The following is a 72,089-nucleotide window of genomic DNA, read 5'->3' as shown; positions in this document are numbered from 1 at the left end:
CAAGATAATAAACGAAAATTTTCTCAATGGGCATGCAAAGTATGTAGGAGACTTGCATAAACATTAAAACACATGACATTCACACAAAACGGTGTCTAACCATAATTATGGACAAATCTAACACATAACAGAAACAATAATTCAATGTTTAAAACCATGTTGCAACAAACTATTTTCACAAACATCACAAAACCTTTTAACTAGCACCTCAATTGTTTCTAAAATGATGATTATGCATGAATTCATGAAAATTTTTAAAATAGCTCACTTTTTCCACCTTTGGACTTACAAGAGTAAGATTCAACACATTTTCCATAAAAAATTTAAGCACAATCTATTCAACACAAATTCTCCACAAAAACAAACATCCTCTATGATCACATCATTAATCAACACAATCAATCAACATACACCAGTCAACACTCCATTCAAAACATACATCCTTCGCAATACAGATCAACACATCCTCCACAAAACAAGCTCAATCAATACTCCCCAACTTCAAATGTCATTTTCCTCAATGACTCACAAAAAACAAAATCATCCTCCTCAACTTAGCATTAAGTGATCTCAAATGGCAACAAAAACCAATCCAACAGTAACAACATAAAGGGTGGAAAGATACAACCTAAGGAGCAATGACGAGGTTATCACCAACGAGAGCTGCCAAGCATGTTAAGGACTATTCAATGACCAGACCACGTGAGCACTCAACCACAACACATATATGGAAAATCCTATAAAGACAAAAAAAACAAAGACATTAAAGCAATAAAGAAGTATTTAAAAGGCAGATTGCCTCCCTCAAGCGCTAAGTTTAAAGTCTTTAGCCAGACTTAGTGCACTTAGATGACCATGGTGGTTGAAATGTTAGCAGTGCACTACATAACCCGCAAATAAGAAAAAGGTTCTAATACTAGTGGTGATTCAATTGACCGAAACTTTGGTATCTTAGACAATGATGATAAATACTCAAACATAATGGTCCAGGATCTACCTACTGAAGTGGACGGGCCATTTAAATATGCACCAACCTCCTGGATTTCAGATGAAGCACTCAGACTTACTACATCCTCAACAAATGGCTTCAAACAAGTGTAAACAATGTCCTCAAGCAACAACTATGGAGTATGAGCCTCCACTAGACCGTTGATGGACTCGACCATGAAACACTCATTAACATCCTCATACACTGGTCTTAAGCCAGCTTTAAAAACATTAAGCCTAAGTTTCCTATTCCCAAATGACGCCTCCATCTCAGCTGACCTGCAATTAATGCAAGCATTAGCAGTTGCTAGAAAGGTCTGCCTAAGATAATTGGGGGCACGCTACCACTGCTGGTATATTCCATGTCTACGACAAGGAAATCCACCAAAAAATATAAGTCTTTAACCTTTACCAACACATCTTCAATCAGGCCCTTAAGCATCTTAACTAAACGATTACCTAACTACATGATGACTTCGATAGACTTAAGATCATCTAGATTAAATTGCTTATATACCAAAGTAGGCAATAGATTTACACTTGCCCCTAAGTTAAGGAGTGCTCTCTCAATAGTGATGTTACCTATCACACAAGAAATAATAGGAGCACTAGGATCTTTTAACTTTAGGGGAAGGCGGTTTGAAATAATTGCACTTACATTTATCAGTAAATGGACAGTCTTAAGTGTGTGAGACTTAATTCGCCTCTTTATGGGCACAAGTCTTTTAGGAACTTAGCATAGATAGGAATTTGTTTAATGGCTTCTAACAATTGGATGTTAATTTGCACTTGTTTGAATAGCTCAACCATTTCCTCCATCTTAGCATTTTTCTAAGAATTGGGTACATTGCGAGACTCTAAACACCGAGGAAATGGTGCTCTAGGAATATAAGATGTAGGAGATGGTTATTTCTTCCAATTTTCTCCTTACTTGGTTTATGCACAATTGACTCTAAGGTTGGTTCTCTCTCACCCTCTCGGTTTTGTTCCTATCTAAATTCTTGTTCTTTCCAACCTTGACATCCTTAGAGTTCAATTTTTGTTGTTCAACGTACGCGGGGTGTAGTTCCTTGACGATTCCTATTGAAATTGAACTAACAAATATGCAATACATGACGTCTTTGACTAGCTCTCGATCGCTCTTTAGAGTCATCACAACATCAACATGCAATTAGTTCAATTTCAATAGGAATCGTCAAAGAACATCAACAATCCAAACACGTCATGTATCAAAATCATGTTAAAGTATTGAAATCACACTGAAATAAAAAAAAAACATAATTCCAACACAACACGCAATGCAAATAATTAGTCCAATATCAATTTCAATCAAGCTAGCCAAGAAATGCAATAAAAAGGAGTTGTGGACGTCAACTGTGAATGAGCAATCGGGAGCTCAGCCGCTCATGGTGGTGGCTGGAAAGACAAAAAATGGGTTGCTCATAGTGGAAATCGAGTGAGCAATAGCTAAAGAGGGTGGTTTGTGGCTGAGGAAGACCAAGGGATGATGAGGAAGATGAACAGCCATGATGGTGGTAGCATCCACCAGCAAGTGATGAAATACGGATCCAAGGGAGATAGATCAGGTGTTGGGGAGTCCAATCATTGTCGAATCATGGTTGGAAGTCGAACGGTCATAGGTGGCACTTGTGATGAAACAACGACGGATCTTCATAAATGATAGCAAGGAAGATTGGGCAAGGGAAAACTGGCAACTATGGAGGCCAATCGACATTAAGGAAGAGCAAAAGTCACCAAAAAAAGGATGAAACGCCGTTGGAAATCGAAACATCACCGATGGTGAGGAATACAAAGCATCACAATGGTGAGAAGTGATGGATGATGACGACTGATGATGGGGGAAGGTGAAATGGAAGGCCATCAATGGTGGAGCTAGGATTTGGGGTGAGCGGCGACTGCTTTTGCATGACCTCTTACCGTCATTTTATAGTGAGGATGACATATATGAATTCGGTCCCTACATGAATATAAAATGACAAAAGCGACCCCAAATGTAAATGACAATTTGACCCCTGAATAGCATGAAAGAGACAACATCAACCCTAATCAATAAATCACACCCTAATATCAACTTACACCATCTCAAAATTCATTCCAAACATGCAACATTTGTAAGAAAAATTTAGAATTTGATTTTCATGAATAATTTCATAAATTCTTAAATTGTCTCAATATAATTTCAATTAAATTACAAATGGGGTATTTTTATCACCTAAATAGAGTCATTTTGATGAATCTAACATATACATTTGTAGACGTAAAGATCTACCTGTACGGAAGGGGGGACTGATCCCGTGAGGTTGAGGCCACTAGCGATCTGCTGCACCTGCACACGTAGAGAAACAAATGCGTGAAGCGAACGGGAAACACCAGGGTGGTGTTGGCCGTAGGCACTCCGACGCTCAAGTCAGCAAGGCTAAAAGAGGATAGTATAGTAAGGGCTAGGGAGTAGAGAGGTTACCGAAAGTCTAGTCGAGGACTGTGACTACGACAGTAATGTGAAGCTCTCAAGTAAGAGCTTCGGGTGTGAAGGTGTAATGTAATGTATCCTTTGTGAGAGGGCTAGCCTCTGCTTATATAGTGACTATCTGGTCTCCCAATCCTGATGGGAGTAGAAGTTCTAATGTGACTTTGATGCAAACCCTAGAAGAATTACGGCTATGGTAGGTTGTCTTACCAGTGTCCGGATAGGAAGGTGATTCTGATCAGGAAAATAACTTCGAGTAGGAAAGTGTTCTGAACAGGAAAATGACTTTGAATAGGAGTTTGATTAGGAACAAGGATGTGATCAATGGGGGCTGTGGGCTCTGAACCCGTCTATAGGCCCATGAAGTGAGCTGGAACTGGGAGGCCCGTGCCCAGATGGTTTGGAGAAGCCATATCTCGTATCAAATGGGACCAATTTGGCTTGGGCCTCTTTGGGATTGGGCCTGGTCTTTTTCTCCTGGTGGTCCTGTTTTCCTATTTGGGCCAAGGACGATTTTTGGCCCTAACAACGTTTTCAATAGACATTAGAAATACAAACATATCATGCATCATAATCATATTAAAGCATTGCAATCAAACTGAAACGAAAACAAATACAATCTAAATACAAAACACTTTACCAACTGTCCACTGTTTGAATTCAATCCAACCAGTCAAGAGATGTTGTGAAGAAAAACTGTGGTCGTCGATCTTGGTCTGGCCTTCACTGTAACAGGCAACTGGAAGCTCAACTGCTTATGGTGGTGTTGATGGTGGCTAGAAAAGATGAGAAAGTCGTCATGGTGAAGAATGAGTCATTGGCAACTGTAAAGGGTGATTTGTGGCTGAGGAAGACCAAAGGATGTTGAGGAAGATGAACAATTGTTGGGAAGACAAATACTCGCGACAGATTCTGATAAGATAATGGTAAATAGGCTTGCGAGAAGGTAGATCGGAGTTGGGGGAAGTCGAATCGGTAGTTAGTGAGGTGGATTATCATCAAAAAATGAAGGAAACACATTGGAAGATGAAACATCGCCGATGGTGTGAAGATGAACGTCGCAACGACAAAACGACAATGGAAGATGTCGGCTGGTAGCTCTCGATGATGAGATGAAGAAATCAACAGTTGGGGAGTCCAACCGTCACTGGAGTTTGCCAGATAATGGAGATGAAGGTCTAGGGTTTGGGTGAGCGGTAACTTTTGGCGAGATGATGACAACTCTTCATGAAACGGCGACGAGGGAGCTCAGGTTAAGGTGAAACTATCAACTGGCATGAGAAGATAAAGAGCCGATTGGCTAGTCGGTGGCAACTTAGGGTTTTGTAGTCTACAATTGCCATTTACGCGACCTTTGGCTTTCCTCTTATAGCAAATCTGGAAAACATCAGTTCGCTTCCTACACACATAAAAAGTGACAAAATCAACCCCAAACGTAAATATCAATTTGACCTTGAACAACACAAAAGAGACAAAATCAACCCTGATTAGTAAATCACACCCTAATATCAACTTACTTAATCCCAAATTTCAGTCCAAGCATGCAAAATTGTAAGAAAAATTTAGAATGTGATTTTCATGAATAATTTCACAAGTTCCTTTATTGTCTCAAAATAATCTAATTTTAAGTACAAATGGAGTATTTTAATCACTTTAGTAGAGTCATTTTCATGACTTTAGCACTTATCTCCTTATCACCCTTCAAATAAGCTTTCATTTTAGTGTTTCACTTTTTTTTTTTTTTTCTTTTTTTCCTTCTAAAGTTCCAAATAAAATTTTCTATCTTCAATATTTTTCTCTCAATATATATCGTATAAACTACACCAACAAAATATTATTACTCACCATACATGTATTTGTTTAAATATATAAGAGTCTTCGACTTTTTTACAATATGCTTTTTACAAAACTATTAGAAAATAATAATGTTTTGTTTACAACTGAGTTATATAAACAGACAAAAATTGCATAAAAATTATATAAAATAACTATTATATCCTTTGTTTTTTATCTATTTGTATAATTAAGTTGTATGACTCCGTTGCAAGCATAAAATTGCTCATTAGAAAATAATCGAACTTGAAAACTCTTCCTTAAAGCCATTTAACATTAAAATGTTTAAAGTTTTCGTATATTCAAAAGTTCTAAAAAAGAGAAGAAGAAGAAGAAAAAAAAGAGAAGCTATCAAGTATTTCCTAAAAAAAAAAGCTATCAAGTATTTTCAAAGCGAAGTCATCTTTTTTTTTTTTTTTTTCCTCTCTCTCTCTCTTCTTTTTATTTTTTATATACTAGAGATTTCTTTTAGATTTTGTTAAATAAACTTTTTGTTTTGTTTTTTTTTTCTTATTCTAAATTTAGTCAATTTGGCTCGAAACACCCAATAAATTTCTTAGAATTGCTTAAAGTCTTGGTCGGCATTAATAATTTGAGCTACGCAACGTGGACAAGAAAACTCGAGAAGTGTTTACAAGTCTGAGTCTCGGTCAACCAATACTTAAATGACAAAAACGAGAGAAGGATCATGCATGCTACATATATTACTCTGTTCTATAAAGTAATTAATATAATAATCATAGGAAGTAGATTTAAAAAAAATTTGAGAGAAGGATCATGCATGCTGCATATATTAATTAATTTTTCAAGTCTTGTCAAAATATTTCAATTAAGTTTACATTGACAAGTGATCTTCATCATATATATTTATATGCGAGTGTCACCTAAGAAGAGTAAAATTTGCATCATTTGACGTGAAGAATTTGATTAAACATTCGAGAATTGTAGTATCAATCACAAATAATAGTCTTTCCTATGCAGTATTGAACAAAGAACAACTTTAAATACTAAGCACAATTTTATTATTGATTTAAATGATCTTAAGATTTAATAGTGCATGTACGCAAGATACATACGCATTAAAGACTGAACTCTGAAATGAAAATGCTCAGAAACTAATGATTAATGATCTTGAAACACTTGAAATTAGCATTATTGTCACCGAGGCGAAACACTTGAAAGAGTTACCTCATTAGTGGAGGAAACTTTAATATCTGATGAAGATTGAGCTAAATTCACAAATCTACCAACAGAAAATGCAGGTTCAGTTGGTTTAGGAAGTGTAATTGTGTCACTACCCAACATAACTACTACAGATGACATGGTAGGCCTGTCTACTGGATCTTCTTGAACACACAACAATCCAATATGTATATATTTTAATAGTTCAACTGGAACACAAGATTGCGCCAAAACTGGATCCATCAGCTCTAATGCATGTTCTCCGCACCATAGTTTCCATGCCTGAAATATTATTCATGTTATAAACTGTTAACTAAGATTATTGGTGTATAATTCGTTTAAGCTAGATCATTGTTCAAATTAAAGATTGAGATAGGGATATACATAATTAAGGAGGCTTTGACCATGTTCCGAAAGATAAAATCCACTATTCTTTTTCCCGCTTACAATCTCAAGTAGAAGAACTCCAAAACTAAAAACATCAGACTTAACTGAAAATAATCCTTCCATAGCATACTCTGGAGCCATATACCCACTGTTACAAATTGGAACAACAAAATAATTATGATTTAATCCAACAAAAAAATCAATGACATTTACATATTAAAACTTTTTTACAAAAACAAAAATTTCTCATACTGTCTAGATTTACTTTAAAAAAATTATTAGATAATTATATTTAAAATTTGGATCATCTTCTTATCTGAACTCATCCAAGAAAGTAAGACAATTATTCTAAGTCTGAAGCATTTTCTAGCAAAGAAAGGAAGCAAATAAAGATAGGAAATTATTAATGCACTTACTATGTGCCAACAACTCTGTTGGTATTAGCTTCATTTTGATTTCCACCAAATATTCTAGCCATTCCAAAGTCTGATATTCTAGGATTCATCTCAGAATCTAATAAAACATTACTAGCTTTGAGATCTCGATGAATAACTCTAAGTCGAGAATCCTCGTGCAAATACAATAAACCTCGTGCAATGCCATTAATGATACTTCCACGCCTTTTCCAATCCAGTTCTGAGCTCCTAGCCGAATCTGAAAATAAAATATAAATGTCGCACATGGCTTCCCATCAAACAGTTATAGCTAGCATTAGAAATTTTGAGATACGAACCAAAGAGGAGGAAATCAAGGCTTTTGTTGGGCATATATTCATAGATGAGCATCGACTCATTCCCCTCTAAGCAGCAACCCAAAAGTCTCACAAGATTTTTGTGCTGTAATTTGGAAATTAAAGTAACTTCATTTTTTAACTCCATTATCCCTTGCCCAGAAGTTCTTGAAAGCCTCTTTACTGAAAATTCCTTACCATCCGCTAATTTTCCCTGGAAGTAATTGGTAACCTTTCTGTTATAACAATTAAGAAAAAGAAAAAAAAATTGGCTGTTATGATGAAAATGGATCCTGAAATATAACTCTGTTTTTCACTCTGAAAATGGATCCTCAAATTTATCTTTCATACATTTATTGAAAGGAGAATGAGAGAGAAACAAAAGGAAAATCATTGTTTTTGGTCAATACTAAATAGTTATACATATTTGTTAGAATCGAGTGACCAATCATTTGTGCAATCAAGATCACAATTCACAAAAATTGAAAATAACTATACCTTGTAGACAGGGCCGAAGCCACCTTCTCCGAGCTTATTTTCCTCAGAAAAATTTTGTGTGGCCTCAAGTATGATGCCTAATGGAAACAGGGGGAAGTCTTGAGATTCCAACTGCTCCCCTTGTAATAACGTATCATATGAATAATCACCTCCGACTCTGCCCCCTCCCAAGCGAAGTAATTGAACTTCGTTATCACTGGTTAAGTTTTCCTCTGCAGGGCACATTTAATTTAACTTGAAAATACAGGGGAGGAGTAATATATCTTTTGCGAAATTCTTCTGACACATGTGACAATTATCATATTATATGATCGAAACATATCTACTTTTATCATTTGTGATTAATTTCCCCATATATAATATATTACTATATATAACAATGTATTCAAAGTTTATGTAAAATAAAATTAAAAGGTTAATTCTTTCTTAGTTCGAAGTTATAAATCAATTACCTTTGTCTCTTTTGTTTCTTCTCCACTGAAAGAAAGAGCCAAGCAGCAGTACTACTATAATTGCTGATCCTGTCGCGCCAATTGCAATCCATAGTGTTTTTCTTCCTTCCAAATTAAAATATTTTTTATTTAATATTCAAATTTATTCAATCCATATTATGACATCATGCACGAGTATTTAAAGGTTTTAAATACGAGAACAACCCAAAAAATAAAATAAATCATGATCATGATAAAACTTACAATTGAAAGAGGTTTCCTTTTAATTGTCCTAATTAGAAATATGATAAATTGAGACCCCTTATATATAAAAATTATATCACCCACCATAAAATATGTATATATGTATCTTGACTGTTTTTTCAATTATGAAATAAAATAACGATTTAAAAGAAAACGTTGTGAATTTTATGTTTTTAGTTACATGTATAATTCAAAATTTATTTTCTTTTTGGATTAATTCAGTCTGCTAACAGTAAATGTGAGGTCTAAGAAATTTAAAAGAAAAATAGCATTAAAATCATTTAAGTAATTAGTTAAACTGATTGGACCTCAACCCTAAACTGTATTCTGACTTTACCTTTGGGAGGAGGTGAAGGTGGAAGTGGAGGTGGAGGTGGAGGTGGAGGTGGAGACGGAATTGCAGCTGGCGGCGGCTCTCCTTCATTATAGAACGGGTACAGTTCGTATCGTATGTTACAACTTGCAAACAACACTCTTGCTCCTATTTTTAAAGGAGTCGAAGGCAAAAATGAAATCGCTTCTTCAAGACATCTATTGCAATCAATTTTTGACAGGTCCCGTGTGCACTGCACAAGACCATACAGTGTTTGAAACCCGTCAAGAATAACCTTTCTGGTTGCAAACATTTTAGATTTGGTAGCGTTTATAGCCTCATGCGTTGCTTCGGTCAGCAAATTCGATACCTTCTGACCAAAGTCATCTGTGCCTGTAAAATTATTTATATTATACATGATCACAGAGTCTTCTACGCTCACGGTAGAAAAGAAGGTCTGGTTTGAATAACGGAAAAGGCACTCGTCATACCATATTAAGCTTTGTTCTACAGCAGGACAAAGATTAGTTATGTTTGCGGTTGCAACATTAATACAGCGTTGGCAGGTGTCCATATTGACATCGCCGCGGCAAAGAAAGAGGGCATACAACTTGTCAGGGTCATTGCCCGCGGTAGCGTTGTAAAAACCGTTGGAATATTTATCGTTGAGATAAGCATCTCTTGTAAGAGAAGCCAAGAAAAGATTGAGGGTTGTTTGAAAGGTGCTGTCTGTGTTGGAAGTTGTATTTGGGCAGATATGGTAAAGATATGTTGGATCATCAGCAGCCGTGACGAAACTCAGCAAGCTTGGAAGAGAGAGAAACACAAGTATGATATTCATGAGAGAATGGATTTTTGATTCTAAGCCTTTTGTTGCTCAATGGAATATATTTGAAAGATCTAAAGAATTCCACATTTTTAATACTAACTCACCAATTTCTAAATCATTGGAATACATTGCATCAATGGTCAGATTCCTGCTATAAATTTGTCTTTAAATTGAAATGACTTCGCACCTGTATATGATGTAGAAACAGATGACTGAGATGAGGACTATTCAACCTTTGTCTTAGAAGACGAGAGACTTACTGCACTAGTCAACGGAGCAGATTAAGTCCAGTCAAATTACGTGTTCCTGTGCCTTTAGAAAAATAAAAGAACATCTCGCCATCCAATTTAATCTGTTGAAATTTAAAACAAAGCAATAATATCACAAAACCTAACAATCAGTTGAAATAAAATTTCTAAAAGGGTATCTGCACCAGCGTTAGCCGCAACTCAACTAAATCTTTACCGGCTAGCTAACAATAGCGCACGAGCAAGCAGTAGAGAAACCAGTGTGTGATCAACTGCAGTCACTCCTCATGGACCACCGATTCCAGCTTAAGGCTTTAAAACTGTAAGAGGAGGTTTTTAATAATTGGAAAACAAGGTTTTTGTAGTGCTCGAGCGTCAAAAAATTTATTGTGAAATTTCGTTCATTGGTTTATTTTATTTTATTTTATCTGAAAACTGAATAAAACTGAATTTCTTTAAAATTTGAATGCTAGCATTGTGTTTTATATTTTATGGTTTGATTACAAGTCTTAAGCTATTTTTTTTTAAATAAAAAGATTTGAAAAGTGAAAATTAACATTTTGACATATATGCCCATTTGATGCTAAATATATCATTACGTAAATAAATTTTATATAATATTAATTAAACCATGTTTTAAGTTTATAAGCTTATAAATTAATATAAATATCTAGTTGAATTAAATTGTTTGATAAAAAACTTTAACATAACTAATTAAAAAAAAAAATGGCATATGATAAAAACTGTTAAAAAAGTTATATATATATATATTAACTAAGGACAATATTATCAAAACAATTAACACAAAATATTGACCAGAAAACTGATGGTAGGGATATGTCTTATTGTGTAATATGTGGAAAGCCTAGACAAAACGTCAATTTCATATGCCTCAGAGTCAGCGGTACTAAATGGGTTTAGCCTTGTAAAGTTTATTTCATAGTTAATTTTTTTACGCATAATCATTTTAAAATTAATTTATTAAATATTTTTTGGCTGGTAATTTAATAAATATGCAATTATATAGCACCCTGAACTGGTCCTTAAAAGTAAAGTACTAAATTACTATTTTGACAATTGTAAGATATGTTTTAAGAACATCGCAAATATGGTAAAGATATGTTGGAGCTGCTCCTAGGAAACTCGGCAAGCTCAGAAGAGAGAGGAACACAAGTATCATATTCATTAGAAATAGATTTTTTTATTCTAAGTCTTTTGTTGCTCAACGGAATATATTGTTATTATTAACATAATATTACAATCATATTTAACATAAAGATAGATAAGAATTAAAAAATAAAAAATAATCCAATAGATTTGAGAGAGATTTTGGCTTCGTTTGGTTCACATTTTTGCATTTTTGAGAAATTTTTTTGGAAAAAAGTTAAAAAAAGTTGAATTGGACGGGTATTACAATGTAGGATTTACAAATTAATAAAATACTCTTTATGTTTGTTTATTTACAAAACACCCTTATAATAAAACATTAAAAATTAACAAAAATACCCTCAACCCCCCTTAAATACGGACAATCGGCCACCACTGCCGGAGGGTGGCCGGAGTGTCTTTGCAATTTCTAAAAAAAATATTTAGGGGTGTTTAATTAAATAAATAAATTTAGGAGGTTTAAAAGAAATTGAAAAATATAGAATAATATTTTGGGAATAATGATATTTTACTATTTAACTTTTTTGAGAATACTAATAATAGTATTCTTAAAACCGAAACAGACGAAGCCTTTGGTACGAGATATTATTAATACTAATTCACCAATTTTTAAGTCATCGGACTATGTTGCATCAATGGTCAGAGATTTTTTTTGTATTAGAAGATGAGACTCTATCATTGTGCTAGTCAACGGAGCAAATTCCAATCAAATTTGGTGTTCTTGTACCTTGTGGAAAAAGGGCAAGAACATCTCATCAATTAATTTAATTTGTTGAAAGTTAAAACAAAGCAAATAAAATTTATTACTAGGTTGATTAATTTTAATCGAATTTAATTATTCCAAAGCAGTAAGCAGATGCAGTTTCTACATAAAAGGGAAAAATAAATTTACTTAAGAAGAAATTATTTCAGTCCTAGTTCCTATCCGGATACTCAGATCCCGATTTCGATTCTTAGTCCAGCATTGCAAGAATTGACACCAGACCCTAGAATTCTCGATTCCAATTTTCCAGAATTGGAATCGGACTAGTTCCGATTATACCTTTTACCCATGCTCACCTGTAGAAAAGCCTAGACAAAACGTCAATTTCATATGCCTTGGCGGTACTAAATGGGTTTCACCTTATAAATTTTATTTCATGGGTAATTTTTTACGCATAATCAGTTTTAAATTAATTTATTAAATATTTTTTAGTTGGTAACTTAACAAGTATGCAACTAGATAGCAATGTTCTGAAAATCGGATGGGCCTTGACCCGGTTCATAGTTTGACTAGTTCAACCGGTTGGACCAGTGACGTAGTAATTAAAATTTTTAAAAAATTAAATTAGTCCCTTAAATTTTAGTATATTGCAAAATGCCCCTAAAAATTTAAAATTAGTCCCTAAAAATTTAATATATTTCAAAAAGTGCCAATAACTTATTAGTCCCTAAGGTTTTGAAATACTGTGAAAAAACCCCTAAAAATTTTTATTAGCCTCTACAAGTTTCAAATATAACAAAAACCCCCTAGAACCTGAATCGGACTGGAGAGGTTGCTGGTTCCTAGTTAGATCGCCGGTCCGATCCGATTTTCAGAACACTGCTATATAGCACCCTGAACTGGTCCTTAAAAGTAAAGTACTAAATTACTATTTTGACAATTGTAAGTGCTTAGTGAAATTCTACAAGAAATAATTACTTAAAAAACATTGCAGCATTAATTAAACCCCCAATGATGTACATATAAAAACCAATTAGGGGTGTTTGGTGGGGGGTTATGTGTGATTACTGGGGTTAAGTCATCTTATATTACTTGATTACCATGTTTCGTTGTCAAGTAATATAAGATACCGGTAATCTTCAAATACCAATAATGGTTACTATTGGTAATATTGAAGGTATTCTAAGATTACCAGGGTTATCTTTTTTTGTTACAATTTTGTCCCTTATTCATAAAATTTTAGGACAATAATGCCCTTATTTTTAAATTTATTTAAATGAATATGTCTTTTACTATTTCACCCCAATTAATTAACTTTTGAGACAAAATTACCTTTGAATTCGAAACAAATTGCAGCCGACCCAAGCCACCAGCCCCACCCACCTGCTGTCGCCAACCACCACCGTGGCCAGTCGCCCCTGCCGCCGTAACGACACACGGAAGGCCGAAAATGGTAGGCGTGCACTGATATGGCCATTTTCGGCCAGATATCTAGTCGGAAATGGCCATATCTTTTGATTGTTAACGCCACGTCTGTGGCCATCAACGACCATCGATCTAGCCGTTGACAGCCAGATCTGTCACATCTGGCCATTTTTGCCTAGATCTCCAGCTGAAAATGGCCATGCGGCGCACGGAGGCCATTTCCTGCCTTCCGTGCGTTGTTAGGTTGCCAACTACCGGTGGCTTGCAGTGGTTGTAGCGACTGGCAGTGGCCGGGTTGGTGGGGGTGCTTTGTTGATTTTTCAAACTTTTATTATGGGGTTGTTTTTGCAAGTTTTTAAATGCAGGGGGGTTAGATAACCCAAATAATAATCAACATTAAAAAATAATATAATAATAATATTTAATTAGAGGATAATTCAATAATTTAAATAACATACCCACCAATTTATTCCTCCAAACCAAATATATTAATATAACATACCCACCAATTAACTAAACTTATTTTCTTAAAGATTGCCAATAATCTTTAATCTAACTTTATAGTAACCTAACATTTCCTGAATCAAACGGTTCTTAAAGTCATATCTTTCATTGGCAGCGTACATAAAATAAACAATGAAGGCTAACAGAGTCGGCCAAGGGATGAAATGAAAACATGTACAGCATTCTTGGTTATTCAATTGGAACACGGAATAGATGGCTGCTAACAAGGCTTTGTCAGCCGATAATTATTGACAATCTATCAGAAAATTCAATGAACTAGCATTGTCAAGAGGTAAGCCACTGTTAGTCTACTTTTTATGACTTATAACTTTAAACCATAAACTATAATTTATCTTATTGAGTAATTAATTCAAAAATGGTCATATGAATTAGATAAATAATCATAACAAGTAAGATACACTTTTCAACTCGTGTAAAATGGTACATTTCATGTAATATTATTTCATATGAAAATTTTAAATAACTTTGAATTGTGAACTTAAAATGAACCACAATATTATTTGTTTGATTATCTTGTAAATTCTTTTTATTGAGAAAACAAACGGTACAACTCATCCATGAGGAAATTCAATGAAATAAAATGATAATAAAAGTCAATAATACTATTTTTTTTTTCCATTTTATCCCAAATTTTATATCCCAAATGATGTGTTTTATGTGATTAACATGTAAATAAAGTGATATGTATTAAATGATATGACAATACCAATAAAATGACACATAATTTCTGATACAAATTTTGGGATAAATATTTCAATAAAATTATATGCACATCACACTTATGTATGCATTAATCTTCTATGATACTAAACTCCAAAATGAAAACGCAAAGAAACTTCTAATGACTTGGATAGATGGGTTCACCCTATAAATTTGTAGTTATATCAACTAATCAAATTATTATGATCAGATATTTTACACCCTTTGTAACATGGCTTGAAATAAATAATTTAGAGATCGAAAAGTTATTATCTATTGTCCACTCAAATTAATCTTATGACCCTTATAGATATTAATTGTTTTGATACCAAGAAATCAAAGAAATTCTTGCTTTCCAATTGGCCTATATGACCTAAAATTGAAACCTGATCTATATGCCATTATATTCTTTAATTGCTGATTCTCACTTTATTAAGCAACAAGTTCTTGATCTTAATGCACAATTTCCTTAAAAAAGCTTTAGGCTCTCTTCACTGTTTTATTGGTTTTGAGGCAGTAAGAGATGCTGCAGGCATCCATTTTAGTCAATCCAAATAGGCAAAAGACTTGATACTTAAGATAAGAATGTTGGAGGCTAAACCTTGTTCTAGTCCTATGGGTGCTGCAACTAAGCCACTTTTTCAGATGGAGAATTGTTTGATAAACCCTCATTATATTGAAAAATGTAAGTATTTTTGTCAACTTATGAATTTTTTATATGAGCACACTCTATTCTAATGTCAGCACATCACCTAGTTTAAGCACAATTATTTTTGTAGCTTTTTGTTGTCATGACACTCTGTGTTGCTGTGCGCACTCTCAGTTAGTCTATTCTTAGTGTAAATTGTGTGGGCACATTAGAGTCTAGTGTGCAGTCGTCTAGTCAAACTTTTCATACAAATGTCGTGCTATCATATGTTGTTAGTATATTTTTCTAGACCTGAGATATTTGTAAGTGGTCCATATACAAATGTCAATATCTCAGATGGTGTCCTAGAAATTCATTTAGCTTTATAGAAGTGGTCACAAGAAAGTAGTTGGAAACTTTCTCAAAATAGCTAAACATGTAAGAAGATGTCAGCTGGTTGTCTAGTGCATTGTTGAGCAAGTTTTCTTTATATTCTTCATCAACCTTGCATTACGTTTTGAACCTGAATATTCCTCCTATTGTTCTCTGTAAAGCAATAATCACATTCAACATTCTCAAACCAACATTCAACATGCAATTAGTTCAATGTCAATAGGAATCGTCAAAGGACATCAACAATCCAAACACGTCATGTATCAAAATCATGTTAAAGTATCGAAATCACACTGAAATGAAAACAAACATAATTCCAACACAACATACAATGCAAATAATTAGTCTAATATCAATCTCAATCCAGCCATTCAAGGAATGCAATAAAAAGGAGTTGTGGACGTCAACTGTGGTCTGGCCATCATCGAAACGGGCAACTGGGAGCTCAGCCGCTCATGGTGGTATTGATGATGGCTGGAAAGACAGAAAGTAGGTTGGTCATAGTGGAAATTGAGTGACTGGTAGCTAGAGAGGGTGGTCTATGGTTGAGAAAGACCAAGGGATGCTAAGGAAGATGAACAGCCACGATGGTGGCAGTGTCTAATGGCAGGTGACGGAATAGAGATCCAAGCATGAAATGAGATAGATCAAGTGTTGGGGAGTCCAATCGTCGTTGGAAAGTGAGCGAAATCACAGTTGGAAGTCGAACAATCACTGGTGGCACTTGTGATGAAACGATGATGGATCTTAGTGAATGACGGCAAGAAAGATCGGGCAAGGGAAAACTGGCAGCTAGGGAGGCTAATCCACACTAGAAAGAGCAAAATTCATTGAAAAAAGGATGAAACACCATTGGAAATCGAAACATCACTAACAGTTAGGAATACGAAGCATCATGATGGTGAGAAGTGATGGATGATGATGACCGTCGATCTGGGAAGGTGAAATGGAAGGCCATCAATGGTGGAGCTAGGGTTTGGGGTGAGCAGTGGTTGCTTTTACGTGACCTTTTACCTTCCTTTTATAGTGAGGATGGCAAATATTAGTTTTGTCCCTACATGAATAAAAAATGACAAGAAGCGACCCCAAATGTAAATGACATTATGACCCCTGAACAGTATGAAATAGACAACATCAGCCCTAATCAATACATTACACCCTAATATCAACTTACACCATCTCAAAATTCATTCCAAACATACAACATTTGTAAGAAAAATTTAGAATTTGATTTTCATGAATAATTTCATAAATTCTTAAATTGTCTCAATATAATTTCAATTAAATTACAAATGGGGTATTTTTATCACTTAAATAGAGTCATTTTGATGAATCTAACATATAAGTTTTCAATAGACATTAGAAATGCAAACACATCATAGTCATATTAAAGCATTGCAATCAAACTGAAACGAAAACAAATACAATCTAAATACAAAACAGTTAACCAACTGTCCATTGTTTGGATTCAATCCAACCAGTCAAGAGATGTTGTGAAGAAAAAATGTGGTCGTCGATCTTGGTCTGGCCTTCATTGTAACAGACAACTGGAAGCTCAACTGCATATGGTGGTGTTGACAACGGTGGCTAGAAAAGATGAGAAAGTTGTTGGTCATGGTGAAGAATGAGTCATTGGCAATTGGTGATTTGTAGGGGTGTTCAAAAGTGGTTAACTGAACCGGTTAACCACTTTTCTAAATCGAACCGGATTTTCGGTTCGGAAAAATCCCGAACTGAAAAACCAGCTATCGCTTTTTTTTTTTTTTGATAAAACTTATTTTTTTTTTTAAATTTTGTCCTAAATTAAATTGTAAATATAAACAATACATATCCAAATAAAAATTAAACATTCATATATATCCATTGACCACTACTAACAAGACATTAAAAATTGATACAAATAAAAGTTCGAAATGAAATAAAAATAAAAGTTCATAATAAAACAACAACATAACTAAATAAGTCCTAATGGAAAACAACAAAAGAAATTGGGCAAATACAACTCCACAAGTGGAAAGCGAAAACCAACATTAAGTTAATACGAGTAGATCTCCCAATTTCTGCCCAAATAAAAATTAAATGTTAGAAGTTTATAAAAATTAAATCATATTTTTTTTCATTGCCTACAATAACGAAACTATTAAAGAAATCAAACCTCAGTTAAATGCTACAAAACTTTCAATCATCAAGATGAATACGAGTAGTATTTCCCATTGCCGAAGACACAAATTCTACAAAAAATAGGTCATATAATGGTTAAATTCAAAATACAGTCAAGAAATCCAATAAAGACAACATAATAACTAATAATTGAAACTAAAGCAAAAATTTTACTTGATTCAAGCTCTGCTATCTCTTCCAAGCTCTCCTTAATCATGAATGGTTCACACGTAGCCTGAATCCAATCTTGTGTACAAATAAGAGCCTTCACCGTCTTAGGAGTGAGGAAGCTACGAAATGGATCTAATACATGACTCCAGTGCTAAACGCTGACTCAGATGCAATAGTAGTAACTGACATAGACAACACCTCTCGTGTTATCGAAGAGAGAACTGGATATCTATTTAAATTGATTTTCCATCAACTCAAGATATCAAACAACTTGTCCTTGTGATGCTGCTCACATTCATCCTCTAAATATTTATCCATCTTAGATTTGGTCACCATAACTTCCTGTCCAGCCATTGCCTCATCGTACATACAATACATTAATTCTTCAGGATCAACATTTACATCTTCAACATTAACCTTACTTGCTTGTTGAGATTGTTGACTAGATTGCCCACTTGAAGAAGTATAAATGAGCTTGTATTGGTGAAATAAATAGTACAAAATTGTATGCACTTTTGTCTTCAAAAGTTCAGCATTAACATCATCATAGGATTTACTAATAATCCAATTCACATATCCTAACTTGAATCTAGGATCCAACTGTTAGTGCATGCCCTAGGAACCAATCGTGTCGTTAGTTCCAAGGCATTATGTTATATATATATATATATGTTAATGTATATATTTTGTATATACATTTTATCTGATCAATAGAAGAAAGTGTTCTTATTTCACATATGGTTTATTGCTTCATTTATATATATGTATTACATGTGAAATATCCGGATGATACAAATCTTTAGAAGATCAAAATCATCAAAGTATTCCTTACATAGGTAATATTAATTGGTCAATAATATTACATAATAGGCATGATGAATGCCTCTGTAGAATATCATGTGATGGTATTAGTGTGGGTGATTATAAAAGTTATATCACTAAGGCATTAGCATGGATACGGGGTTAGTGAATTGTTTATTGAATATGACCATTTATGATGAATCACATGGACATTTAAAATATAGTTAATGATTTATCATAAGATCGTACTAGTGTATTATTAATCCTTAGACCTGAGATATCACGGTTGAATTCTGCATAAACACATATGGTTCATATGGTGTATAAACACGAGGCTAATCATGCCATGTGTTAATAAGCCAATTTGGCCATGTGTTGTTTATGTGTGAGGACAAGTGATAGTCAAGATGGGATCCGTTGACTTGGTATAGATTGATATCAAGTTCCTAGACAAATGTCAAAATAGATTGGAAAAGGGAAATCTCCGGCCGGGGTATATAAAATGTTACATGAAAGGTTGTTTCATGGTGACACGTTCCATATGTATTGAATTAAAATTAAGATAAGGATTTTGACATACCATGAATCCATTCTTAATTGGGATTAGACAACGGAAGGATTTGATTATACAACGTGTATGACAACTAGTACCACTTTTACTTGGACATGCAAGCACATTCCCACAATAATCACACGTTGCCGTGCTATTATCCATATTCTCACAAGGATTTACAATAAAGTGATCCCACATGTCAGAAGTATTCTTTCAAGTATTAGAATTTACATGTTTGGGGACTCGTGGTGGTCCTGATCATGGATCAGGATTCGTAGAAGGATGTAGGGCTACCAATGAGTTTGGAGTTGGATTCCTACTAGTTGGTGTCTCAGGACTCTCATCAGTATTATAATGGTCAATAGCCATGAGATTGGATTTGGACATCTGCAACATCAACAAGAAGAAATATGTGAAAATGATTAAAATTAAAGACTAAGATAATAAATATATAAACAAATAAACAATCCAATCAAAGTATCTTACAACCTCTTATCTCTATCTTAAAAAAAAATGTAACTTATTTATTCAATTATGTATATCAAAGACACATGCCCTACAATTGAAAAAATGAATTTGAGTTTTCCCCCAAAACTGTAAGAGAACTGGTGGGATTGAGATCTTTTATAGTTGGGTCCAAATTCAAAAAGTATATAAAATAGGGATATCGATTGGACCAATCTTAGGAGTTAAACTAATAGGTGGCTTGAATAGAAAGTCCAACACGTTTACTTTTATATTATCTTAATGGACAAGTACACCATTTTGTTTTCCTTGCACTTTCATTTTCAAAACTGCAAAATTATTTCCTTGTTTGGACCTTTATTTTGATTCTTTTCTTCCCACTATCTTCATTTCATTACTAAATTTATTCATATATCAAATCTGACGCCAATTACCAACACGAGAACGTGATTTAAAGCATTACAAACACAACTTTACAACCGCACAAAACAGAGTGAGATAGCTTTGAATTCTACTCAATAAGGGATATATTGACAGAGTATTATAATAAATTTTTTTCCCATACTATGTTTCCAGATTTTTGTTTGCATAAGGCAAGGGCATTTAGGGTAGTGGAATGAGAGAAGCGTGTGGAGTTGATGATTCTTGAATGATCTAGAAAACTTTTTGACAATCAATAATACAATTATAGAGCAACATGTAAGAAAAAGCCTACACTAGATCGATACATGATCGATGGAAGAAGAAAACAAATGGAAGAAAATGATGAAGCTGCTGCCTGCTGGTGCTGGAAGAAGACAACGAAGCTGCTGCCTGCTGGAAGAGAAGGACGAAGTTGCTGGAGCTGGAAGAAGACAAAGAAGCTTCCACCTGCCGGAAGAAAATGGCGAAGCTGCCCAAGCTGGAAGAAGACGACGAAGCTGCCACCTATTCGAAGAAAATGACAAAGCTGTTGCCCGCTGGAGTTGGAAGAAGATGACGAAGTTGCTGGAGCTGGAAGAAAGATGATGATATCGGGAATTTGGGAACTGAGAGTGAGAAGGGATATTGGGAATTTGGGTTGGGATTTTAGATTTAGTGAATTTTTTGAACACCCTTAGTGATTTGTGGTTAAGGAAAACCAAAGGATGTTGAGGAAGACAAACAATCGTTGGGCAGACAAATACTCGCGACATATTTTGATGAGATAATGGTGAATAGGCTTGCAGGAAGGTAGATTGGAGCTGGGGGAAGTCGAATCGGCAGCTAGTGAGGTGGATTATCATAAAAAAAAAATGAAGGAAACACGTTGGAAGATTAAACATCGCCGATGGTGGGAAGATGAACGTCGTGGTGACCAAATGACAATGGAAGATGTTGGTCGGTAGCTCTTGTTGATGGGATGAAGAAATCGATATTTGGGGTGTCCAACCGTCACTAGAGTTTGCTGGATAATGGGGATGAAGGTTTAGGGCTCGAGTGAGCAGTGACTTTTGGTGAGATGACGATGACTCTTCATGAAACGACGACGAGGGAACTTAGGTGAAGGTGAAATTGTCGACCGACATGGGAAGATGAATAGTCGATTGGCTAGTCGGTGGCAGCTTAGGGTTTTGTGGTCTACAATTGCCATTTACACGACCTTTGGCTTTCCTTTTATAGCAAATCTGGCAAACGTTAGTTTGCTCCCAACACAAAAAAAAAAGTGACAAAATCAACACCAAACGTAAATATCAATTTGACCCTGAACAACACAAAAGAGACAAAATTAACCCTAATTAGTAAATCACACCCTAATATCAACTTAATCCCAAATTTCAATCCAAGCATGCAAAATTGTAAGAAAAATTTAGAATGTGATTTCCATGAATAATTTTACAAGTTCCTTTACTGTCTCAAAACAATCTAATTTTAAGTACAAATGGAGTATTTTAATCACTTTAGTAGAGTCATTTTCATGACTCTTAACACATATCTCCTTATCACCCTTCAAATTAACTTTCATTTTATTGTCTCACTTCTTTTTTTTCTTTCTAAAGTTCCAAATAAATTTTTCTATCTTCAATATTTTTCTCTCAATATATATTCTATAAACTACACCAACAAAATATTATTACTTACCATACTGTATTTGTTTTAATATATAAGAGTCTTTGACTTTTTTACAATATGCTTTTTACAAAACTATTAGAAAATAATAATGTTTTGTTTATATAACTTTATAACTGAGTTATATAAACAGACAAAAAATGCATAAAAATTATGTATTATGACTATTATGTCCTTTGTTTTTTATCTGTTTGTATGATTCAGTTGTATAACTGAGTTGTAAGTATAACATTGCTCATTAGAAAATAATTGAACTTGAAAGCTCTTTCTTAAGGTCATTTGACATTAAAATGTTTTCAATAAAATGTTTCAAGTTTTCGTATATTCAAAAATTCTGAAAAAAAAAAAAAAGAAGTTATAAACTATTTCCTTTTAAAAAAAAGCTATCAAGTATTTTCAAAAAAATATCAGCGAAGTCATCTCTCTCTCTCTCTCTCTCTCTCTCTCTCTCTCTCTTTTAATACCAGAGATTTCTTTTAGATTTTATCAAATAAACTTTTTGTTTTGTTTTTTGTTCTTTTTCTAAATTTAGTCAATTTGGCTCGAAACTCCCAATAAATTTCTTAGAATTGCTTACAAGTCTTGGTCAGACCTACAAGTTGAGCTACGCAACGCGAACAAGAAGACTCGAGAACTGTTTACAAGTCTTGAGTCTCGGTCAACCAATACTTAAATGACAAAAACGACAGAAGGATCATGCATGCTACATATATTACTCTGTCCTATAAAGTAATTAATATCTAATCATAGGAAGTAGATTTAAAAAAGATTTGAGAGAAAGATCATGCATGCTACATATATTAATTAATTTTTCAAGTCTTGTCAAAATATTTCAATTAAGTTTACATTAACAAATGATCTTCATCATATATATTTATATGAGACTGTCACCTAAGAAGAGTAAAATTTACATCATTTGACGGGAAGAATTTGAATAAACATTTGAGAATTGTAGTATCAATCACAAATAATAGTCTTTCCTATGCGATATTGAACAAAGAACAACTTTAAATATCAAGCACAATTTTGTTATTGATTTAAATGATCACAAAATTTAACAGTGTATGTACTCAAGATACATACGCATTAACGACTAAGCTCTGAAATGAAAATGCTCAGAAACTAATGATTAATGGTCCTGAAACACTTGAAATTAGCCTTATCGTCACCAAGGTGAAACACTTGAAAGAGTTACCTCATTAGTGGAGGAAACTTTAATATCTGATGAAGATTGAGCTAAATTCACAACTCTACCAACGGAAAATGCAGGTTCAGATGGTTTAGGAAGTGTAATTGTATCACTGCCCAACATAACTCCTAGAGATGACATGATAGGCCTGTTTGTTGGATCTTCTTGAACGCACAACAATCCAATATGTATATATTTCAATAGTTCAACCGGAACACACGATTCCACCAAAACTGGATCCATCAGCTCTAATGCATGTTCTTCGCACCACAGTTTCCATGCCTGATATATTATTCATGATATAAACTGTTAACAAAGATTATTGGTGTATAATTCGTTTAAACTAAATCATTGTTCATATTAAATATTGAGATAGGGATATACATAAGGAGGTTTTGACCATGTTTCGAAAGATAAAATCCACTTTTCTTTTTCCCGCTTACAATCTCGAGTAGAATTAGCTTCATTTTGATTTCCACCAAATATTCTGGCCATTCCAAAGTCTGATATTCTAAGGTTCATCTCAAAATCTAACAAAACATTACTAGCTTTAAGATCTCGATGAATAGCTCTAAGTGAAGAATTCTTGTGCAAATATAATAGACTTCGTGCAATTCCATTAATGATACTCCTACGACTTTTCCAATCCAGTTCTGAGCTCTTAGTTGAATCTGAAAATAAAATATACATAATTTCGAACATGACTTCCCATTAAACAGTTATAGCTAGCATTAGAAATTTTGAGATACGAAACAAAGAGGAGGGAATCAAGGCTTTTGTTAGGCATATATTCATAGATAAGCATCGACTCATTCCCCTCTAAGCAGCAACCCAAAAGTGTCACAAGATTTTTTTGTTGTAATTTGGAAATTAAAGTAACTTCATTTTTTAACTCCTTTATCCCTTGCCCATAAGTTCTTGAAAATTTGAGGTGGGCCTCACTCCTCACCCAATAAGACCTTATTGAATGGGAGGATTCCACACCGATATTCCCTCTCACGGTTAAGCTCATATATTGGGTCATGCCTGTTATTGGAGGCAGTTGTCGGCTCTAACTCCTCACCCGCTGGTCAAATACTCAGCTTGACTGAACCTGGACTCTGATACTATGATAGAATTTGAGGTGAGCCTCACTCCTCATCCAATAAGGCCTTGTTGAATGGGAGAATTACCCTCTCTTATAAACCAATAGGCTTGAGCATACCTAATCGATGTGAGACTCCAACAGTTTAATAGCTTTTTGTTATAACAATTAAGAAAAAATAAAAAAAAATTGGCTGCTGTGATGAAAATGGATCCTCAAATATAACTCTGTCTACAAAATAACATTATAATAAACATTAAATAATAAGGAAACCCTAACAAATAACATAATATAAAATGACTAAAATAACCTAGTTTAGTTTAAAAATCCTAAAAATTGAGGGAGTGTTTTTGGTCAATAGTAATTAGTTATACTTATTCGTTAAAATAGAGTGATCAACATTTGTGGACATCAAGATGACAATTCAGCCATTCAAGTACGTTATGTAATACATTGGTTAAATATATTAAAGTCTCTTCACCAAATTGATATTAATTTTACCTTGTAAACAGGGCCGAACCCACCTTCTCCGAGCTTATTTTCATCAGAAAAATTCTCTGTGGCCTCAAGTATGATGCCAAACGAAAACAGAGGGAACTCTTGAGATTCCAACTGTTCTCCTTGTAATATCATATCATATGAATAATCACCTCCAACTCTGCCCTCTCCCAAGCGAAGTAATTGAACTTCATGATCACTGGTTGATTTCTCCTCTGCACGGCACACTTAATTTACCTTAACTAGAAAAAAACAGGGGAGGAGTAATCCTTTAATGTTACCTAAACTTTTGAAAATCTTATGACATGTACATGATCAAAAGAAATCTAGCTTTCCTAAAGAGTAAGCATAGACAACTTTAGTTTCTTCTATTTACTGTTAAAATGCTGTTTTATTCTTCCTTTTCCTGAATTCTGTATGAATTTGTGACAATCTTTTGGATCTGAATTGTTATTGCAAACCAGTATTACATTATTGTACGCTATTGGCACTTTGGCAGCGTTTTCTATGGCCGAGAAAGACAAAGCAAATGGACAAGAAAGGACAGAGGAAAAAATATAGAAAGAAGTTTTATGATGAACTTTGCTCTGCAACAAAAAATTTCTTCCTTTGAATAGTTAAATCTTTAAAGGAAGAAAAATAATGACGATGAGGGGATAACATGTTACATTACTGTTTATGCCTTAGGGTTGATAATTATTAAAAACTTTGACGATACTATTTAACACCAAATGCAACAATCATTATGTGATTAATTATTTCAGAGACATTCCGTACATATAATATAATATAATGCTATATATAACAAGATGTTCAAAAGCTTAGGTGAAATAAAATGAAGATATAAATCAATTACCTTTGTGTCTTTTGTTTCTTCTCCACAGAAGGAAAGAGCCAAGCAGCAGTACTACTATAATTGCTGATCCTGTCGCGCCAATTGCAATCCATAGTGTTTTTCTTCCTTCCAAATTGAAATATCTTAAAATTTATTTAAAAATCTATGATTATGATATCATGCCCGAGTATTTAAAGGTTGTAAATTTGAGAACAATGCAAAAACTAAACTAAAATAAAATAAAAGATAATAAATCATGATCATGAAATAAATTGTAAGTAAAAGATGTTTTCATTATATCTCGCCAGAGGCTTACCTCTCCTTTTTATTGCCTTAATATCACCAAGGGCGGACCCAGGCCATTTGAGAGTAGGCCTGGGCCTACCCTCAAATGAGTAAATAAAAATTTAAAAATTTTTACTTTTAATTTTATGGGATAACCAAATAATGTGTGAAGAATCCAAGAACAGAGGGCATTTTTATTTTTCACTACCATATTTTATGCAACAAAAACCACCGCAACTTTAATGATGCAAAAATGCCTCTGCAATACACCATCTCTTCCTCTTAACTCAGAAGCTTTTGCAGAAACAATTTAAGTACTCATTCCTAGTAATGATGTCCTTTGAAATTTAGTAAAAACATTTAACTTTGACAAGAATTTTCATAAGTTTTACAGATTATCATAAAGTTGTCCTAAAATTCATCAAGAGTAAACTTTATAATATTAATCAAAACCCACTTCTACAAATGACCTTTACCAATTTTTTGAAATTAAAAAAAAAAAAAAGGCAAAAACTTATATAGATAATTGAAAGAATGAATCATTCATTCAAAACCAATAATTGTCAATTTTGTGCAACTATACAAGACATAACCTTTGAACATAAACTCACGCTCGCTCTTCTCTTCAACTTCAACCTCTAAATTCTAAGGTATTCACTTTTTTCAATTGTTTCTTGCATGTTTGGTTACCGAGAAAATGAGGTTGATTTTTCCACTTTTTTCTTTTAATATGTTATTTTATTTTATTTTTTTGCTCTGAATTCTTAGTTATTTTTCGTTTAACTGTGTTTCCTTGATGAGAAAATGAGGCAAAGTTTTGTTCATTATTATTTTTTTCACTGTCTTTATCTTTCGTAATTTTCTCTAAATTCTATAGTTTTTATTTTATTTTATTAAGCTATTTTTAGTATGTTAGGTTGATGAGAAAATGATGCTAAGTTTTGTTCATTTTTTTGACAGTTTTTTTGTCTTGTATTTTGCTCTGAATACTATGGTTTGTTTATTTTAATTTATTAAGGTGTTTTTAGTTCGTTAGATTGATGAGAAAATGAGGCAAACTTTTATGGTTTTTTTACCTCCTTTTCGTTTAGTAATATTGCTCTAAATTCTAATTTTTTTATTTAAGTATATTTTTTGTAATATGTTTGGCTGATGAGTAAATGAGGCAAAGTTTTGCTAAATTTTTAATCTCGATGGTTGAGTTTTGATTTTAATAGTTGGATTTGGAGTTATAAGCTTAAAGTTTGACTACTTCTTTGGTGATTTTAATTTATTTCTTTATAAACATTTATGTATTTTACTTGTGTTAGAGTTGTGATTGGACTTTAAATTTGTATAAAATATTTTTGGTAGATTGTGATTGCTGTGAACTCTTTTGATTATATTAGATTTAAGTGGATTGCTAGATTCTTATGATTTTTTGCTTTCTTCGCATTTAAGAGATTTTTCCACATCAAAATTTTCTTGTGTTTCCTTGTGAGTTGGATGTGATTTTACATATTTGCTTTCAAGGTTTTGCTTCTCGTAGATTTATTTAAGTAGGAAAATAATGTGTTATTGCATCATTTTCTTTCAGCTTCTTGATATTGTATTATCTTCTTTGCTTAAGGTTTGATGATTTTTTTTAAGTTTTCAATAGTTGGTTAACAAACAACGGCGGAACCGCGGAGGCCCCTCCTCAGCAAAAATCTTGGGTCCGCCACTGATTATATCACCCAGGATTTTGCACAGACTTGAAACGATATTAATCAATCAATTAATTAGTTTAACTGGCTGGATCTCAGCCGTAAACTGTATTCTAGCTTTACCGTTGGAAGCAGGTGGAAGTGTAGACAGAAGCGTAGGTGCCAGTGGTGATGCCGATATCGGTGGTTCGGCTCCATTATAGAACGGGTACAGTTCGTATCGCAAATTACAACACTCTTGCTCCTACAGTTAAACAAAACGATGGAAACGAACCCAACCTTGCCATAGCTTCTTGAAGACATCTATAGCAATCAATAATTGACAAGTCCTGTGTGCACTGCACTAGACCATACAGTGTCTGAGACCCTGTCAAATTAACCTTTCTGGTTGCAAACATTTTAGAAGTGTTTACAGCCTCATTCTTAGTTTCGTTCATCAAACTATTCACCAGCTGACCAATCTCGCCTGTGCCTGTAAAATTTTGTGTATTCCACATTAAAAATCTGGTTCTCGTGCTCACGTTAGAAAAGAATGACTCGTTTGAGTAGCGGAAAAGGCACTCATCGTACCATATAATGCTTTCTCCAACAGGACAAAGCTCAGTCAAATTTTTGGTTGCCAAACTGACGGAGCGTTGGCAGGTGTCCTTATCGACATCGCCACGGCAAAGAAAGAAAGCATACAACTGGTTAGGGTCTTCGCCTGTGGTGGCGTTGTGGAAACCGTTGGAATATTTATCGCTGAGATAAGCGTCTATGGTAAGAGAAGCCAAGAAATAATTGAGGTTTGTTTGAAGGATGATGTTCCCTATGGAAGTGGTGTTTGGGCAAGCATGGTAAAGATATGTTGGAGCTGCTCTTAGGAAACTCAGCAAGCTCAGAAGAGAGAGGAACACAAGTATCATATTCATTAGAAAGAGATTTTTTATTCTAAGTCTTTTGTTGCTCAACAGAATATATATGGAGAGAAAGGGTGATACTAACATAATATTACAATCATATTTAACATAAAGATAGATAAGAAATAAAAATATAGAAATTGGTAAATTAGTACTACAATAAAACTACACTTATAACTTTTTTATATAATATTTTTATACAATCATAAAGTAATAGCTCGCGATTAGTTAGTTTGTATTTAAACAAATAGAATTTACTACAAATTGACCAATCGCAAACTATCATATGAGAATTGTATAAAAAAAATTGTAAATGAAGTGTCACGCTTAATATTAATAATATCTCGTACCAAAATCTCCCTCAAATCTATTGGATTATTTATTGGCTTCGTTTGGTTCAAAATTTGGGGGTTTTGGGAAAAGTTTTTTGAAAAAAGTTAAAAAAAAGTTGAATTGGACGGGTATTACGATGTAGGATTTATAAATTAATAAAATACCCCATATATTTGTTTTTTTACAAAATACCCCCTATAATAAAACATTAAAAGTCCACAAAAAGACCCCTAACCCACCCTCAAACACCCCCAGTCGGCCACCACCACCGGAGGTGGCCGGAGTCACCTTATGGGCGCATGACCGGCTGGATCTTGCCGGTCATGAGCCGATATGGCATTTGCTGGCCAGATCCACTGGATCTTGCCGGTCATGCGCCGATATGGCCTTTTCTGGCCAGATCCACGGTGGATCTGGCTGGCAAAGGCCAGATCTGGCCGTCAACCGCCAGATCTGGCCGTATTTGCTCTCAACGACGGCCAACAAACGGTCGTCGTTGATGGTCAACGACGACCGTTTGTTGGCCGTCGTGACCGAGTGTTACGGCCAAAGATCTGGCCGTATCTACGGTCAGATCTGGCCGTCAACGGCCAGATCTGGCCGTATTTGCTCTCAACGACGGCCAACAAACGGTCGTCGTTGATGGTCAACGACGACCGTTTGTTGGCCGTCGTGACCGACTGTTACGGCCAAAGATCTGGCCATCAACGGCCAGATCTTTAGCCTTAGATCTGGCATTTTCCGGCCAGATCCACCGGAAAAGGCTAGATCGGTACACTACCGACCAGATTCAACCGGTAGTTCGCCATCCTACCAGATTCCGGCCATTTTCCGACGGTGGTGGCCGGAATCTGGTAAATGTGGATTATTGGGGTGTTTTTATAATTTTAAAAAAAATATTTAGGGGTATTTAATTAAATTAACAAATTTAGAGGGTTTAAAAAAATTGAATAATTTTGAAAATAGTATTCCCAAAAATGAGAGTTTTTGGGTATTTTACTGTTTAATTTTTTTGGGAATACTAAGAGTAGTATTTCCAATCTTGAACCAAACGAAGCCATTAGGCTCCGTTTGGTTCATTTTTTAACACTTTTGAAAAAAGTTAAAAAAAAGTTGAATTGACCGGGTATTATGATGTAAGATTTGAAAATTAATACAATACCTCCTATGTTTATTTATTTACTAAACACCCCTATAATAAAACATTAAAAGTTAACAAAAACACTCCTAACCCACCCATTAAATATGGACAGCAGGCCACTACCACCGAAGGATGGTCGGAGTGTTTTCGTAATTTAAAAAAAAGATATTTAAGGGTGTTTAATTAAATTAATAAATTTAAGAAGTTTAAAAAAAATTAAAAAATATATAATAATATTTTAAGAATAATAATATTTTACTATTTAATTTTTTTGAGAATACTAATAATAGTTTTTCCAAAAAGCGAAATAAATAAAGCCTAAAATCATCGGACAATGTTGCATCAATGGTCAGTTTCGTGCTATGAATTTGTTTTAAAATTTTAAATTGAAATGACTTCAGACCTTTGTATTTGTACAGTATATATATGATGTAGAAAGAGATAGGGAGTATTGTCTTGGAAGACGAGACTCTATTATTGCGCTAGTCAACGAAGCAAAGTCCAGTCAAATTTGGTATTCTTGTCCCTTGTGGAAAAAGGAAAAGAACGTCTCATCATTCATCAATTTAATTTAATTTGTGGAAAATTAAAACAAAGCAAAGAAATTTCTCAATAGGTTAATTAATTTTTCAAGGAATAAGCAGGTCCACACACTTGGCATGATGATGTGGACCATTTTGTTTGACCAGATTCTGTGGCCGTTTGATTGGTTCGCCAACTTAAATCACCATGTGGTAGTTAATCGAATAAATTTCACAAAGGCATGTTTGAAGATGGCAGTGCCCAGATTATTAAAATTCAAAACAATTAAATTAACCTATAATGGGCAAAGAAGGTAATAGAACCATGGTTGTCAAACTCGTGTATATTAAAAATCTAATTTTTTAAATTATGTATTACATATCATATTATATTATAGGATACGCCTTTTTCAAAAAAATTAATAAAATAATATAATTTTTCTAAAAATTAATATCATCCCATGATTAATTAACAAATTTTGTGGTATTACTGACTTTAAATTATGGTATTACATAATTAAAATTAATCACAAAATTAAGAATTTATATCATTTCCTCTCAACCATTCATATCATTTCCAAGATCAATGTTAATATCTATAACTCCACTTGTGTTATTATTATCATATAAAATGGGTAACACATCTTTTTTTTCACATTTTTCATGTAAAATAGGTAAACTTGGGAAGGTTTTAGTGAACCGGGTTCGGTGACTCGAATTCGACCTGAAATTTTTTTTGAACCTTTGGCCCAAATTAATAAAATCGTATCAATTTGTATCGATATTTTTAAGGATATAAACGAATACGTATTGTATTATAAGATACATATCAATGTATCCATTAAAGTCATATCTTTCATTGGCAGCGTACATACAATTAACAATAAATGCTAACAGACTCGGCCAAGGGATGTAATGAAAACACGTATAGCATTCTTGGTTATTCAATTTGAACACGAAATAGATGGTTGCTAACAAGTCTTTGTCAGCCGATAATTATTGAGAAAATTCAATGAAAATGAAAACACTAACATTGTCAAGAGGTAAGCCACTGCCAGTCTTTTTCATATATGGCTTATAACATTAAACCCTAAACTATAATTTATCTTATTGAGTAATTAATTCAAAAATGGTCATATGAATTAGATAAATAATCATAACAAGTAAGATATACTTTTCAACTCTTGTAAAATGGTACATTTCACGTAATATTATTTCATATGAAATTTTTTAAATTGCAACTTTGAATTGTGAACTTAAAATGAACCACGACATTATTTGTTTGATTATCTTGTAAATGCTTTTTATTGAGAAAACAAACGGTACAGCTCATCCATAAGAAAATTCAATGAAATAAAATTCAATAATACTATTTTTTCCACATTTTATCCCAAATTTTATATCCTAAGTGATGTGTTTTATGTCATTAACATGTAAATAAGTGATATGTATTGAATGAAATGACAATACCAATAAAATGACACATTATTTCTGATACAAATTTTGGAATAAATATTTGAATAAAATTATATGCACATAACACATATTTATGCATTAATCTTCTATGATACTAAACTCCAAAATGAAAACGCAAAGAAACTTCTAATGGTGCACATTTTATATTATTCACAAGCTTTATTGACTTGGATAGATGGGTTCACCCTATAAATTTGTAGTTATATCAACTAATCAAATTATTTTGATCAGATATTTTACACCCTTTGTAACATGGCTTAAAATAAATAACTTAGAGATCGAAAAGTTATTATCTATTGTCCACTCAAATTAATCTTATAACCCATATAGATAATAATTGTTTTGATACCAAGAAATCAAAGAAATTCTTGCTTTCCAATTGGCCTATATGACCTAAAATTGAAACCTGATTTATATGCCATTATATTCTACTCCTATAGGTGCTGCAACTAAACCAATTTTTCAGATGGAGAATTGTTCGATAAACCTTCATTGTTGAGCAGAAATGCAGAATTCCAGCTTCAGTTTTCAGACTTGTTCAGAATTCAAGTTTCAGTTTAGAGATCCAGCTCCAGTGTTTTTCTGTTTATAGATTGAGGTGCATTTTTTATGGGATAAAGCTATTTGTGCAAAGAAAATTTGTACAAAATGAGTGACATATAATAGAGTGTTACCTGATATAAGGGTTCATATAACATTAATATAACAGTAAGTTACACAGATTTCAATACTATATGTTACACTTTATAACATGTTATGTCATTATGTACAAACTCTCTTTATATAAGAGTTTGCACAAATATCATTACCCTTTTTATGTTATTAAAAGAAAAGCAAATTCGCTGCGGTTTGTCTTCCTGCTACTACGGTCATATTAAAGTTCCCGCCAGCTCTCTCTATGTTAAGTATTCTGGTTTTTCTTGTAAAGCTTTTCTAGATTTTTCAAGTGTGAGAACTTTATCCGTTGTTTTTCTCTGAATCTAGAAGTTTCTTTTAAAATCTTTCATGACATCATAGTTACTCCAATTTTTCCGCTTTAAGCCGAATTAGAACTACTTGGTCCAACATTCAGTTGTCATAGTTGAGGGATATATATGGGTCTAAGTGATTAACCCAAATAGACTTGGACCCAAATAAGTTTATCATTCAACAATTTACTAAAGAATGGATTTATTGACATGATGGCATCCCACTTATGATTAAAAAAGTCCCACTTTTTTTTTTTCTTTTTTTTTTTTTTTTAATAACGTGACAAACTTATACATATCTTACATTATTAAAATTAACTTTAATTTATTATTCTTTAAAAGTACTTTTGACACTCCATTACTATCTCATATAGACTAATTTTTTTATAATGTTATTCAAATCATTCTTAAAGCAAAACAATAGTTTACTAGAGGAAAAAGATTAGCAATATGATATATCTTGTTACAAGCAATACAAAATTGTAAGTTTTTAATTGCTTCGCATATAAATTTTTTGTTATTTGTTTCTTTTGAGTATTGGTAACTATTTAATCTATATATATATATATATATATATTTGTTTTGTTTAACTGTATTATGTTATTGAAATTATTTGCAAGGATTTTTTTTAGCTTTAATTTTTTTCTGAACTTTCAATCAAGTTGACGGCCAGATCTGACCGTAGATCTGGCCTTTTCCGGCCAGATCCACCGTGGATCTGGCCGGAAAAGGCCATAGCGACGCATGACCGACAAGATCCAACCGGTCATGCGCCCATACAGCGACTCCGGCCACCTCTGGTGGTGGTCGCCGGCTGGGGGTGTTTGAGGGTGGGTTAGGGGTATTTTTGTTAACTTTTAATGTTTTATTATAGGGGGTATTTTGTAAAAAAACAAACAACATCGTAATACCCGCCCAATTCAACTTTTTTTTAACTTTTTTCAAAAAAATTTTTCCAAAACCCCCAAATTTTGAACCAAACGGAGCCAATAATTATATGTATATTACCAAAAAATATATGTTATGTTACATTAAAGGTTTGATGAAATAAAATATTTATCAAAGTTGTTTGGGACAATGATTTATACTTCAGAGTTATTACCACATATTTTACCATAAGAGTATGTAATAACTCGCTAGCATAGACACCTTCTTGTTGAAACCAAAATATTTTTAGCTTCTCAAGCATGTTTAGAGCTTTATGGCACGAAACTTTTTTAATTTCCGTACTATTATCCTTAGGATTATTTCCTTTATCTTTTTGTCTAATTGCAGCAATGATTTCTTCTTCGGTTAAAGCATACTCGATTTGTTGCTCATTTGGATGATCGAAGAAGACATTAATATCTATTCGATTAGTGTAGTGAAGTTGTTGAATCTAATCACTCAATTTGCAATAACTCTTTTATTCTCCTAGTTCACTTCATTTGTAACTTGCAATTCATCGACATCGAAGTCCTAATTTTGTAATGCTTAAAATCATTGACAATTGTCTATGACTTCACATCAATTGACCATGCATCAACTACATTTATAGTTCCATCAATGACACTTATCTTTGTTGGTTCCAAGATAAGATCTTCTATCCGTTTCAAAAGTAGACAATTGGAATACTGAATTGAAATCTTAAAACTACTAAAATATAAATTGAAATCCTAATACTTTACTATTAAAACATGAATTTTAAAATAAGAAATCAAAACAATAATTTTTGTAACAACATCTCCATTAAATTATAACCTCCTCATACTAATAAAATTAGTCGGCCCTATCATTATGACTATGAAAAAGTTTTACTGTATAATGGTCATTTGATATATTAAAGACAAATTTATAATAATTTTTTCAATTATTGATCAAATAGAAAACAATAACATTACATGTACATACAAAAAGTGATTGATTTTTTGTATTTACTTTTCCATTCATCTCTTGTTACTTCATTTTGTACAAAATTTTTACATCCGACATTATTGATAAACGCCAATATTGGTAGGACCTACACTTGAAGTTTGCCGTAAAGACAATTTATTATTCAAAAAGTTTAAAAATGACAAATACCCACTTTTCATCCAGATATGTTATTGAATTCCGTCACATCAACTATTTATGGGGATATAAATTACCAATTTTTCCCTGTATGGCAGGAAAAAATTTAAACATATTGGGTAGGAACTTGTCGTTAGATTATACATTGGGTGTGGGAACTAACAGATCTAAACATTTCGAATTCACTAACAGATCTAAACATTTCTGCAGATTATACATTTGAGTCTTTTGTATTGAATTCAAGAGTCTTTCAAATTCACTAACAAATTATACAACCCCAAACTAAAACTGAAACATTTCTGGACAAAGATAAACCTAAAACATGCAAGAGTCTTTTGTATTGAAATTCTCCTGAGATACAAAGAACAACAACAAGAACAATGAATTCAATACAGCAAAATGTGTTAACATTCCAAAGATACAAAGAAAGCGGAAGCACTTTGCAAAATGCTTCTGTCACCAACTCTTCATTGTTCTCAAAACAAACCTAAAACAGGCAAAAACACCCAAAACAATCCTACATCTCAAGCCATTCTCAAAACAAATATAAAACATGCACCAACTAAAAGTTCTTAAGAAGGAAGAAGGTGAGATTGTGGAAGTTTGTTGCCCACCTGAAAGTTCCAATAAAATTTGATTACAACCTAGTTGGTACTATAAATTAATTATGTAAGAAGAGGTTAATATAAGTAAATAAATCTTACATTGTCTCCCTGTTCTATAGCCCCACAAATGATAATGGTACAGAACCAACGAGTCCTGAACTTGCAACACATTCCTTACCAAGGAAGTAGCATGCAAGTGTTTTTAAAGTAAATAACAAAGTGACACATTTTAACAAAATGAGAAAACAGTAAGCAAATAACTTCAACAAAAGGGCAACATCTCCCTTAGAAAAGACCATCATTCATTGATAATTTCATTGAGGACTAAGTCTTGAACATTAGCAATAAACCTAAATTTAAAAAAAAAAAAAAGCCGTGTAACAGTTGTCTATACCTTATAACAAAGCAAAAAGAACCCTATTATATGTGCTATTCACCCATATTGTTTGTGCCCAAATCCAACCCAAAATACAATTTGCATATCAACACTTACATTTTACTGCTGCAAACAAAAAAAAATTCTACTGCTACACAAAAAAAAATTCTACTACTGCACACAAAAAAATCCCGGGCATTACTAACTTGTTTGACCTAATAATAGGAGTAAGAATAATGTTAGGGCAGCAAAAAATGAATTGTCATGAACAATAAACTGTTTGAAACAGTGATGAATACCTCTTGAACTTGAAGCTAATGATACCCTAGACATTTGAGTTGAAGTAGGCATTGAAGATGCTACAATCCGAGCTGCTAAAGATGCTGCAGTCATTGTGGGTACAAAGGTTCTCTGCAAAATGAAAAATGGCAAATAATATTAGTTAGATATTCTGCAAAAATAATATTGATAAAATGAAGAAATTAATGATACCTTCTGTTTTTTCCTTTTATTCATAGTTGTTGGATTATTCTTGAAAGATCTCTTGTCATGCTCGATGACCTTACAAATACTACAACTAAGTGTAGAAACTTTTTTGGTTTTCGGTTCTTTAGTTGGATCTCTTCTTCCATCTTTGGTGGTCTGCCACTCTTGACATGCTTGTATGGTGGTCAAATATATTCATCACTGACCTCTAGCCAACTAGTTTTGTTTGGGATAGGGTGGATAATATATGCATAAGTTTACATGTACATTGGAATTCTTAGCTTTTGATCCACATGCTCTTCAAAGTTGGAAACGTTCATGTGTAACAAACAACTAACAACATGTACACACGGAATTCTAGAGATCGGCCACATATCACAATCACACACTTGGTTCCCCAAGACTAGTACATGTTTTCTACCTGGCATCACATTTTGATCAGTTACTTCAAACTCATCAGATCCAAGGCAAACAACAATAAAATTTCTAGTTGACTCAATCAACTTGTTAATCTTTATGCGAACCGCTGAGGGAAAAGTACCCACTCAGTACCAGCTTCAACCCTACATAACAACCTCTTCATTAGCCTACATCGGTAAAGCTCTAGTAAACTAAGTATGGGTAGTTCCCTATCCTCACCCAACCATGAATTGAAACATTCACTCATGTTGTTGGTTATGTGATCTAAGTTAGCACAGGGTCAAAGGCATGCCTTGACCATTGGTTAGGTTCATTCTCAAGTATCCACTTGTATGCATCTTCATCAACATCCTTTACCTTACCCATGGCCTCAACAAATTCTGCCCTCTTTGAAGCTCTACTCACTGCCTAGAACAATTTCCTAACATGTACCCCCAGAAAATTCTTTCTGAAATTGGCATACACATGCCAAGCATAGAACCTACTGCTTGCATTTGGCCAATGAGCTTCTAATGCATTTAAAATACCTTTCTGTCTGTCAGTCATGAATGTGAGAAAAATTAAATCCCTTAAAAAAATCATGTTATACGCATTTTATTTTGTCAACTTGGTCATTCAAACTAGTGCACAATCTATTTAGGTTCGGTTTAAAGGTGGTCACAACAAAATCGCAGTGATCACAATATGTCTGGCAGATTTTATTTTAATATTCATGCATATCGCACATGCCTTAATTAAACATGATTATATTTCTGGTTGTGGAAAGATTTTTTGGGGACATTATATATTATGTGAGCTGGAAAAGATTTTATTTAATTATGATTTCAAGAATCCTTTTCCTAAAAGAAGATTATGATTTCAAGAATTCTTTTCTTATAAGGAGATTATAGATTAAAGAATTCTTTCCAATAAAGGAGTCTGGTAGATTTTATTTTAATATTCATGCATATTGCACTTGCCTTAATTAAACATGATTATATTTCCAGTTGTGGAAAAAAAATTTGTGGACATTAAATATTATGTGAGCTAGAAAATATTTTATTTAATTATGATTTCAAGAATCATTTTCTTAAAAGAAGGTTATGATTTCAAGAATTCTTTTCTTATAAGGAGATTATAGATTAAAGAATCATTTCCAATAAAGAAGTCTAGGATCTCAAGAATCCTTTCCAAAGCAGGTTTGGTTTCTTGCTTTTCTTTTCAACGTCACTCAAGTATAAATAATCCTTTTATTATTGTGACCTTTTTAAAAGAAAGCCATATTATTTACCTCAATTATTCTCTGAATATTTTCTTTGAGGTTGTTTAGTTTTTGTAGGTTTCCAATATGCTTTGGTAGGCTTTGAATTACCGTGTTTTATCTGTCACTTGCATGAGTTAATTTTGGAACGTTGTTCCGTGTTGAGTTCTAGACGTGTTCAAGCTGCTGCTACCAAAGTAATTCGTCATTGTTGAAACTTGAGAGGAGCTCAAGTGTGACTTGGTGGTCCTATGGGGGAGAAGCTAGACTATGAAGGTTTGAGGTTCAACCAAAGAGTGAAGATCGAAGTGTTGTCCAAACAGGGAGTTTTTACAACTGATACTTATTCTTGTCTTTGCAATTGAACACATAATTATTTCATAGTGGATTAGCTTCTTCTGGACTTGGTCCCATGGATGTAGGCATGTTGCCGAACCATGTAAAATTGAGATGTGTGCTTTATTTTATGTCGTGGATGGTTTATATGTTTAATCATTAGTTTAGCAACTCATTAAGCACAACGTGAACAAGTAATCTTAATTCTGCATAAGGTTTAATCAACATGATAAGGGTTTAAAACTTTTAATTGGTATCAGAGCGTATTCTGAAGAGTTATTTCAGTAGGTCCTTGCTTGTTTTTTTGTGCTTAAATCTTGATTTGGTGGCTATTGCTTTTTTGCTTTTATTTTGCCTTTTTTTTTACAATTTTCTCGCTATAGATCTCATGTGTCCACATCTATGTTCTGTGTGACCATATCAGTTTTGTGTGATGGCCTTTGTTGTTTTTTTTACTGAAGAAGGGTATACCAATAGACCACCTTTGTTAGAGGGAACCAATTTAGCTTCTTGGAGACCTAGGATGCGTGCCTTTTTGAAATCCATTGATTAGAGGGCTTGGAGGGCTTGTACTATTGGTTGGAAAGATCCTAAAGTTGAAGAAGCAAGTGGAAGCAAAGGAAAAGCCATAGATCAATGGACTAAGGTTGAGTTAGAAGAGTCCAATTTTAACTCAAAAGCTCTTCATGCTATTTTTAATGCTGTTAGTATTAATCAAATGAAAAATATAGCAAACTATGAAACGGCTAAGGATGCATGGGATAGACTCCAAGTAAAAAATGAAGGAACATACATTATGAAAAAGACTAGGCTTAGAAGATTAATAACTGACTATGAAAATCTTGTTATGCATGATAATGAAACTATCTCTGATTTTCATTGTAGATTGTGTGATGTTACAAATGAATGTTTTACTTTGGGAAAAATATATACTGATGTTGAACTTGTCAGGAAAGTGTTGTGCTATTTACCCAAGAGATTCATGTCCAAGGCCACCCCTATTAAGAATGTCGTGACCTTGATGAGATGCAGCTGTATGAATTAATTGGATCCTTGCAAACCTTTGAGGTAAACGTGAAATGATGGGATAAGAAATCAGGTAAAGGACTTGCATTGAAACATGAGGTAATCTTTGAATCCCTTGTTTATGTTGATTCAAGTGACATTGATGATGATGAGTGTGCTTTGCTTGCTAAAAATTTTGCAAAGTTCTTGAAGAAGAATATGAGAAAACAGAGTGAGGGCAAAAAGGGAAAACGACCCTTTGTGAAAAAGTTTGTTGATCAAACTAGTCAGGAACGCTTCTCGAAATGTTTTTTGAGAGATTATGAAAAGAAAAGCAAGGGTATAAAATTCTTTGAGTTGAGGGGTATGGTCATATTCAGTCTGAGTATGCCAACACTCTAAAGAAAAAGGGTAAAGCTATGGTTGCCACCCTAAGTGAGAGTGACAACAATGAGAGTGGAGGTGATGACTCTGATGAAGATGAAAATTACTTGGCCTTTGTAGTGAACCAAGAGGACAGTGATAGTGTGTCATCAAATGACTCATGTGATGTCTACAAAGAGCAACAAGAGGCTTATGACAAGATGTATGAGTCATGGTAAAAGTATCAAGAAGATTAAATCTCTTGAATCTGAAAAATGCATCTTGATATAAGATAAGAAAATTTCGAATGATAAGTTTAAAGTCTTAACTTTCTAATTTGTCTAACAAAGAAATATTGTTAAATCAAGCTTTAAATGAACTAACTGAGGCTAAGGCCATTGTTGAGAGGTTAAATGCAGGTTCATACAAGCTGGATGAAGTTCTTGCACAAAGGAAGACTTTCGGTGATAAAGCAGGTCTGGGTTTTTCTTCTAGTACGAGCACCTCCAAACCCAATGTGACCACTTTTGTTAAAGCATCTGAATCAGTCTCAAAAGCTATTGCTGAACTGTGTGAGTAGATTTCGAAGGTAAAAATTTCATACCAATGTGTTATTTTGGTCACAAGAAAGGACACATCACACCAAATTGCTTTAAACTAATTTCGCATTTAAAAAGATGCATTGGAAATCATGAGTTTTGTTCTTAAAGTCACCACATTACTCTCTCAAGTCACCACACTAGAATATTTTTTTCCAAAAACAGAAAAGTGTGGAGACCTAAGTTAGGTGCTAATTGTCTAGTTATTCATACTTCATTACTTGCTTATCAAAATGACCAATGGTACTTTGACAGTGGTTGTTCAAGACACATGACAGGTAACAAATCTTTATTGACTAATCTTGAATTAGAGGAAGTTGGTCATGTAACATATGGAGATGGCAAAAGAGGTAAGATTCTTGGAAAAAGTTCTATTGACATTCCTGGCTTCCCAATGCTGAATGATGTGTTTTATGTTGAAGGACTTGAAGCAAATCTTATAAGCATTAGTCAAATTTGTGATAAAGATTGTATTGTGAAATTTTCAAAGAATATGTGTCAAGTCTTAAATGGTGAAGGAACTTCCTTGCTTGAAGTAAAGAGGTCTAATGATAATTGTTTTTTGTTGTCTAACAAAGTTTCTTGTTCAAGCACAAAGACAGGTTATGTTAATTTGTGGCACAAGAAGCTTGGATTCATGAAGGAAGATGAAATTGATAATATATCTACTCCTGCTGAGGTGACCAAAAGTGAAGATGATGTACACATCTTCTTCAACATTTCTGTTCAGGAAAGTTGTTTTGACATCCATTTATCAAATTTCATAGTCAAGTGAATCTCGCAACACCGAAATAAAACTTCGTCGCGGCAAGAAACATTTTGGAATTTCTGGAGTTTTTTGGAAGTTCAATCTTGTCGCGGCAAAATAGAACTTTGCCATAGTGACCATGGGTATTTGAACTTTGCCATAGCGAAGAAAATTCCTTGCCGCAGCAAGAAAGCTACTAGAGCATTTTGTGTTTTTTGCATAGGGACCAAACTGCAGTTTGTTAGAACCTTTAAAGCCAACGATTATTTTGCGCATTTAAGAGGGTAATTTAATAATTTCACCCACCCAATTCAAAATGTTTATTTTGAATGTATGCAATGTTCTTGTTTGATAATTGCATGGTGCCTAGTACATGAGCCTTAGACATTTGGTTTCTCTATTTATATTTTTGGGCTTGTTAGTAATTTTTTAAATAAATAGGACCTGCGTGTCCTGCCTCTCTCTAATATCTCTGTGTATTTCTTTTCTCATCTCACTCCCCTTGCATGTAACGTGAGGTTTCTATTTTATTGATGTAAATTAGAATAGGATTTTTATTATAAAAATCTTTGTAATGATCGTGATGAAGAAACGAAAGGAGCAATGAAGAGAATTACTTGAAGACCCAAATTTTACTTTTAAATCCTAGGTTGTCCTACCGATTCCTCTAGGCTCGAGAAAATCAGTTTTAGTGGGCCATGTACCGGCACATTTAATTTTGTTTAGAAAGCATGCTAAGGTTGAATGTTTAATAATATGTTGATCAAATGACACTCTAACAAAGCTAATAAATTGGTGAGACGTAAAATAAAACCCTCAAACAAAGGATATTAAGTCACTTGAAATGCCTTCCATCACCATGACTTTAATCAAACCATTGTTCGTTGGAACCTTGTTCGCCAAAGCGAAGGGTACCTTTCTTCCAATGGGAGGCAATGTTTTAAAAACCGACCCGGGACAAAACCCGACAAGATGGCCGGGTCCCGGGTCGACCGGTTTAACCGGTTGAACCAGTTCGTTCAACCGGTGACGTCATCATGCTGACATCAGCATGATGACATCACGAAAACACTATTCATAGAACCTGTATTTCCCAGATTTTACTCCAAATCATAAATTCTAGTATAAAAACTCCTTAACAAAGCATTATCATACATCATTACATCAATAATACAACAAATTTCAAATCAAAATAACAAAATAAATGAAGAAAAATCAAAAATCACATAATAGTTGTTTCAACTTTCAAGTTGTCAACTTCCAAATCAACACTTCAACATTCTAAGTTCTAACCAAAAATGATCTTCACCGAATGATCTTCAATCCATCATTCTATCCTCAATTAAAATTCACAATTCATAATTCACACACCACCACCTGGTAGAGGATCGTCATCGTTATTATCATCGGCGACATCATCTACAAAAAATTCTAGCAAAAAAGGAAAACCATAAGTTAAATTTTCCCATTTAAACTAATTGAATATAAACTAGATAATACCAAATTGAAATTGCTTAAAAAATTGTAAATAACCTTCTGAAGCATTTGCTGAGTCATAATAAGAAAGGTGATCATCAGATTCACCATCATCTATAGGAATAGCTCCTTCTCCATATAATGATTGTTCTAATTCTTCATAATTAAGCTCACCAACCTCCTCTTCCTCATCAACTATCCACCATTCAGTTTTATCAATACTCTCATAATCAATAGGATCATAAGTAATTTTCTTGTAACAACTTTGAAATAACAGAATTAAATGTTCAAATTATGACCAATAAAAACATCAATAAGAATAACAAAATGAAGAAGGCTTTATACCTATTTTGCAAACGTAAGTTATAATGAGTGAAAACCAAATCATTCAACCGTGGATGCTCTAATCTGTTCCTCTTTTTAGTATGTATGTGTTCAACAACACTCCAATTTCGTTCACATCCATAAGAGGCCGAAGTTTGACTTAGAAATTTGATTGCAAACTTTTGCAAATTTGGAGCACTAAACCCGAATGTCCTCCACCATTCATCTAATTGAGAATAAAGTATAAATTGCATAAGAAATAAACACAATTTCATAACTTAAAAAGTTAATATTTAATAACTATTACATACCCGACCGTGTACTTTTGCAAGTTTGAAGAGCAAGCTCACGAGAAAAGCTTTCTAGACGGTCTCGATATAATCTACTCTCCTCTAGTAACGTTGTCTTGCTCATTTTGAATGTACTTGCTTTATTGTCAATAGTGTCAAGGAAACCATATATGACCTCAGGTTTTTTGGAAAAAGTATCATCGTCATATTTAAAAGCAGGATTCAAATAATATGCTGCTACATGGATATCACGGCGCAACATCCTATCCTAATGCATCTTAATAATTGTTGTATAAGGCTTGTACAAACTTTTCTTATTCTTAAACAGCTTCTTGATCCCCATCCTCGTTATGTACATGCCATCATACACATATCCTATTGAAGGCCTCTCATCTGAGTCTACAATTCAGAGCATACGCATCAGTGGACTCACAACTTTGGTAATTATACCAATGTCATCCCAGAATCGGTTATCTAGAACTATGGAAATAAAGGCTTTGCCTTCATTAGTTTTTGCATATCGAGACTCCACAAAAGTTCTATCTGTCACTATAGATTGCAAGTCATGTTTGTGCTGATGTAGGCTGCTCAATGCAATGAAGGTTGTGACAAAACGGGTTGCCCCTGGGCGCATAATTTATGTCCAACCCTATTCAAGTGATAGACAATAGAAGTTAGTAAATTATTAAAAAATGCACATATATAATATGATTTGACAATGTAAATTATAAACATATGAGGTAAAGGTATATAACCTATTTTTTCCTCAGCAAAGCTAGCACAAAGGAATGATTATACACAAACTTTGTAACCTCAGATGCACGTTTCGAAAGGTTAACTATGTGACTCATCTCAGCTATGTCTTTCAACATCAAATTAATGCAATGTGCTGCACAAGGAGACCAAGTAATACTGCTATATTTTTCAAACAACATTCTTCCAGCAACTTTATAATTTGTCAGTGACAAGATGGACAATATTGTTTGGTCCGACCCATAAAACTATTTCCTCAAACAAGCTGAATAATGTTGTAGCATCATTTACAGCATCTGAAGCATCTACTAATTTCACAAAACACACTCCTTTAGGACAGTACACTAGAAAATTAATCAGCGACCTATGTGAATTATTTGTCCAACCATCAGCCATTAAAGTACATCTAACATCCTCCTAAGTTTTCTTGTAACCATCAACAAGTAACTGCACTTCTTTCCTAGCATCTCTCAATAAATTTACACGCAAATTATGATATGTTGGGATTTTATACCTTGGACCAATTGCAGTTATAGCATCCACCATAGGTTAAAAATAAATTGAATTAATAACATTAATTGGGATGCAAGAATCATAAAAGAACCTTGCAACAACCATGTCCGCTCTCCACTTAGCTCATTTTCTTGCTAAAACACTCTTAATTGAGGGCTAAGACCCATGCTTAGTCCTCGGAGCAAAATAGTCACCTATCCCAATAGATCTTTTTCTCTTACTGCTTGAAGTTGAAGTTGGAGCTGGACATGGAGAAACCTCTTCACACTCTTGATCTTCATCTAACATATTACCCTCAAATTGTTGTACACTAGCTCCTCAAGGATTGACATTCTTACGAAGTTCAACTTTTTGTTTATTCTTGGCCCCAATTTCATTTAGTGCTTCTTCAATCTTGAATTTAACATCGAAAGGAACTTTAGAGCACTTTCCAACTTCTCCCTTTATACCCGCAAGATGCAGTTTCACTCGATAAATTTCTCCACCTCTGATTATCTTGCCACAGTAAATACATGTTAATATATTCTTCCCATTTTCATCCACACTCTCATTAACATATCCCCATGCTATATCATTTCTTCCTTGAAAATTTTGTGAAACATCCATGGAAGTAGATTGTTGACAAGACCCAGATGATGACATATTCTCTATCTTTAATGTTGATCTCTAACTTGGTGATACAAATAACAAATAAGTTAGTAATAATTAATAATTTACCCTTATTACTACATAATCATGCATTGTGGCAATTAACCTCAATCAACCAAATACTCATGCATTGTAAATATGCATTATTAATAATTAACCCTTGTTACTACATAATCATGCATTGTGGCAATTAACCTCAATGAACCAAATACTCATGCATTGTAAATATGCATGATTAATAATTAACCCTTATTACTACATAATCATGCATTGTGGCAATTAACCTCAATCAACCAAATACTCATGCATTGTAAATATACATTATTAATAATTAACCCTTATTAATAATAAGTTATTATTAATTTATTATTTTATTACTACATAATCATGCATTGTGGCAATTAACCTCAATCAACCAAATACTCATGCATTGTAAATATGCATTATTAATAATTAACCCTTATTACTACATAATCATGCATTGTGGCAATTAACCTCAATCAACCAAATACTCATGCATTGTACCAAATACTCATGCATTGTAAATATACATCATTAATAATTAACCCTTATTACTACATAATCATTGAGTCACCCATCGCTTCTAGAACTTTAAGGTTTGGTTTGGGCAGTTTAATTTGACCCTAACATTGAGATATAGCCGCCATTGCACTTTAAATTATTTAAAACAATCGGTTTGTTATTCTGATAAAATATTTTCATGACAATAACAAGAGTTTGAAATTTAGCAAGAAATTTGTAGTTGAACTTAATACTAGGTACGAGTGGGGCAAAGAGGGTGTTGAGTTTTGACTTGATTGTGCATAGAGTAGATAGTGGAATTTGATGGTATAGGGAGAATATTATAGAGAAAAAAGTTGGTGGTTTGTTTAGAAAAGAACCTGAGGCTGAATAATCAATCCCGCTCGCTCTACTTTAGAATGGTTTCCTCTTTAGCTGTCTTAACTCTCATTAGGGATTAGATAGAGCACGCAGCTTTACTAAGAGAAATGTTTAATTAAACACCAGCTAATTGATACACTTTTGTCATTGTCAATGAATTAGATAATTATGGCATCTTGTAATAAATGAATTTAAACTTGTATAAATTAATATTTGCTTTTCCTGTCAAAAAACATAACATAAATCACTAAATATGAACTGGTATTGGACACTCACTTGAATCCTTGGAATTGGCCTAAGGTTCATAAAGAAGGCTGCTCTAAGATGAATACTCTTTTGGAAGATTGTTACTTCTTTCTGACGATCCCTTATCAACCTTATTACTCTCCCCTGCAATGTTTCATTATGGATATGTCTAAGCTGGTTTATGAGTTATAATAATATTTAAAAAATGTATGAATGGGATCTGACTATGGAAGGAAGCAAGAATCTAAGTCACACGGGAGGAAGCAAGAATTTAAATTATACAAACTCATATCATTCATCATCAAACTTCAATAACATAATTTTATATATTAATTAATTATATTTAGCTCACTGACGTGCTGTCGTAGGTACCCAGAATTAAAACCCTAAAAAATACACGTACTAGTGTGAGTAGGGATCGTTCCCACAAAGAGTGTCTAACCGAGTTTAATGTTACGTGAACAAGGCTGGGGGTTTTGAGTAAAACAGAAATAATTTTAGGAAAAACAATTCAAATTAAACTATCAAAATCAATCAAATAACGAAACTTGGTCTAGGTCAACATCCACCATCGGAATCTTATAATTGATCATCGATACAAAAATAAATCAATTCATACCCTGAATATTCATCGTTGGAACTATTTTCCTATCTCTCGTTAGTTGTAATTAATTAAGAAACAAGTGATCTAATTAACCTTACTACTAAACAACCCTAGACAAGCGCTAAAGATTTAATCTAGTGGCAGCCTTAAGACCTAGAGAGATCGATGAAGCTAAACAACACAAACACAAGAGGTTGAATTTAATTAAGTCAAATGTTCTTCTTAAGAATTAATAATTCCTAACGTAGCAAATTCTTAACTCTTAGTTACTCACAAATAAAGTGATCAAACAATTACGGATTTGATATCTAACTTAGCAGTAGATTGCAACAAATAATAAACTAGTAGGACTCCTAGTAATTAAACGCAACAATCATGACAATATGCATAGAAGAACATCCAATACTCAAAACATAAATTGAACACTAAAAACAGATAGATCTCACAGTTTTATTGATTTCGAGGTCTCCGTTTCCTTCGACCAAGTTCTAAAAGTTTAGCCACTCATGGCTATAAAAAAAAAAAACTCAAGAAAAATGAATTTTTCAGAAGAGAGAAGAGAGAGGGGTGTGTGATATTCTGTTATCCCTAATCCGATCTCCCTCTCTCAATATCCAATTCAAATTTTAATTCTACTAAATCTAAATCTCCTAAAAATATTCTAAAATCCCAAAATAACCTTTATCCTAATCTGAGTAATGGAAAATAAAATAAAGTCTTAATACAAAATAGGAAAGTGGTGTGTCCAGCTGTAATTTGCGTGCAATAGGTCTTCAAATCTTCCAATAATAAACTGCCTATTTGAATTTCATGACAAGGCAGAATGTTTTAGAACGTCGGTAGTGCAGGTATGTTAATTTCAAGCCCAATTAAAACCTTGATTCAGCGAGTATCTCTCCAAACTCAAAACATGAAAGTTGTAGATCTCTTTCTTAGGGTTCCATAGCATTTTGAATCATCTCAATCGGAGCTCGGATGAGAAAGTTATGCCCAGATTACGAAGCAATGTCAAAACTATCTGAATTCACCTAATTAGTTCTGTTTTGCATTTAACGCCTCCATTTGCATCCTAAACCAAAATAGAATAATAATGAGTACATTTAGGCAGCAAATAAGTATAAAAGACTAGACATTAAGGGGAGGTAAATATGACATTTTGCATTCTCATCACTCACCATATTTTCGATTAAGATACCGAGGCAACCCTGCCTGAGTCACTCCCAGCATAACATCATTGATTGTCTACAAAATCACAATGCCACAAAATTTAGATTTGTTTATTTCTCGCTATGGACATTTCTTGGGAATAGTGGAATGTACATCAGTAAGGTGACACCGTGATAGTTACCTGGTGCTGGTGAAGATGAGCTGCCATTGACAGTTGAGTTGACCGTCAGAGAGGTGGAGCTCGATTGTGAACAGTGTAACTATGAAGAGCTGAGATTCAAGCAATGTGAGGGGAAGAGGCGATAATTCCTGGGCAAGAAGAAGACGAGATCGACTGTGTAGCTCCGAGAAGATTGACGACGATGGATGAACATCATAGATCGGCGGTGAAGAAGAGTGTGAGAGGATAGAGAAGATCACGAAATGGGAGGAGATACGTGGTACCCCAGCTGACGATGAAGTAAGCAGTTGACGATAAAGGCTGAAGCGATGAGATTCAACGGTGAAAGGGAGACTCCGGTGGAACAATGAAGATTTCAGATTTTCAATTTAAGACAACTTTCACACCAAAGTGTGGGAAATGTCGGGGGGGCACTGGTGGGTGGGGATGGGGGATAATGTTGATATTTGCTTTAGGATAGGGAGCTTTTATTGTTTTAGAATTTAGAGTTTAATTTAAAATTTTATAAATTAGCTGATCCGGTTTTTTTAAAAATAACGGTTGGACCGGCGAGTGCTACAGTGCATCGGTCCAACCGTAGGTGTAAGTGGGCAGACTGATATAAGCAGTTTTGAGCCTCACCCGGCCCGACTCACCAACCGGGTCCCAGTTCAACCGGCTACGCCAGGCCGGGTTTTAAAACAATGCCCACAAGCACCGATGAACACAATCAACACTTTCCGCAAGAGTTTAATGAACTTGGCTAAACTTAAACTTTCACTAATTGAAAAATCTCTCTATTCTAATGAATAATTTAAATTTTGAGTCAACCACTTTTCTTCAAACAAAAATAGTAGTCAAAATTGCAATCTATGAAAACAAATATGATAGAGAACTTATTATCAAATTCACCATACATAATTTTTTTCTCTTGTTTTCGATATTCAANGTTATATTCAACTATATGATCAAAAGCTTGTTCATAAGAGGGTATTGATAATATATTATTTTAAACATAAAGGGTTAGTTGGATGAATTTGACAATTTGTGGTTCGTTCATACACATTCGGGGGTTGGCTGAAAACAAATATTTAGGGGGTTTAGTTTTGAGTTTGAGTTTGTAAAATGAGTTCGAGAGATTTCTGAATTAAAAAAAAAAAAAAAAAAAATCTCTATAAATTCCCAGTAAAAAGCCATAATTTGAAATAATTCATAGAAGAAATTAATAATTTGTATTTGTTAATGAATTGAAAGCATGCGGTTTCAAGTATGAGTAGAAAACAAACAAGTAACAGGAAACAAAAGATGTGAAGGAGAAAAGCTTCAATATTTTTCACAATTGGGTATAAATAGCCAATATACAAGCCTTGGATCCTAGAGTTTAGGATTCAGAATAATAGCAGTAAATTAGCCAGATAAAAATACAAAACAAAACAATTACCTTTTACTCCTTCTAATATGAAAATTAATCCACCCAAGACTACTACTGCTTGCTAGCAACCACTGTTGATCGTCGGCATTGCCGTCAACACCGGAATGACACACAACCAGTCAGATCTAGCCAATCGTGCGTCGATCTGGCTGTTTCTGACTAGATCTACCATAGATCTAGCTAGAAACGACAAGATCTATGGCCAGAGATCTGGCTGTTGACAGCCAGGTTCTTACCAGATCTGACTGTTAACGACTAGATCTATTTGACTGTTGAAGACTACCAAATTTTGGTCATCATTGATGGATAGATTTTAGCCATTAACGATGGCCAGATGCACGATGGATCTAGTCAGAAAAGGCCTATCGGCTTCCGATCAACTAGATCCAACCGATTATACACTGTTCCAATGACTGTTGGCTGCCGTCCAATGGTGGCCTACTGTCCCATTGGGTGACTAGGGTATTTTTTTTAATTTTTAAAGTTAACAAAGGTCGAATTCTACACCAAGCAATTGTAAAATACAAAAGGCTAATTAATAAAGATTTTTAAGATATAGATGGCCAGCCAGCTGGGAAATTCGATGCTACTAAACCATTACACATAATTTCGACATCTTGTAGTTGACTTTACTATTTTAACCATAGACTTCAATGGGAATGCTTTGAAATTTCTTATTTGTAGCTTATTATGTCGACATGTTTCCACATCTTTTTGTTTACTATGCAATTTCCTAAAGTCTCATAGTCAACTTCAATTTTAGTATTACTTCCTATATGATTTCACCATGGATATCATCATATAAAGAATTACAGAATCTGAATTTCTCTTTCTTCTATAAATATAGTGGACATAGTTTTGGACCATTTTATGTTATCATAATCCTCATTCTTCGAAGTTCTAAATTATGAGCATCAACTTTCTTGATCGTCATCTTCCACTTTACAAGCTTTTTGCTTGTATTGTCATCTTTTTAGTTCTTCCTTCCTTGATTCTTGGAGAGTGCACATGTGATAATGATGAAGAAGACCGCGACAAGACTCAGGCACTCAAATACAAAGTTGGAGCCATCGCCTCGATTCTTGTTGCAGGAGCTATTGGAGTTTGTCTTCCGATTCTGGGAAAATCCTTTGAAGCTTTACGTCCGGAAAAGAATACTTTCTTCGTGATCAAGGCCTTTGCTGCAGGAGTTATACTCTCAACTGGGTTCATCCACGTTCTTCCTGATGCGTTCGAGAATTTGACATCGCCATGTTTGAATGAAAATCCATGGGGAAAATTCCCTTTTACAGGATTTGTTGCGATGATGGCAACGATTGGAACTCTGATGGTGGATGCTTCTGCAACTTCTTACTACACCAAGTCTCACTTCAATAAGTCTAAACCCGGAAACTTTCCTGGAGATGAAGAGATGGTTCAACCGCATGAAGATCATGTTCATGTTCATACTCATGGAACTCATGGACACTCTCATGGTGCCATCCCTTCGGCTGATTCAGAGCTTCTTAGACATCGTATCATATCTCAGGTTTGATTTTGAATCTGTTAACAATACTATCATATCATATGGTTATAGTTATGATATCAGGGGCGGATGGCCCACGCTCAATTTTATTTAAAAAAATACTAATGTATATAATATCTGGATGTTAGCCCACTTTGACAAAAATATTAATGGACAAAAATATTAGTGTGTGATTAGTTTTTATTTTGGTCCACTCTAACAAAAATTTGTGTGTATGATATGAATCTTGATGATAGGTTTTGGAGTTGGGAATTGTAGTGCACTCAGTGATAATAGGGATTTCATTGGGTGCATCCGAAAGTCCAAAAACTATAAGGCCTCTGATAGCTGCCTTGACTTTCCACCAGTTCTTTGAAGGCATGGGGCTGGGAGGTTGTATCGCTCAGGTATTATTTAAACTTCCATGAGATCAGAGTCCTGGTCCTTCAATTTGATCCTTTGGTTTCCCAAGAGACACATCTGAATTATTATAATTGGTTTGATTTATGTAGGCAAAATTCAAGTCTAGAGCGATTGCAATTATGGTGTTGTTCTTCTCATTGACAACCCCAGTTGGAATAGCGATCGGGATAGGAATATCAAATGTGTAAAAAGAGAATAGTCCCACAGCTCTAATTGTTGAAGGGATTTTTAATGCAGCATCAGCCGGGATCTTAATATATATGTCTCTTGTGGATCTTCTTGCTGCTGATTTCATGAACACAAAGGTTCAAACCAATAAAGGGCTTCAAATTGCAGTCAATATTTCTCTTCTGCTTGGTGCTGGCTGCATGTCCCTATTGGCCAAATGGGCTTAAACCATAGCTCTGTTTTTTTTTTTTTTTTTTTTTTTCAATTTCATCAGCTGAATGGTGTACTTTAAACTTTGTGCTTAATAAAGTAATCCTAATTCCCAAGTGCAAGAGCTTTATTGGAAGCAAGCTTCTGCGTTTGTTAGGAAGAGGAAGGACAAGCCGTTTGGTGGTTGTTGAGAGCAGAACTGGGAGGATTGCTCCATACTACAATAAAAGAAAGAATATGTGCATGTTTGTATAAATTAATTCCTTATGTTCATGGTTTGACTGTGATCTTGTATGTTGTTGTTGTTGTTGTTATTGTATGTGCTTTCACTACTTCATACAAATCTCACAGTGGAAAAAGAGTAATGGAGCATTGTTTATTCAATGGGTATTTTTTATTCAATTAATCATTAATCCATTTATTTTACATTGAAATTATTGAAAATTGTGAAATTAGATTTTAATTGTTAGAATTGTGGTTCTGGATGTACTTGAAAATCGGTGTTGAGAATAGGTTTTCATGGGAGTTTAAGGAAGGTGTTTTTAGAGTAATAAATAATTTTTTATGGAAGAAATTTTGTCCACATCTTTCAATACTCCAAACCAAAGTGAAGGATTTTTAAGAATTCTCATAAGCATTACCCAAAAAAATCAAATTATGCTGCTTTAGCTTGTATTGTATTAAGTTCCAATTTGTTGTAGTTTTTTTGCTTAGTTTTTGAACTAATGATTTGGTACCAGTTAAGATAAGAGTAGATATTACTCAGTTATATAACACCTAAAACTTTCTTCTGTGGGGTGTGGGGGATTTTTTGCTGGCCTAGTATTCTGATTTGATGGTTTGGTTTTTACATAATGGTTGGGAGGATAGTGCTCAGGGAGGTAATGAGTGGTGTGGTGTGGTTTAGTTAGCTAGAATGTGTAAAGGTTCTTTCTTTTGTTTTTTATTGGACCTGTCCTTGTTGAGGGGAGATTTTTTTTTTTACCTCTTTAGTTGTATCCTCATTCTTTATTTTTTATATGGTTTAGTTATCTGGGATGGGTTTTTTTCTTTTCTAAAGCTGATTCTTTATTTTTCTTTTGATGATATATCATTTTCCTGAAGCAACTCATTTCATTCTAAAGCAAACTCTTCTATTATGGTCTTCATGGTCCCAATGTGGTTTGGCTACTTCATTCAGATGTCGTTGTCAAGCATGAAGATGCTGTTGTGTACATTTTTGTGTTATTGTAGGGGTGTAATGATTCTGTAGTGTACCTTTGTTTCCTTTATTTTATTTCTTTTTCATATCTTATGCATTCATCTATTTTATAAAATTTGAACGTGATTTTTCCATATATTTTTATTAGTGCTTATATTTAGTGAAATTCAATAATTGATATGTTGCTAAATTCAAACAACTCTATTGGTGGTTTGTTGAATCTGGAATCTATTCTTATGAATGCTTGATGAGTCAAAATAACCCTCCTGCACAGCGTATGGTTTAAAAATATATGATAATCCTAAGCATGTAGATTTAAGGTTTTACTTTCCAAATTTCAGGTGAAGATGGCAATATAGGAGACCCGAAGATCATATAAGGTAAGGCATTCTTGAGGTCATTGATTTCCTCTATCTTAAATGCAAGTAGTATTGTTATTTCATACAAAATATTCCTTTGTGGACATTCTATGGTGAATTTGAGGTGGTAAAAAGTGAAAAAAATGCTTGTTTTTGTTCTGAATTTTTTGTTTTTCTGCAAAGCTGGTTAATTATTTGTTATGTATGTATTATAATTTTGGGACATATGAGGTGAATTTGAGGTGGTAAAGAGTGTAAAGTGGCTTGTTTTTTTGTTTTTGTGGATTTTTTTTTTTTTTTTTTTTTCTGTAAAGCTCGTTAATTATTTGCATAATGTATGTATTATAAGTTTGTGGACATTCTGAGGTGAATTTGAGGTGGTAAAGAGTGTAAAGTGGCTTGTTTTTTACTGGTTTTGTTGGAACTTTTTCAATAAAGCTGGTTAATTATTTGTATAATGTATGTATTATAAATTTGTGGACATTCTGAAGTGAATTTGAGGTGGTAAGAGTGAAAAGTGGTTTGTTTTTACTGGTTTTTTTGGAATTTTTTTTTTTTTTTTGGGGGGGGTTAAAGCTAGTTAATTATTTGTATATTGTATGTATTATAAGTTTCTGGACATTCTGAGGTGAATTTGAGATGGTAAAGAGTGAAAAGTGGCTTGTTTTTACTGGTTTTTGTTGGTTTTTTTGTTTTTTTCTTGTAAAGCTGGTTAATTATTTGTATATTGTATGTATTATAAGTTTGTGGATATTCTAAGGTGAATTTGAGGTGGCAAAGAGTGAAAAGTGGCTTGTTTTTTTACTGGTTTTTGTTGGATTTTTTCTATAAAACTGGTTAATTGTTTGTATAATGTATGTATCATAAGTTTGTGGACATTCTGAGGTGAATTTGAGTGGTTTTGAGTGAAAGATGACTTGTTTTTGATTGGTTTTTTTGGGAAATTCTGTGTAAAGCTGGTTAATTATTTGTATACTGTATGTATTATAAGTTTGTGGACATTTTTAGAGGAAGTTATTGAGTTGCTCTGTCTTAGGTCATAACTCTTGGAGATCATCAAGGGTTTGGAGTATAGGAAGCACCAGAATTAAAGCCTCATGTTTCAGGTCACCTAGGACAAATCGAATACTAGTCATATTTTTGCTTTATGTATATATTACTGATCATAGATTTATGACCACAATCAGAGCCTCATATTTTTGCTCTATGGAGATTGAATTGGCTTTGATATTTTTGAATAAGAATTGTGACAATGACAATTAATTGGCTTTGATATTTTTGAATGAGATTTCTGACAATGACAATGAAGTGATTTTAACTCTATTTTTTGTTCTCGCCCTTTAAAACCTGTTGGTTTAATTCAAACGATTGCATTATGGTTTTGGAATATACACTCTTGTTGGGTTTCAATTGATAAATTCAATCAATTTATTTTGCAACAAACACATGGACAAAATGGTAATATTAACTACTTCAAAATTTTAAAATCTCAATGGTTACTAATTGTTTTTTTTAGCATTAGGGACAGATTGGTAACTTAAATTATATACATAGTTGCAGATATATTAGTAATTACATAATTAAAAAGGGGTATATTGGTAATTGAATGTGTTATGCCCGGGAAATAAAGAGTTGACGTGGGGTCGCGTGACGAGACGTGGCCTGCTCCCGTCAAAATGATAAGCGCACGTCAGGCCTGCCATGCACCCTGGAGCTCCCACGTGTCTGCTTACCTACTCCAAATCGCGTAAAATCTACTTGGGAAATGGGTAATGGGACGTAAAGCCTGATTATGTTCTGACATTCACACCAACCCAAGGATTTAATGATGATTACACGCATTCAGCTTGGTATAAGAAGAAGACGACCCCTTCATTAAGGGGATTCGATCATTTTGACATTTACTCTCTCTCTCTCTCTCTCTCTCTCTCTCTCAAAAAAGGCTCTGTATTTTTACTTTTCAATCATTTGTAAGTCAGTCCGCTTTAGCGACCTGACCCACCATATTAATACAAATCAGTGGATGTAGGATTTGCTACCTTAGCATCCGAACCACTTTAAAAGCTCTTATTGCATTTATTTCCTTTTTACTCACAATCACGTGTGCTTCTTGGTCAATCAACGCTGCACACGTATCGATTAGTTGGTGCCCAAAATCACACATCAACAGTTTGGCGCTAGAAGGAGGGCCTGATTTAGCGTTTACCCTTCATCAGGAGAATCTTCGACCTACTGGTCCTACAGCAACAAATGGCCCGTCAATCAGAACCTGAGCAAGCTAATCAGCGCCCTGAAGGAGTCCCCTTGACACAAGGGGATACCCTCTCCAGGGTACTTCCAGTTCCTCAAAATGCTGCGGGAGATATCCCGGCAGCTTCGCAACTCGACCCCGCCATTAGAAGCTACCTGGAGAGGTTCGACAATACTCTCCAGACGGTCAACCAGAGGTTGGACCGTTTGGACCAAGGCATGTCATCCACAACAGCTGGGGCGGTGCAACCGCCAAAGACGCCTGCAGGTCAAGCGAAAGCGCGGCAAAGGGCAATAGCCCGTGCCGCGAGCACTGCAGTGCGTAGACGCAAGGGAAAGCAGGTGGCAAAAGGTAAGCCTACGGGCTCCCAAGGACCAGCGAGCACGAATCGCGCCCCGAGCAGGGTGCCGGCGAAGCTGAGACTCGGCGAAAAAGTAAATCCCGAGCTGTCCCATGCCACGTCACAGGCAAACCTAGGCAAAAATGTCAGGCGCGATGATTCATATCACCGCCAACAGAATGATCCCGATCGTTATGCGGGTGGCCCCCACACCTCGCGGGGCGGTTTGTACCACTGCGAGGGTCGTGAAAATGCCCCGCACAATCCATCGCCTTCACACGCCACTAGCCAGCGTGTGTCAAGTGCGGCCGGAAATGCCGGCCGAGGCGAAGAGGAATCCAACCTCCGGACTTTCCTGAACCATAATCGAAAAGGCCGGACTCGCGTGGGTGAAAGCAACCCTCAGTTGGGCCCGTTACTGCAAATTGAGGAGCTACAGCGAGCTCTGGACAGGTTAAGGGAGCAGCAAAGCGAACAGGCCTAGGTCGCCTCTGCATTCCCATTCTCTCCCGAAGTGCTAGCTGCTCCACTCCCACCAGGGTTCAGAATGCCCGACATGCGACCATTTGACGGGAACCATGACCCGCAGGATCATTTGTACGAGTTCAAAGACCTGATGGAGCTCCACCAGGTTTCGGACCTTACTAAATGCCGCTGTTTGGCCGTAACGCTCACTTCTCACGCCAAGCGGTGGTTAAGGTCGCTCCCAGCAGGATCAATCAGTTCGTGGCCTCAGATGAGCACGACGTTCTTACGGCATTTCCAAGCCAATCGAAAATTTTCAATGCCTTTGAGCTATCTCAGCAACATAAGGCAAGAAAGAGACGAACCCCTACAGTCCTACATCGACCGTTTCCACAGGGAGCTGAACAAGGTGGCTCACGCTCCAGAAGAGTCCATCCGAACACTTATAATAGCTGGAGTTTGCCCGCAAACCGACCTGTGGAAAGAACTGCAGGCTGAGGACGATGTTTCTCTCACCAGATTTTACAATCTTGCAGAAAAGTACCTCCGGATAGAGAATTCGTTGGCGACACTCCGCCGCCGCGATCAAGGCACTTCGAGCAGTATGTCTGGTCGGGGAGGAAGCAGGAGGGCTGATCGCAAAGGAGACGATGATCAGCAGAAGGGGAAGAAACCCCGCTACGAGCACAAAAAGTCCTATGCTCTTGTTCCTCATCGCGACAGGGACAGACCTCAATACACTCCACTGAACGTGTCCATATCTGTGATCCTTGACAAATCCGAGGAGGCCAGCCTGCTCGGTGAGCCAGAACCAATGAAAACTCCCGCTACGGCCAGAAATAACAAAAAATACTGCCGTTACCATCGGGATAACGGGCATCACACTGATGAATGCCGAGCCCTAAAGCAGGCAATCGAAGAGCTCATTAAAAAGGGGCACTTCAAGGAGTATATTGATGACTCCCCAAAGGAGAGCCAAGGGGAGCAAAAGAAAAAGCACCGTGATCGCAGCGGGTACAGTAGCGTCGATATAATTTTCGGAGGTCCACACCTCGCGGGAAACACGCGAGGAGCGCAAGAAAGGTATGCTCGCGAAGCATATCACGACCCGATCAGAGTAATGAGCACTTCGCAGCCACCATAAAAGGCTCGAAAGGAGGAGCCGATCACCTTCTGCGAAAGGGAAGCAGCTCGCTTGCACCATCCTCACGAGGATGCCCTGGTAATCACGCCCCTGATAGGGTGCCACAATGTCTGCAGAATGCTTGTGGATAATGGAAGTGCTGTGAACATCCTGTTCAAAACTGCTTTCGATAGAATGAACTTAGACGAGGCCGACCTGAAGCCCGCCTCGATGCCTCTCTACGGTTTTACAGGGGACCACCTAATCCCCAGAGGAACAATCCAGCTACCAGTCACGCTCGGCGACTACGACGAGGTGACTAGGGTTACCGAATTTCTGGTTGTGGACTGCCCATTGACCTTTAATGGAATCTTGGGGCGACCTCTGTTGAGAAGCTTCAAGGCAGTCACTTCTATTTATCACCTCAAGATTAAGTTCCCCACTCCAACAGGGATAGGGGAAGTAAGCGGATCGCAAAGTGCATCTCGCGAATGCTATATAAAGGCGGTGCAGATGGCAGACAAAGGAAAGGGCATTTCGCGATGTGTGCCTCGCCAGGCTATGGCGATCAGTCGGATCGAGCCTTAGCCTGGTCCAGTGGAGGATAACATAGATCCGCGAGTCCAGGAAATCCCTCCTAGTGGCCCGGTTGAGGACCTGATCGAAGTTTCGGTTGATCCAGAAGAGCCGAGCCGAGTATTAAAGATTGGGAGCTGTCTCAACCCTCAGCTCGCTTCCGAGCTGATAGACTTCTTAAAGGAAAACATTGACGTGTTTGCCTGGTTTTATGCAGATATGGTCGGGATCAGCCCAGACATTATTTGCCATTCCCTAAACATCAGCAGTGAGACCAGACTGGTTCGCCAAAAAAGAAGAGCGATGGATCCCGAGCGGTACGCCACACTAAAATCGGAAGTGGAAAACCTCCTCCGAAATGGGTCCATCCGAGAGGCACTCTACCCGACCTGGGTCGCTAATCCGGTCTTGGTGAAGAAGCCGAACGGCAAGTGGCGGACCTGCGTTGACTTCAGCGACCTCAACAAGGCTTGCCCGAAAGACAGCTTCCCTCTGCCGAGGATCGACCAGCTCGTTGATGCCACCTCAGGGCACGAGCTGCTGAGCTTTATGGATGCGTACTCGGGATACAATCAAATCCTGATGTATAGGCTGGATGAGGAGCATACGTCCTTCATTACGGACCGGGGGCTATACTGTCACAAAGTTATGCCTTTCGGTCTCAAGAATGTGGGCGCGACTTATCAGAGGTTGGTCAACCGAATGTTCTCCGAACAGATCGGGAAGACAATGGAAGTCTATGTGGACGATATGTTGGTCAAATCCCAGGTCGCCTCAGAACACATTGCGCATCTCGCTGAGATGTTTGACATTCTCCGACTCTATAGAATGAAGCTGAACCCTCTCAAGTGTTCGTTCGGGGTGTCATCGGAAAAGTTCCTGGGGTATATGGTTAATCAGCGGGGCATAGAAATAAATCCCGAGAAGATCCAAGCCCTGCTCGATATGGAGAGTCCGACCAGCAAGAAGCAGGTCATGAGTCTGAATAGACGGATAGCGGCCCTTAGTCGCTTCATATCAAGGCTAACAGACCGCTGCTTACCATTCTTTAATGTTCTGAAGGCAAACAAGAAATTCGAATGGACTCCCGAATGCGAACAAGCATTCCAGAGTATAAAAGAACACCTGGTGAAACCACCTCTCCTCTCTAAGCCTCTTCCACAGGAAATCTTGCTCATCTACCTGTCCGTCTCTCAGTTCGTGGTTAGTTCAGCTTTAGTGCGGGAAGAGGAAAAGGCGCAGTGGCCAGTCTATTATGCAAGCAAGGGTTTATCGGATGCCGAGATGCAGTATCCAGAAATGGAACGGCTAGCTTTTGCCCTGCTGATCGCGTCCAGAAAGCTGCGACCTTACTTCCATGCCCACACAATTAATGTAATGACTAACTACCCTCTCAGGCAAGTCCTCCAGAAACCAGAAGCCTCAGGTAAGCTGCTCAAATGGGCCATGGAACTGAGCCAATTCGACCTAAAGTACAAGCCCAGATCAACCATTAAAGGGCAAGCTGTTGCAGACTTCATCTCAGAATTTTCCTATCTCCCGAGCGATCAACAGCCCAGCAAGGTCGTGCGAGAAAGTATTCAGAACCTGTCAACCTGGAACCTCTACGTTGACGGGTCATCGAACAGGAAAAGAGCCGGTGCAGGTCTTCTCCTTGTAAGCCCTGAAGGGGCTCGAATTCATGGTATTCTCCGATTCGGGTTTAAGGCAACCAACAATGAGGCAGAGTATGAAGCTCTGCTCGCTGGGTTGCGACTTGCCAAAGAGATGGGTGCAACCGCGATCAACATTTGCAGCGACTCCATGCTAGTTGTGAACCAAATTCTAGGGGAGTACCAAGCTAAAGAAGAGAACATGATCCGCTATCTGGAGGAGGCCAAGACCGCTCTGGGGTCGTTTAAGCACTTTGAAATCACTCAGATCCCTAGAGATAGCAATTCTATAGCGGACGCTCTAGCAAAGATAGCCTCGTCGTTGGATTCAGAAGCTCCAGACAACATTCCTGTTCGTTTCGTGGATGCTCCGACTATCAGCTCAATTGAACAGGCCGTTAACATGACTCAACCGGATTCCTGGATGACTCCCATCATCCAATACCTCAAGGGTGGGACTTTGCCAGACGACAAGGTCGAGGCAAGGATCTTGCGAGCAAGATCTGCTCGTTACACACTCATCGGGGACCAGCTGTACAGGAGAGGATTCAGTGCTCCTTTCCTCCGATGTGTAACCAGTGAAGAAGCAGACTACATCATGAGGGAAATTCACGAAGGAATCTGTGGTAATCACACAGCTGATCGATCTCTCGCGAACAAGGTGGTTCGTCAAGGATATTATTGGCCCCAGATCCAGAAAGATACGCGCAACTTTGTTAAAAAATGTGACAAGTGCCAGCGGTTCGCGAACATTTTGCGAGCCCCCTCGCACGAGCTAATAACAATGTCTAGCCCCTGGCCATTTTCCATGTGGGGGATCGACCTTATCGGACCCATGCCAGTTGGGAAGGGAGGGGTCAAGTATGCCGTGGTCGCGGTAGATTATTCCACGAAATGGGTGGAAGCCGAACCACTGGCCGTGATCACGACCAGGAAGCTAAAAGACTTCGTTTTCAAGAACATAGTGTGCCGCTACGGAATTCCCCATACCCTCATCTCGGACAATGGAAAGCAGTTCGATAATGAGGAGTTCAAACAATTCTGCGACGAGCTGGGCATCCATAAAAAATTCGCCTCAGTCGCCAGATCGCAAGCAAATGGCCAAGTTGAAGCAGTCAACAAAACCATCAAGCACACCCTAAAAGCCAAGCTTGGGACGGCCAAAGGAAATTGGGCTGACGACCTCCCCAAAGTCTTATGGGCGTACAGAACCACTCCGAGAACCTCCACCTCAGAGACTCCTTTTTCGCTAGCCTATGGCTGCGAAGCGATGGTTCCTGTAGAGGTGGGAGCTGGATCACTTCGGAGGGACTTGTACGATGAGGTTGAAAACGAAGCACTCATGAGGGCAAGTTTGGACCTCGTTGAAGAGCATCGCAGCAAGGCTTCGCTAAGGATAGCAGCCTACCAGCAGCGAGTAAAGAGGTTTTTTGATTCAAAGGTCAAGCGAAGAGACTTCCAGGTCGGGGACCTTGTGTTGAAGGAAGTTCTCCTCGGAACCAGGGAACCAAGTGCAGGGGTATTAGGACCTAACTAGGAAGGTCCATATCGGGTCGATAAGGTGATCAGATCGGGGACTTACCACCTCAAAAGGCTGAATGGTTCCAAAGTACCCCGAGCTTGGAATGCCGAGCATTTTCGACCATACTATCAGTAATCCCGAACTCAATCCTTGTTATAAGTTAGTTTGATTTTGTTAAGTTCTCTGTAATTGTAAAGTATTATCTTGTTCGCTTAACGGTTCAAGTTTATCCTGTTCGCTTGTAATTCATGAATAACATTGCCTATGTAATTGAACTAAAATTGCGAACAAGCACACATGTATGAAAAAGCGAATTGCAATTAAAAACAAAATGTATTTTTATTGATGTACAAGCAAAAATTAGACCCACTTTCAATGGGGGCAAGGCCTATTACACTACGGTTGGTCGGGGGGATCCTTCGAAGCAGGACCAGAACCCTCTGCCTGGTCAGACCCCTTGGCGACTGCCGCTACTGCTGCGTCGTCCTCCTCTGCCAAGAGCCGCAAGGTCTCTTGCCAACCTGGTGGGAGGTCGGACACGTCCAGATCCGGGTTCTTTGGTCGCAGCGTGTAAATAGCCCCGATCTCCCAGTCGACAGCCTTTTCCTCCGTCTCCTCTGACTGAACCTTCGTTTCTTCAGTCAGTGAAGCGACCTTTTCCCGACTCTCTTGGAGTTCGGCCTCGAGAGCTCGCTTCTCCTTTTCGGAGGCCTCCCTTTCATGTTCAGCCTTCTGAGCCCATATGGAGGTCGTCTGGATCTCTTGGTCCTTCTCCCCGACCTCCTTGGAGAGCCTGGCGGTTATCCTTTGAAGCTCCTTCACTTTCTCCGCACGTCACTCGAGCTCCGCCTTTTGGAAGTCCACAGTTCGCAAAGCGGCATCCTTTTGGATCAGGTACCTGTTCGCCGCTTCGAATGCTTCTGTTCTTTCAGCTTCGACGGACTCCAGGCTTTTCTTGAGATCTCCTCTAGCTCGCTGGACTCCTTCGCGGCCCCCAGCCGGGTCTTCTCCATAGACATCCTCATCGCAAGCAAAGCCTGCGAGCAAGAAAGTGATTAGAAATGAACCATAATGAAGTTTTAAGAGCAGCTTGCTTACCTTGCTTAGATGCTGGAATGACGTGGTCATCAGGTCGTCGCCCGTGTCAGCGAACTCATTATACGATTCTGATAGTCCACACTTGAGCAGAGAATAGACTATCGGTTGCAGATATTCGGGCAGGCTCCCAAGTGAGTCGAGCACTGGTGCGTCCGTCGTGATCGCCTCGCCCACAGGTTCCTTGCCCGGCCTCCTTGAGTCCTGTCGTGACCTCAAGGGCTCCTTCTCGGATTCAGTCTCAGACTCGTTGACTTGAACCTGTTTCCTCTTCTTCGACTTTTGAGCCGGAGCCTTCAGCTTTGGACGAGTCGGTGGTGCCTGAGCGACCTGCTCCGCCCTGGTCGCTCCTTGCACGGGTTGGGGCCGTGAGGGCGCAGCAGTTCGCGTTGGTTATGCCGGGATAGGACGAGCAGCTTCGACCGCCCTCGCACTCCTCGATCGAGGGAAGACGAACGGTGCTCGGCGAGGCTGCCCGGACTCCTTCGGAGGCATAATTTCTGCATGAAAGTGCGTTAGTAAACAAAACTATTCGGCGACTAGAAAGAAAACTAATGTAACTTACCTTCTTCAAGGGGTTCTAAAGACGCGTTGCTATTGATAAAATCGTACTTCCGCAGGTTCGCGGTAGTCACTAGCTTCCTCGCGTCCCGGCTTTCCTCGAGAAGCACTCCAAAAGATACAAGTCTATCCGGGTTGTCGAGCAAGTCTTGGCTGGTCGTTCTATTAACTGCAAAAGAAGAAACAGGTCGTTATCATAAAGCATGCGAACAGATAATATACCTAACGAAGAAGAACCTACTTGGCATCTGAAAGTAGCAGTAGCCGTCATAGCAGAAAAAGAAGAATTTGGTCTCGTAGGCTCCCGCGTTGCTGGGATAGCTATGTATCCCCTCGACAATGGTAGGTCGCCGGGACAAGTAATACGAATCCTTGTCCCTACTCTTTTTGAGATAATAGGCGACGCTGAGCTCCACCGCCATTGGCTCGCCCAAGCCGCTCTCGCAGCACGTGATAAACATCGTGACGGCGATGACATACGCGTTCAGTGTGAGCTGCATCGGTGCGATCCTGAAGTGATCCAGGACTGACCTGATGAAAGGATGGAAGGGAATCATCCCTCCACCCTTGAAGATCTCTTCGGAGATCGCAGCAAGACCGTCAGCAGGATGTCGCGACGACCTGGTGTGGTCGAGGAACACCTCTGCTCGGACGTTACACTGTCTTTTAATCCTATCAAACTCTTCTCGGGTGAGAACCGAGAAGACGTCAAGGGACGCGTCCGCGGGAACTTCTCGCGTGGACGAGCTGGTTCCTTCCTCGGGTCTGGATGTCGATGGTTCCATTCCAGAGTCTGCAACACCGACAGACACGATCATTTTAATCTTCGTATTTTGTCCCGTGTGACGGCATGAGACAAAATCCTTAAGCCCTAACAGTAACCCAAGCCGCCACCCACAGCTCGAGTTCGGCAACAATGGCGCGTCTCTGGTGGGACACCAGGGGACCCAACGCCGTTGCCCACCAACCAAACAAAAAAAAAAAAAAAAAAAAACAGAGAGAAGAGGGGATTTTACCTTCTGGGATGAGTAACTAAGACCGAATCTTGTTTCAGACGTCTGAGAAGCGCTGATCGGAAAAGAATCACCTCCGGTTTGCAAAGACTTATCACTCGAAGCAAAAGGGGTTTTAGCGGCTTCATCCGGAAAAATGTGAGTTCTTATATGGGCAACGAACCGACGGTTGCAACCCCTCGGAACCGAAGCGACAACCTTCTCTCTCCTCCCCGCATTTAATGTGCCCCACGTCGCATTAAATGCCATAATAAGGGCTGACGTTTCAAATGCGTTGTGCAGTCAAAAGGTATCAATACGACGTCGAGTCAGCACACCATGCATTTAATGCACCTGACACATTACAGTGCGAGCAGAGTGCTCGACAGCGTGGATGCAGGTTCATTGAATCTCTCCACAGCATAGAAAGGAGCGTCCGACGAATCCAGGTCGCTAGAATGATGGTCATCAGGTCGTTTGGACAAGAGTGGCTCGAGGTCGTGCTCGCAAAGGATTCTGTACCGAGCTTCTTCCATTCAGGTCGAAACGACCAAAACCTATCGCGGCATGACTTAGTTTCCAAGGTTCGATCCTCAAACCTTAAAAACTAGGGGACTTCTGTTATGCCCGGGAAATAAAGAGTTGACGTGGGGTCGCGTGACGAGACGTGGCCTGCTCCCGTCAGAATGATAAGCGCACGTCAGGCCTGCCATGCACCCTGGAGCTCCCACGTGTCCGCTTACCTGCTCCAAATCGCGTAAAATCTGCTTGGGAAATGGGTAATGGGACGTAAAGCCTGATTATGTTCTGACATTCACACCAACCCAAGGATTTAATGATGATTACACGCATTCAGCTAGGTATAAGAAGAAGACGACCCCTTCATTAAGGGGATTCGATCATTTTGACATTTAATCTCTCTCTCTCAAAAAGGCTCTGTATTTTTACTTTTCAATCATTTGTAAGTCAGTCCGCTTTAGCAACCTGACCCACCATATTAATACAAATCAGTGGATGTAGGATTTGCTACCTTAGCATCCGAACCACTTTAAAAGCTCTTATTGCATTTATTTCCTTTTTACTCACAATCACGTGTGCTTCTTGGTCAATCAACGCTGCACACGTATCGATTAGTTGGTGCCCAAAATCACGCATCAACAGAATACATTGACATGACATATAATAATAAAAAAAACAATTCCTATCAACAGTTAAGGGCATTTCCATCTTTATAGTTATAATTATTGTATTTAACAAAATTTACTAACGAAACTTGACATTTGGGTAGTAATTTGATATTTTAAAACTTTTTGGGTTGAAAAGTGTCATTAAGGCAAACCTTGGGTGGGGGATAGTGGTTTACTCATTTATAAATGCAAACCACCCTATGTGGTCGAATGGTTAAATAATGACTTTTGAGTATAGGTGTTCAGAAGAACTGATCGGAACTAGAATTGGCGGTTACCCGGGGTTTGGTTCTGGTTCCTAACCGGAACTGACAGTCAACGGGTAGGTTCCGATTCCAAAAATCTAGAAATGGTTTGGGTTTTGGATCCTGCAGTCAGGAACCGAAACCGAGAACTGGAACCATCTTTGTTATATGGATATATAAACTTACATATATAAGCATTATATGCACTTTAAGTTCTTTTGAAGTTGAATATGTGATTTTCCAACGGATTATTGTAATTTGTGATGTTAAATTCTTAGTTTCCATAAAGTTGAATTGGAGTTGGAATGCCTGAAGGCTTTATAATTTTATTTTTTGTTAACAAGTGCTAGTTGAGGGGGTATTCGTAAATTTTTTAGGGTTTTTTGTCATTTTCCAAACTTTTGGGGGTACAGTAATTTTCCAGGGTACCCGGAACCGGAACCGTTGTTACAGGTTTCAGTTCTAGATACCCAAGAATCGGAACCATCGATTTCGGTTCTGATTCCAAATTTGAGGAACCGTTGATTCCGGTTCCAGTTTCAGTTCTTTCAAAAAATGCAGGGTACTCAGAACCGATCATCCCTACTTTTGAGTGTATTTCTCAAGAGGTCGTAAGTTCAATTCTTTTGATTCCTAATATGAATGGTCATTGGAGGTTTGACAGAAAAAAATAATATTAATAATATATAAGTTACTAATAAATTATTTTGTGATTATTATGTTACAATATATGTATTATTTAAAAATTGTCTAATTATCTCAATATGTAAATACTAAACCCACGATATGTGGAATTTTTTCGATAATTGTACATGTTACTACTAAGCCGTTTATAAAAGTTTTATTTTAAATTATATTTAGGAGGCAATTGGTGGGGGGTTATCCCTCATTACTAAGGTAATGTCATCTTATATTACTTAGATTATAACGGTTATCAAGTATTATAAGATTCTAGTAATCTTTCAAAACTAATAGTAATTATTATTGGTTATATGGGTGGTAATCTGAATACCACTTTTTTCTTAGGTATTTTGAAATTATTTGGTAATTTTATTTTTGTTAAAATTTTACCCCTAATATAACGTTCTTAGTAATACAACATTCTCTAAACCAAATACAAGGAATGTTCTACATTCTCTAAACCAAACACGGGGAATGTTGTATTACTAGAAGAGAGCATTTGGTTGGAGGTAATGTGGGATTACTAAGGTTATGTTATCTTATATTACTTGATTACCACGTTTGGTTGTCAAGTAATATAAGATTTCAGTAATCTTCAAATACCAATAGTAGTTATTGTTGGTAATATCAGAGGTAATCTGATTACCTTCATTTTCTTAGGTATTAGAAAATTACCAGGGTAATCTTTTTTTTCTTACAATTCTATCCCTTATTAATAAAATTTTAGGACAATAATGCCCTTATTTTTAAATTTATTTACATGAATGTTGCTTGTACTATTTCACCCAAATTAATTAATTTTTTTGGACAAAATTGCCCTTAAATTCAAAACAAATTGCAGCCCACCCAAGCCACCACCCCCACCCACCTGTCGCTAACGACCAAGATTGCGACCAACCGCTGTTGCAGTCGAAACAGCACACAGAAGGCGAAAATGACCGATGTGCACTGATATGGCCATTTCCAGCCAGATATTTGGCTGGAAATAGCCAGATCATGCTAGATCTGGCCGTCAATGGCCAGATTTGTCATTGATCTGGCTATCAAAGCCTAGATTCGTGGATCTGACCGTCAATAGCCAGATCTATCACGTCTGGCCATTTCTGACCAGATCTCTGGCTGGAAATGGCCATACGGTGCACGAAGGCCATTTCCTGCCTTCCATGGGCCGTTAGGCTATCGGTTACCGGCGGCCTATGGTGGTTGCTGGCAGCCGACAGTGGCCGGGTTGGTGGGGGTGCTTTGTTGATTTTCCAAACTTTTTATTATGAAGTTGTTTTTGCTAAGTTTTTAAATATAGAGGGGTTATAATAATCCAAATAATAATCAATATTAAAAAATAATATAATAATAATATTTAATTGGAGGACAATTCAGTAATTTAAATAGCATACTCACCAAACATATTAATATAATATACCCACTAATTAACCAAACACATTTTCTTAAAGATTCTTAGTAATCTTCGAGATAATCTAACATTCCTAGTAATCCAACATTTCCTGAACCAAACACCCTCAAAATGTTATATTAATGGAAAGATAGATTACTTTGAAGATAACTAGGAATGTTTAGGGAAATGTGTTTGGTTGGTTGGAATAAATTGGTGAGTATGTTATATTAATATGTTTAGTTGGGAGGAATAAATTGGTGGGTATATTATATAAATTAATAAATTGCCCTTCTTTTTAGATATTAATATAATAATATTTTTATTATTATTTTTGAATAATTTCTTTTAACCCCCTACATTTCAGATTTAGCTAAAACATCGCAGCAACCAAAAAGGTTTAAAACTCAACAAAAACACTCCCACCCACCCCAAGCCATAGTTGGTGGAGGGGACAGTGGAGATTTGGCTGTGGAAAGGCTAGATCTATGGCCGTGAAACAGCCATCGTTTCACGACCAGATCTAGCTGTTTTTGACCATAGATTTGTCGGAAATAGCCTTACTGGATCACGGCCTGCCAAATCTGGTCGGTCGTACGCTATTCCATCGCCATCGGTGACTAGCAGTGGTGGCCAGATTCGGCCACCACCCTTGTGTAATTTTTTTAAAGTCTAGGGGTTTTATATCCTAAAAAATTTGTATATAAGGATAAAATAATCTATGAATATATTTGTAAATTAATTTCAAAATAATGTTATTTTTGTCCAACAATTTTATTAACAAGGGGTAAAATTGTAACAAAAATAAGATTACTAAGTAATTTTAAAATACCTAAGAAAATAGAGGTAATCTACCTCCTATATTACCAACAGTAATTATTATTGGTTTTGGAAAATTACTGTAATTTTATATTACTTGACAATTAAACATAATAATAAAGTAATATAAGATGACATTACCTCAGTAATCTCCTATTACCTCCAATCAAACACACCCTTATTAATAAAATTTTAGGATAATGATGCTCTTATTTTATAATTAATTTATAAAAATTGCCATTACAATTTTACCTCTAATTAATTAATTATTTTAGAAGGATGATTTGGTGTTCGAGCTCTCTCGTGAACACCAACCTAACCTGAAAAGGTTTGGGATTGGAGTTTAGTTATGGATATCTACATCAACCAGTTTTTCACCTCCAAAACCAAGATACAAACATGGTATAGGCTCACCGTTGACAACGCACAATAATGGCAAAAATGAAGAAAAAATAGAATGAAAGAAAGTAAAAGTGATAGCACTAGCACTTCAAGGAGCTAGGGGCTTCCCAACACAACTCTATGAATCTAATGATACCCTATACACATTTCACTCCCCTCTTATACCCAGTTGCCATTACAAACCATTCTGCTAATCTGGTAATAAAGTAATATAAGATGACATTATCTCAGTAATCTCCTATTACCTCCAATCAAACACACCCTTATTAATAAAATTTTAGGACAATAATGTCTTTATTATGAAATTAATTTACATAAACCTGCTATTACAATTTTACCCCTAATTAATTAAGTTTAGATGGATGATTTGGTGTTGGAGCTCTCTCATCAACACCAACATAACCCGTCAAAGGTTTAGGATTGGAATTCTGTGGGGCATTTAATTAAAAGACCAAATCAAGTTCAAATTTAATTTAAAAGCCATGTAGTTTGAAAGTGTTAAGTAAATAACCTTATTATTGATTAAGGTTAATTAAACATGATTAGTGGTTAATTAGGATTAATGAAGTATTGTGTAATCTTTTAAAATTATAGTATGTCCCCCAAAAGCAGAAATTCTTGCAAACAAACCCAAACACCTTTTTCTTCTTCCTCCTACCATTAACGCACCTTCCCTTGTTGCTGTTTCTTCTAAGCTTCGTCTACATCTTCTTCTTCGTCTACAAAACCATTTTCCAATTTTTCTCTTTGTTCTTGTGCCGCCGTTGTCTTCTCTGCCTTTGGACCATCTTGACTCATCGGATGATCCGTTGGAGCGTCTTCTTGGACAACCTTAGAACAGCCATCGCTGTTGGAGTCTAGAATTTGGATTGGGGTTGGGTTTTCATCCTCTTTGTGAATATCAGCCATGATTTTGTGTAACGAATCTTTAGGATAAAATATTGGTCAGAAATATGAAACTTTTATTGTCGGAAATATCAGAGAAATCGAAAGTGTTTCGTCGGTCGTTTTTTGAGTATATTGCTCAATTAAGTGATTTTGAAGGGAGGGGGTCGTTTTTAATTTTTCAAAATTTAAACAAACATCCGTTAATTATAATATTACTTACATATGTTTAAATATTTTCAGTTTAACCCGTTTTACATGTTTAATGATTTTTAATTGCACCATGTCAGTTTTTCTAATTTAAAAAAAATTGTAAAAAAATTTCAGGATTATTTTTTCAAATTCAAACTTGGAAGGTCTGGCGAGTTAAATTTCGTCTGAGTTCTGTGGATATCTACATCAACGAGTTTTTCATCTCCAAAACCAAGATTCAAACATGGAAGCCACGATCCAGTGACATGAGGATATGAGATAAGCAAAAGGACGTAAGAATAGGCTCAGACCGCACAATACGCATGTTTGAGAAGTCAGGCGTCGCTTTTTAGTCTTTTTGACGAAGTAAAGTTGAGTGGAATACAGATGTTTCGTTCATGTACAAGTCAATTTTATTTACACGGATTGTTTTTTATTTATTTATTTTCAAATGATCTAATAAATACAAATCCCATCACACTGTACATGTCAAAATCCCAAATGAAATTAAGATTTCTTTTGAAAAAAATAATTATTCAACTATTATATTTAACTATAAGATTAAGAAAAATAAAAAGCTTTTTCATAAAAGGGTAATGATAATATATTCTTTTAAACAGTGAGAGGTTAGTCGAGTGAACTTGTGGTTTGCTTATACAGATATTTACAGGGTTTAGTTTTGAGTTTGTAAAATGAGTTCGAGAGATTTCTGAATTAAAACTGTATAAATTCCTTATAAAAACCCATAATTCAATATAATTTATAGAAGAAATTAATAATTTGTAATTGTAATGAATTGAAAGCATGCGGTTTCAAGTATAAGTGAAAACAGAGGAATAGTTGGAAACAAGAGATGTTAAAGAGAAAAGCTTCAGTATTTTTGGCAAACAGTAGACATAAATAACCAACATGCTAGCTTTAGATCCTAAAGTTTAGGACCAAAATAATAGCTATAATTATCCAGATACAAAATATAAAAACCAATAATTATAGGAATCCATTATCTAGCCGCTTAAATTTAATCTTAATTAATGCTAAATTATATTTTCTCAACAGTATGAACTTAATTTAATGAAAATATTTTTTAATTAATAGTTATATTTTCAAACAAAAAAGAAAACAGAATAAAGGGGATCCATTATCTATCGGCTTAAATTTAATCTTAATTAATGCTAAATTCGACAGTAAAAAATTTAATAACAACCGTTGAATACAAAGGGTAATTATTAAAAATATTAAGATATGGTTAGGCAGCTCGCTAGAAAATTCAATGCTACAGATTATTACACATAGTTTCGACATCCGGTATTTGACCCGTAGACTTCAATGATTCCTTCCTTGTAATATGTCGTCATGTTTCCACACTTATGATTTCCTAAGTGCAATTCTCCTATTACTTCCACTTATGATTTCACCATGGTTATCAACATCATCATCTTAATTTTCATAAGAATTACAGAGTTTTAATTTCTCATTCTTCTATAAATATAATGGACTCAGTTTTGGACAATTTCATATGATCATAATTCCCTTTCTTCTGAATCTGAATTATGAACACCGACTTTTCTGATCGTCATCTTCCACTTTACAAGCTTTTTTGCTTGTCTTCTCATCATTTCAATTCTTCCTTCCTTTGTTCTTGGAGACTGACATATGATATTGAAGAAGAAGACCGCGACAAGACTCAGCAGCACTCAAATACAAACTTGGAGCCATCGCCTCGATTCTTGTTGCAGGAGCTATTGGAGTTTGTCTTCCGATTCTGGAAACCTTTGAGCTTACGGTCCGGAAAAGAATATTTTCTTCGTGATCAAGCCTTTGCTGCAGGAGTTAACTATCAACCGGGTTCATCCACGTTCTTCCTGATGCGTTCGAGAATTTGACATCGCCATGTTTGAATGAAATCCATGGGGAAACTTCCCTTTTACAGATTTGTTGCGATGATGGCAACGATTGGAACTCTGATGGTGGATGCTTCTGCAACTTCTTACTACACCAATCTCACTTCAATAGTCTAAGCCCGGAAAATATCCTGAGAGAAGAGAATGGTTCAACCATGAAGATCATGTTATGTTCATACTATGGAACTCATGGACACGCTCATGGTGCCATCCCTTCGGCTGATTCAGAGTTCTATACATCGTATCATATCTCAGTTTGATTTTGAATCCTTGATTTTGAATCTGTACATTACTATCATATCATATGGTTATACTTATGA

At 36.0% G+C, this 72,089-nt stretch overlaps 3 protein-coding genes and 1 pseudogene across 3 annotated transcripts; 2 read left to right on the top strand and 2 right to left on the bottom strand.

The window, feature by feature from the left end:
- Positions 1-6,430: 6,430 nt before the first annotated feature.
- LOC116136679 (cysteine-rich receptor-like protein kinase 10) lies at positions 6,431-10,089 on the bottom strand. Its single transcript, XM_031422355.1, has 7 exons — positions 9,138-10,089; positions 8,558-8,662; positions 8,106-8,317; positions 7,611-7,821; positions 7,294-7,531; positions 6,875-7,025; positions 6,431-6,772 (listed from the first exon to the last, which is right to left on the bottom strand). The coding sequence occupies exons 1-7, from the start codon at positions 9,952-9,954 to the stop codon at positions 6,467-6,469; spliced, it is 2,040 nt and encodes a 679-aa protein (XP_031278215.1). The 5' UTR covers positions 9,955-10,089; the 3' UTR covers positions 6,431-6,466.
- Positions 10,090-23,133: 13,044 nt separating this feature from the next.
- LOC116136574 (cysteine-rich receptor-like protein kinase 10) lies at positions 23,134-37,184 on the bottom strand. The gene is given in 10 exon segments (XM_031422250.1): positions 23,134-23,439; positions 23,538-23,619; positions 23,621-23,807; positions 23,890-24,101; positions 24,723-24,954; positions 25,596-25,700; positions 25,891-25,955; positions 27,824-28,016; positions 36,212-36,323; positions 37,095-37,184. Coding segments are annotated over 10 exon segments (1,584 nt in total).
- A 13,207-nt stretch (positions 37,185-50,391) lies between these two features.
- LOC116136616 (zinc transporter 1-like) lies at positions 50,392-52,186 on the top strand. The gene is made up of 3 exons (XM_031422286.1): positions 50,392-51,153; positions 51,387-51,536; positions 51,642-52,186. The coding sequence occupies exons 1-3, from the start codon at positions 50,533-50,535 to the stop codon at positions 51,738-51,740; spliced, it is 870 nt and encodes a 289-aa protein (XP_031278146.1). The 5' UTR covers positions 50,392-50,532; the 3' UTR covers positions 51,741-52,186.
- Positions 52,187-71,138: 18,952 nt separating this feature from the next.
- Positions 71,139-72,089, top strand: part of LOC116136573 — a 1,577-nt pseudogene continuing 626 nt past the window's right edge.

The sequence above is a fragment of the Pistacia vera genome, unplaced genomic scaffold, assembly GCF_008641045.1.
Source record: "Pistacia vera cultivar Batoury unplaced genomic scaffold, PisVer_v2 Contig317, whole genome shotgun sequence".
Taxonomy (NCBI): Eukaryota; Viridiplantae; Streptophyta; class Magnoliopsida; order Sapindales; family Anacardiaceae; genus Pistacia; species Pistacia vera.
This window is presented reverse-complemented; position numbering and strand designations above follow the sequence as displayed.

What these genes read in the sequence shown, in the direction of transcription:
- LOC116136616 (XM_031422286.1), top strand. Translation starts at nt 50,533, where the DNA reads ATGAGCATCAACTTTCTTGATCGTCATCTTCCACTTTACAAGCTTTTT. An exon ending in GACATCGTATCATATCTCAG is followed by an intron (nt 51,154 to 51,386) that starts GTTTGATTTTGA and finishes TCTTGATGATAG; the next exon opens with GTTTTGGAGTTGGGAATTGT. An exon ending in TGGGAGGTTGTATCGCTCAG is followed by an intron (nt 51,537 to 51,641) that starts GTATTATTTAAA and finishes TGATTTATGTAG; the next exon opens with GCAAAATTCAAGTCTAGAGC.
- LOC116136679 (XM_031422355.1), bottom strand. Translation starts at nt 9,954, where the DNA reads ATGAATATCATACTTGTGTTTCTCTCTCTTCCAAGCTTGCTGAGTTTC. An exon ending in GCTTCGGCCCTGTCTACAAG is followed by an intron (nt 7,822 to 8,105) that starts GTATAGTTATTT and finishes AATTACTTCCAG; the next exon opens with GGAAAATTAGCGGATGGTAA. An exon ending in GTCAAAGCCTCCTTAATTAT is followed by an intron (nt 6,773 to 6,874) that starts GTATATCCCTAT and finishes ATAATATTTCAG; the next exon opens with GCATGGAAACTATGGTGCGG.